Source organism: Echinococcus granulosus (genome assembly GCF_000524195.1).
Source record: "Echinococcus granulosus chromosome Unknown EG_S00003, whole genome shotgun sequence".
Classification (NCBI taxonomy): Eukaryota; Metazoa; Platyhelminthes; class Cestoda; order Cyclophyllidea; family Taeniidae; genus Echinococcus; species Echinococcus granulosus.
In genome coordinates this window covers 516,605-587,517 of record NW_020170383.1, presented here as the reverse complement: position 1 = coordinate 587,517, position 70,913 = coordinate 516,605, and the positions used below count along the sequence as shown (strand labels likewise).

The window sequence follows — 70,913 nt, the reverse complement described above, 5'->3', positions numbered from 1 at the left end:
GCGTATTTGGCTTAATACATCAGTATCGTGAAACTTTTCCCGGTCTAATTGTTAAAAGTTTAGCTTTTGTCTTAAAATTCCTTACTGCTTTCGTCTAAGCACTTCGATTGTGTCTGATTTCGTAGAGTGGGTGTTTTGAATTGCTTTACTTCGTCCTCCAAATCCAAGGCATCGTTTCCTGGTTTTCTAAATATTTGCTTATGGGAGTATTGTGTGATGGCGATTTGTCTTGAATAATTATCTGGATTAGTGCTAATGAAGTCGTTCAAACAACTTCGTTTGATTTGGTCTCTTTAATAGGCCATCTATAGGTCATCATTTTTTTATTTAGCTGCTTTGGCATGAAATCACTGATGCACATGCAGCTTTTAGTCCCACCTCTTATAACCAGTCTTCAATTGCTTTTTGTCCTACACCTCATAGTTTGCCGGCGTATTCTGCGAGTTTGCATAACCATATTTTGCTGCTAAATATTATTTTTGGTCGAAAATAGGCTACTAAATTCAATTTAGCAACAATTATTAACCCACAATGGAATTTTTCTCTGCCTAGGTTCTGTGCCCCTCAATATGCGTTTCCACAGCAGGACCTAGTGATTGCGGCGGCAGTAGAAATTTCTCGTGAAGCGCTCCTTAGGTACCCCAATGCACTTGTGCTATGTGGCATGTACACCATTGGAAAGGAACGGTTCGTCGTCAGTAAGATTTTTAACTCAATCTGTTCTTGTCCGCCTTTCTTTTACCTAGCCGTCTGTGATCGGCATTGATAAGCGTGTGGGTATACGTTGTCACTTGGTGTTTAGTATGAAATAAAAGTGTGCATTTCGATAAAAACTACTATACTTTTGCGTTTTTAGACTCACTATTTTCAGCGCCATAACCTTAATTTTGCAGCATGAATGTGCCCAATTCAGTGACATTTATTTGTTGAGAATCAGTTTTAATATTTTGTTTTTGTAGTGTGTATAATTTAACGTCGGATTTATTTATACATCAAACCTAACTTTGGTGCGGACGGATTTTTATATCATACGTTCCTTTCATATATTGTTCATACCGTTCCCGCGGTACATTATTCAATTCGACATCATTTTCACGTTGCCCAAGTTTCTTACTTATCCAATCCCCTGCTCTTTAGTCAATCCATTTTTTTTTGCCCGTCACGCTTACATCACTTGAGGCGAAGAAAGTTTTTGTGTAGTTTTTTTCACGGGTTCGTGCATTCACACGTGAGTTCATTGTGCATACCACCTCTGTGACGCGTGGCACGCGCGGCCCAGCATGTGTGATTCCGACGCTCGCAGTGAAATACAAACCACCGAAGGCATGAGCCTGTTCTTAGAACTATAGCCCCTTATAGTGTAAAGAATCTCTTTCGTAACTTTACAACTGAATTAGCAGCACACCACGACAGTCCCTACACTTTTCCACTTTAAACTGTATGCTTACGAGATTAATTAAATTAATTCACCCTTAGAGTGTTCCAATGATATTTCGCATCTTCCCAATCATAATAGGGGCAATCGCCCTGTGCGGTTATCGACGTTGCTGTGTGTTTATTTTCAGTTCGGCAGTTATATTACGTGGTCATATAACTATCTTGATTTCGGAATCTTAAGATTTGTTTTGCGAAGAATGTAACCAGATTGTCTCTCCCCGAAAATCGAACCTATTTTGAATAATGATTAGTTATTTCGTTTTTCTTAATTAAAATTGCGTGACTCACGTCTTTTTTTCTATCCACAGAAGGACTTGCTATCTAGGTAGACTGACTATAGCTAGGTGCTGAGTGCGGCTAGTAGACACGTCTTTGCACTGAGCCCCGGTGCTTGTGAGGTACATCGTTAACCATGCATGTCCACGCGTGTAGGCCTGGCTGAGCAGTTGGAAGCGCGAGTGTGGCTTCCTGCCAAGCAGCGCGGCCTCGTGACGGCGGCGGCGGAGGGCGGGTGCGAGGTGTGTCGCCGCCTCCTCTCGCGCACCGTTACCACCTCTTCTGAGGCACGTGTCCACGTTGTCGATATGGGTCGGCTCAATCCTCGTGCCGTCCTGGCCAGCTTTATGCCCACTGGCAAACCTATTATCGCCTGGAAACCTTCGGGGTGGATGTACAATCCGCGTAAAAGGGTTACAGATCCGACGCTCCGACGTCTACCTTGCACCCCTGAGACTTTTTTACGCCTGAGGAATTGCATTTCTGTCGAAATGATCGCAAAAACTGTTTACGTTTTCGGTAAGCCGTCAGTCCTATTGCGAGTGTGACCTTCCCCTTGATTTTATATTGCGTATTTGTTTGCGGGACGCTCGCAATACTTTTGAAGAAGGTTTCGTGAATACGCCGATGGGCAAGTATTCGCCTTTTGTTCTCTAGTCCTCACCGTGTGTTGCCTGAGCCCAACGCGTACGTAATCGCTTTAGGTACTGATTTAGCTCACCAAATAACATTTAGGTATTCACTTGTCTGCCTCACCATTTCAATGGGATTTTCTTTTTTAGATTCTGTTGCCAATGACTATTCGTATTTTACGTTATTAGTTCCTTCCATCGTTTGCTTTGCAAAGTCTTAGTTGTCTACAATGTGATAATTGTGCAATTTTTACTTTACACGATCTTGTAACTTAGCTCCAACTACTCAGAACCGGAGGTTTATAGTGAAGTGTGAAAGCTGTTATTTTGCCAATATTTAAGAATTTTGCTTTAAGAGTGATGAGGGCAAAACTGTTAAATTTTGCAATTTTGTTTGGAAATCATAACTTGTATTTCTCAGAACTGCTACCTATTTAACTGGGCGATGCTCAAAGTAAACATTCATTCCCTATTTTATCGAACTGAAGGGTTTTGTTTGACTGGACATATTCTTGAATATTTACTTTAATTGTGCATCTACTTATAGCTATTTTCGTGTTGTGAGTTCTAGTTACTTTAAAAATAGCCTTTTGTAATTGTCATCTGCGTCTTGCCCCAATTTAAATTAGCTATAGGCATACATTCTGTCGCACAAAGGCTATAATATTTAAAGGCGTTATGCTTATAGAATGTTTAGCGCAAAATCACCAGTCGTGTGTCGCATTTGATTTTTATTCAGCTCAGTTAACCTAGGAATGTTTTGTTATCCTGCTATTTTGTTGAGTACACATTATTCACTCGTTGTAGAATATGGTGCGTGTGTGCTAACTGACTTTTACTAATTACTTTCCTTGAAGGAGCTTCTTATAGTGAACACAGTAGTTTCCTTGAGCTGAAGGAATTCATAACCAAGTTGAAACCTATGAAAGTTCAACCCACTGTTTTTGGTGGAGCAGCCAAGGACGCACGCAAGCATATCGACGGATGGCTGCGATCTGATGAGGCAGCCGACACTTCCTCCAACAAGGCCTGATGCGATGTGATTGCTCGTGTACAAATCCCATTTTCCACTATTTTTGTACGTAAGATGGCTTTAATAAATGAGTCGAACATCCACTGTTCCATTTATTGTGATGGGGCTCGTTTTTAGTCACATTCATATCCTACGTCAAGAGTTGTATTCTTCCAGTTGACTTTTTCTACTCTCGAAAAAAAGCTACTTGTAGGACTTGTTTTTGTTTTGATTTTCTTAAACATGTTATCAATGTAGACATTTGGAAGTGTGTTTAAGTGAGAGGTAAACTTATGCGATAAAAAGGGAGTGCACGGGACCTGTGGCGGAGACGGTCTCTCACGAGGAGGGGGGTTCTTACTGTCTGCCCCTTTTGACTTCCTGCATTTACTAAGGCCTCCATTAGGTCAGCCTCCAGTTTCTCAAGACGTTAAGACCCTATAATCTATTCCATTTCTAGATTCAATGGTTATCACTTTAAATGAGTATTCTTGCACGAAGATGGGAGCCAATCTCCAAATAGCTTTTATTTCGATCACATGCTCCCGGCTGCGGTTATTGCATTTTCCCCAGGCCCAAATAATGACCTCTGCAACTAGTGATACTCAGATGAGGGATTTGAATGTTTATACTGTATGCCTAAAACACAAACACTTAAGTGAGAATGCTGATATTAAGCAGGGCCAATTGAGCAAATAATAGCTGCAATAAAAAACTCGAAACAACTGATATCCACCACAACTTTACCAAATGATCTGTAGTAAGATTAGCGTTATCACATATGATATGAGGCGTAGTACAAACACTCCAGGAAGGACTATCGAGGTGAAGTAATGTCGGGGATGGAGGTGGAAGGGGAGGGGTGGGATCGAGGCAAGAAGGGGAGAACCTCTGGGTGGGTCAGGTGCCCATGTTTGAATCAGCAAGTTCGGGGAGGCAAGAGTGGTGGAAGGCTATCATGGTATTGCAAACGGAGTCGGTGAGGGGAGAGGTGGAACCCCAGCAGTGTGGACGACGTAACATCAGCAGTTCTCCCTCAGCCACCAGTCGCGCGTTCTCCTCAAGGGCTGCTCTTCGCTCCGACTCCTCCAGCTTCAGGGAGAGTTCATTCACCTTTTGTCATGGTAAGACAAAGACATGCGGCTGGAATTTTTATCAAAATAGTAACCGAAGAACAGGTCAGTATCAGATAGCAATGTAGTTTTGCCTCCAAAACAAAAAAAAATTTCTGGTTCTGTTTCACTTCTTTTCCAGCTGTTCTATTTGACATGCGATTGTCTTATGCTAAGAAAGGTAATCACCTTCATTTTAAATCATGAAAAAATACGAGGTGCGAGACAGCACCATCTTCCTATCCTATAGCTTAAGTCTTCTCACAGGTGTATTTTGCAATATGACGTATGTGGCCTTGCACTGCTTCGCAAGAACAGGACTTTATTCCGACTGACTAGCATTTGACATTTCTCCAGAAGGCCTTGCACATGTTCCAGTTTTACTGTATTGAATGAATAAATCTCATCAAGAGTTTTCTGGTCTTCAAAAAGTGAGTGGTACCGTCTGCGGTCCTTCACACACGAAACAAAGCATTTTGGGAACTAAGTAGTGCCCTGGTAAAGTGCGTAGCGGATCATTTGGAGATGACCAGTGATGTGTTTGACCGATTTACGATCCAAGACAAAAACCACTTTTCATCATTTCAAACCACACGCCTTCATAAAATATGGGAAAAAGGGGAGGAACATATCGATAAGCAGAAATTTATTGCATCCATTAATGCATACGGGTGGGACCTATCTGCATACCGTCCACGACCTTTCCAGTTAATGTAAGGGGAAACGAATTGTTTCATTAATCATGCTGAGCATTGCCGCATGTTGTTCTTAACATGTCAGGATCGATTTATTTTGATTAATACCAAGACAACTCTCCATTATCAAGAATAGGATACCTTGAACGTGGAACATTTATATTTAAATACTTCATTGCCAGAATCGAACTGTTAATAATTTTTAGGCGACTCGTTCCACAACCGCACCTTCAAATGCTATATGGGTTTTTTGGAGACGCTTTGAATTTTAAAGTCGAGTCAAATTTGGTTCGTAAAGGAAGCATACTCCAATCACATCCACAAAGTTCAACGAACATTGAGATTCTAAACAACGGGGAAGTAAAGAACACAACATGGGGCATCGATAGACTTTTCTACATCTAAATCTCGTGATTTGGATAAACTACCGGGTGCATTTTACAAGTCCCTAAGAATTGCAAGTAATCCCAGAGATTGATACCGAAAACTGCAGGAACATTTTCATCAGGCTGATAGTTGTCTCGGCAATGCATAATTTATGCGCATAAATGAAAGTATCAGCAATAAAATTATACCATGCTATAAGAAACTAAGATATCTGACAAAGAAATAAAAAAAGCCTAGGTCTCAAGGTAGTATTTTGCCAAGAAAGCACATGAAGACTTATGATAACTAACAAAAAGTTCCAATTCACCTATCTTCGTTGTTCATAGTAGACGCTAATATGTGCCACCTCAAGAAAGGATCAACCTTGGATTTGGCTATTTCAACTAAAACCCACTTAACGTGCCACAGATAAGCGTATTAAATATGTAAGTGTGTGTACACAAAGAGGAAGGGATTTCAATGCATGCAGCTATTAAACAAAAATAATCTTGGACCAATTGAGGAAGTTGTGCACATAGAGAGGACGTATTAATCGAGGGACACAAAAACTCACGTAAAGTGACCCAATTACATGAACGGTATGATTCTAAATTCAACAAAGGGATTAGGTCCCTCCGAAAGGGCAAGCCTTTAAGAAGGCGACAAATACCTATGCAATCACTTCGAATCCTGCATTTCGAGGGCTTGCATAAAAGAAACCGTATAGGGTGTCGGCTGGAAGAGCCAAGCTGGAAAATCAATCCACATCTTAAAATCTAGTCCTTTCAGTATTCGTTTGTCTTATCAGTGTTCCAAAGGATAGAAACGGCATTCCTTAAGACCCTTAAGCTCTGCTCTTCCATTATATGCCACTTAATAAATACATCAAGTGAAGAAAAAATTATAAAAGAGTAGACTGTGAGGGAAGTAAAGGGGAACCAAGTAAAGTTCGGGCATAAAAAATATAATAGCTTTGCTAAAATAAGGGCTACAACATATTCATCAGTACGAATAACACTGAGATGTTCAAGCAACACTAACGCTCGTTATTACGCAAAAAAAGGATCCAAGAGATGCATTCCTTTAAAAAAAGGGAAAATTACAGTGGACACCTGAAAATATGGTGTTCTAACAATTCAGCGTACCATTTTTTCTAATTCGTTTATGCGCACTTCGCATTCCTCAAGCCTCTGGTCGTTGCGCTTTGGACACAACTTCAAATTGGTCGCCGATCTACTAGGAAGGAGATCGTAGCCCGAATGAAGGTGGTCGTTAGATTCGTCGATAAGGACGACGGGGTCTGCCGATTTGAGCAGACGCGAGTTTACACTTTGGCTGGTGGTCGCAGTGTTCTTAGCGATAAAACGGTGAGTCAGCAGGAATTGATAGGGTCGAAGAGCGTCAAATTGGCGATGGAGAGATTCTTGGCGCATCTCAAGGATACGTAGTTCATCACTCTCGATATTCAACTCAGACTTCGCTTTGTCAAGGTAGTCTAAGCAATTTCGATAAAAGAAGTGACTCCAAGAGTTCACATACTCAAAGCCTTTTGAAGAGAATTCACTGCATCGGCATAATTGTTCTCCACAAGATCGATAAACTTGGACATATTAAGAAGAGCTCGTTCGCTCTTGCGTTCATAATAATTTGCCTAGAAAGACAAAAAACACAAATTTTCCAAAATATTGTTTAGCAAACCATACACAGTTGGAGGAAGATAAATTTCGCACAGAAAATGCAAATAACTAATAAGATCTGAGGGATATTATAAGAAGGACGCAGAAAGCGAAAAGTTTCAATGGTCATGACCCTAAAATAGAAGCACCCGACAAATTTTAATTCATTTTATATGTGATCCAGGTTCCCTCTTAAGAAGTGTGGGTAACATTGCCAAGTACCCATTCACTACCACTCAATACGAACTGAAAAAGATGTCATCAAGGATGAACTCCAGTAACAGTCCACTTTCGCGTCTAGTCAAGTTAAGACCTCTCTGAAGCGTGGAGCACACAGAAAGACTCGAATAATTTCCGAGCTTTAAATAAATCAAATAAAAGTCGGCTGAAATACGCGGGTGTCGAAGTACTGTCAATCCATGCATTAAACTAAAACTTGGAAATGTGTGTTTTAACTTCCATGTCGAAAATACCTCTCCATGGACAAAAAAACAGACCCCAAAGATCAACTATCGTGACACCAAGTCCCGGCTGCCAGTAAACACGCTACCACCAAGGATATTAACTGTCAGAGAAGAACACCAGAGATTTTAGGCATAAAGACACATTACAAAATAAAAGACTCATAAAAAAGAATTTTGAAGAAAATCATCCGCAACGAATGTTAGCCAATACCATCCCTGATCCTAAGGAAAACCACAAAACTTTCGGATAAAAAGGTTCTTTCGAATAGACAACAACTATACCTCGTTTAAATAGGTACTAGGTTCAAGTGAAATTTCCATGCCAATGCACAGGCATCTGTCACCACATATTGTGAGATTTATCATTCGGGCTTTAACGCCAATGACGAGTTTGTTGTGTAGCCAATAAAGAAAAAGTGTTCGTTGCCATTAGCGAACTGCAAATCAATCTCAATTTGGTTAATTAACTGGTAGATAATTAGCCATGCACCGCCCTAGTACAAGCAATGTCCGTGTGTGATAAATAAAGTCAAAAAGTTTAGAGGTTTTTATTAACTTCTGACGTCAGCAAAGACGTTTGAAAGTCTTAGTTGTTACGATTATATGGATATGCTTGTCTCAAGGCCTTTTAGGGTGTGTTTGGCTATTCGCTCACCATTCCTTACATTCGGTCGCCCTCCCAGCAAAAGGCGGATGGACGTTCTCGCACTTTTTTGTTAGTATGGATTCTAATGTTGTGCAAGACCCACTAACCTCTTCGCAAGTAGCATCTGTTTTCAATGTATCCTTTGAATCCTTTCACTCTGGAGAAACCCCAAATACAGCCACTGATGTTCGAAAGTTTTTTCCTCCCGAGGGTGCTGAACTCCTGAACACGCCTACGGGTACTGACGTACAAGGAATTACGAAAGCCAATAGGATTTTCTTCCCGGACGATGGTGGAAAGAGGGCCTCTGTATCCCTAAATGGACCAAATTTACATACTGCTGAGACGCTTCTGGACACCAAATCAATGAAAGTTGAAGATTTAAACATCCAGGGTATGCCTGATTATTTGTTGTCTTATTTCTAGTCATTCGGTGTTGTTTTTTGCGTCACTTATAAGCCACTTTCCCCTTTTCTCTACGCAAATAAAACATGCTTTTCTCGGCATTTTTGCTTAATTATTTCAGCTAGACTACCACAAATCATTTAAGCACTTTTCCTCAGTAAATCGCCTTTAAGTTTCAAATACGTGTAAGTTGAGCTTTCTGTTCGAGATCTGTACATTTTATAACTTGATTGCCCTTTTTGTACGTGCTTTGCTATCTGTGTTTAATAACCACAACATTTAGATTATCATATGCAACTTTGATGTTATAAAAACTGATGCTCAGAATGCTGGTGAGTGCACCAATAACTGAAGTTCTAAGAATGTAGCCGTTACTAACAGGGGATGTTTTTAATTCCTTGGATATCTATTTGGAAAAATCCCTCTTACTAATACTAATAAAACGTTACATATTTTTGGAAATTATGGGGTTGACTCCTCACCGCTGTTGATGTTGTGTGCTACATAGGTTTTAATGCAATATTACCTGAATCCCTTTATCCTTACTCTTATAATTGCGCTACTCTATAGTTGTTCGATTGGATGTCACTGAAATATTATTTGTGACCTTGCTGGTGATCTTGGTGTATTCCTCATGGCATTTTCGCATATGTTCGGCGCTCATGTGCGTATAAGTTTGCACGCAAGCGAGGCGAAATGGAGTGTGTGCTGCTAAATGCGTAGTCGCTTCAGGTGGTTGCGTGGATTACCTCCTCATATGCAATAACTGCGCGTTTCTGTTGATTATGGCAACTTTTTGTCTCCGTTCTCACTCCATCAAGAATTATTCCTTGTCAAAGAGCGTGCACTTCTAGTTCTGTGAAAGAATCGCGCTTTGATCAGTGCATGGATAGTAGGCTATTCATAAGTTATGAGTGCCACATTTATCGGCCACGTACGCATTGAAATATTCTACGTAACACATGATACTCTTGTCACATTTTTTGTTGAGAATTGCAATGTCTCTATAGCTGTTCAGTCATATCCTTTCTCCTGGAACAACTTTAACAGCAGTAGCTCATACCTATGACTATTACAAAGCTCCATTATCTGCATTCTCATTCCTTCATCGTTTTATTCTCGTTGCTTGCTGAGTAATGTTTACTAATAGGAACCGTTTTGCTTAGTTCGTGCGTTTTCTCAAAGTAACTGGTCCAAATATCCCCCCTATTAATCTTCTCGCCAATTGTCTGAATTGGTCATGATTTACTGTTTAATTGTCAAAGTATTATTTAGTTTCATCGTCTTATATTCATTGAGTAACTCGGAAGATTACATACATTGCATTGTTATTTAAAAGTTATGATACCTGTGCCGAATATAGGAGGGTTTCATTATTGCTGCAATAGTGTCTGCTTCTAATTTACAAAGGTGAATCTGATTTTAATTCTAAACATGCTGCTAACTTGTTAGCAGAAGGTGTTCGCTTGCCACAATTATTCCTTTGGTTGCCATGGTTATTATATGGTTTGCTACTAAAAAGTATCAATTTTGCTTGTGGAGACGTAGCAAAACTTTGACTCGATTTCATGTGCATAGATCTGCAGCACCAGCCCTGCAGATGTGGCACAAAAGATTATACATACGGTGGTTAGAAAATAGTAACCTTTTTGTCGTAGGAGTTATATCATAACTAACATTAACCCATCTTCTTTCGCTTAAAACGAAAAATGAATATTCAATCTTCCACTTTTACTATCATTTATTCTTAAGGACCGCATCTGCTCACTAGCAGTCGTTGTACCATTTTTGTTTACAAAGCAGTCAGTTAGGCATTTTTTTCTGCAAATTTTATGGGTGTGCTAATATCACAAGTCTTGATATTTGTTCCCTATCCATTCCTTTCAAATTTAGCTTATTTTTATGTTTAGTAGACATAATAGCGCATTTTTGACCCGTACCATAATCGCTTATCGTTACATTATGTGTCTAAGGCCTCGAGAACTTCAGTCGTGGTAGTGATTGTTACACTGGAACGATTTTGTTCAAATTTTGTTTATCAAGGTTCTTTCTATCAAGCGGGTTATTGGGGTTTTGTAATCAGTACAATTAAATTATCAGTCTTTCGACGAAATTAGTTTCCCACATTAGAATAAACATTTGTCTAGAGGGAGGTATTAATATTACCTCTTTATTAGCCCAAAATTGTTTCTCTAAATGGGTTTATCATGGTACATTTTTTTTAATTTATCAATATGCAGTTAGTTTGAGGTGATCTTCAGCTTTGATTCGGGATATTCAAAGGGTATCCCGGAGGTCTTTTTAATATGGAAATTCGAACTGGGGTGAACGAATTTGATCTCAATCTGACCTATTTCATGATGAGACATTTAAGTTTGTACCGCTTCTAGGTATTCTTGCTGTCATTGTCTATGAGTCTGTGACCAACGAGAGTAAATTAACTTTCCACTGACTACGGAAAACATTTAGCCTCATCTCAAATCTGTAAACTAATTTATTTTTGACTCCTACTAAACTGCTTAATCAATTGCTTCTTTTTTTCACGGTGAAGACGCCTAGAGCTTAAAAGGCTCTAACTGATAAAGACGATTGTCTGCCTAATGTGTACTTCTCGGTTAGTGTCAATTAGTAATTCTTGATGCTACCCCCTTCTCCAAAGTCCAGCCAATCGACGCAATGCTGGGATTTAGTGCCTCAAAGTATGCTTAAGTTTATTGTAATAAATCATTCTTGAAGGTGCATTTGAATGCAGACGTATAACATTTTTTCAGCAAACAATAAAGCTTGTATTCCAAATAACTTCAAGTTGCAAACATTGAAGATAATTTAAGCCCATCAGTGGTTGAGTTTGTCCTCATGTGTACATCCCTTTCAAGAGGATTGTTGATGACCACGCCTACTTTAACGGAAGCACTGAACAATTTATTTCCCCACTGCTGCTTCGGTGTGTGTTATCGCATTTTCGTATGCTTTCAAGTTTTTATGGCGCGTTTTCCATGTTCTTGCATTTAAGTAGTGCCGTTATAAATAATAACATCTTGCATTCTCGTTACGGGCAGATTGTCTTTCTTGTGGCGACTTTTTACTCATAACAGAGTATAAGCTAAACGCCGTCTTTCACTAGTCCGTAATTAATTTCAGACCAACAATTCTTCTTAACCTAAACATAACTGACCGTTCTTAAGCAGTGGCCGGGTGCTGCAAAAATAGTCGACTTTTTATTCAAAGTCCCCTTTAAGGAGCGTTTATTTTCGGAACTGACGCTATTTTAGGTATATGGTAAACATGTCTCCGATCCTTCACTTTTATTAGCGGTGTATTTGGCTTTGTGTCTTCGCTTGTGTTGATCTAACTCTCGAGTCGTCGTAGGTGGTTCACATTTGTTTACTGATAACTGTTAATACATTCGCCTAGTGACTCGCAAGAATGTTTATCATCTCCGTGTGAATATGTGTGCATCTATGCGAGGTTACTTTCATGCAGGATCCATTTATTGAAGTTGACTCCAAATATTTTTGGGACGGTGCATTTTCAAGGCTGGTAGTCAGTGCTGGTCAGATTGGCGCGTTAGTGAGTTTGACGCCCTTCTCACTATGTTCTCACGACGCAGTTTAACTCTTCAAAAGTCACTTCCCCTTCATGAAGTCCTACTGTTACTTCGCAAATGCCACTTCTGTGATTCATTCAAAATAAGTTCGCTTCGTTTTCATAAGGAGTAACAACCAAACCTCCTCTCACTGTCGATAAACTTGCATACGGTGAGCGGGAAGGTGCATCATAGCTGTGTTTGTAGCTGAATTGATAAACAAAAGTGGTGGAAGCAACGGTATGTGGGGCTAGACGCGGATGCCGTCATCGTCTTATACGTTCGCGCGCGTCTCTGCATCATGTACATTAGTACGGGCGCGGCCGCACGCGCATATCGCGCTCTCGTCCCCCTTCTCTCCTCCCCCCTCTATTGGTTTGCCGTACCTGACGCATCACCCGCACGGCAGCAGTTTCGCATGCGTGCACGTAGGCACATGCACGAACATGCAAATCTCTCCACGTCATGGTGCGTGCGTGGGCACACGAGCGTGTGCGCGTGCCTTCCGCAGTTTGTCATCGCTGGTGGCTTTTCTTGTCTCAGTTCTGGTACCCCATGTGCGTATGGGTGCTTTTGACGGCCCCGCAGCCTTTAACTCATTGATGTGGTTCGTTTTCTAGGATTTCGCACACTTGTTCATGAATCCATCGTTACTTGAACCAATCACAATCGCGGTCCAAGCGCCTTCCCCATATATTACCCCACGCTGATATTCGCTACGTTCGGTTGGAAAAATCTAAAGCCTAGTTGAATTACTGATGGCTGAGATAAACAGCTAGACGACTAGCCTATTTCTAAGGTGCTGCTGACGCGTACCATCTTGATTCAGGCAACTTTTAGAATAGGAAGTAAATTTAAAGTTCCACTTATTATAAGAATAATTGAATTTTCAGTATTTTGTGCCACTGTGTTCGGCAGGCACGCTTGGCGGTATTTGTGTAATTTGGAAATATACGGTGATTACAGTTTTTTTTGCTTGTAGAGCTAGAATTCTCCATTATTTTGGATTGATCAGTTCTTGCTTATCTTATTGATACAGCTTTTTATCTGAGTGTGCATCAAGGGACATTTTTAGCAGACATTGTTACTTTATAAGTTCATGTTATTTCTGATACTTTTGTTCTATGTGCATAACTGTACGGTGTCTAGTGCCAGCCCCGTATCGATGTTAAATTCTAGCGCAGCAATAGCTTTTAATTGGAAATGATAAGCAAAGACCTGGCTCCCTGTTCCCACCATCTTGTTCCACAGATCAGAGCAGTGCACCACTTTCATTGCTATATATGGTATTTGGTCTCTTCACTTAAGGCCTTCCTTGATGAATCTTCCTACAAAATTCGGTAAACTATGCTCGATACTCTGTCTTCGTTGAAGATGGTATTGTTACGCCATGGTTGAAATCCTCTTACCTTCCATCGTCTCCAAAAGAAGGTTTTGCAACATCTTGCTGGTGCCCAGCCATGTGAATCATCCTAACTTGGCTTAAAACTTCAACCTTTGGTTGACGTGAATTCTAGTTCTAAGTCTCGTGTTGGTGGTTCGGTTTAACTACTTGGGTGGTGTTCAATTTTTAAACCCTTTAGGCGAGCGTTTATTAATGTCTCTTTCTTGCCCATAATATTGTAATTTTTTGCGTAAATAGTAGTTTACTTCACCGTTCAGCTAACTTGACTGGCATCAAGCCTTACGATCCACTTGAAGCCCGTCGCTCACGTGGTCTTTTCCCTTTCTGGGTTGAATCTCGCCGTTGTGATGAACCGAACCTTGGTGAACGCTGAGACGGGTAAATATGCATGTAAGACGCGTAATATTTTGTTTGCAATCACCCGACGTCGCGTGCCTCTGGCATCGTAAAGCTTGCAACTAATGATAGGTGCCCCAGGTATTTGCTATGGTTTCTTTTTCAACGCACATTTACGTGGGTCCGCGTGTGCGTATAAATTTCAAACTTAAAAGCTTTTTCAGAAGGGTGCACATTATCAACATCCCAAAGTTTTTGTTTCAATGTGTTACGCACCTTGGTATGCCTTCTCATAGGATGTTTCGCCATTTCTTAAAATGTGCTGAAATTCCCGTATCCTCTATTCGTTTAGCATCCGAGGGAATTAATTTACGCATTGCTCCCTGAATTTCCTGCCTATGGAAGATGGTACTCTTGATGAGCGATTGCGTCACTGGCACTTTGTTGTTGAGAGGCTGTTCTGAGCAGCAGAAGCTTTTTGAGTAGATAAGCTAATTATACCTGTAGTCTGTCACAACCTTCTATCCTTCAGGAGTCAAATGCTTTGCCGTTTCAGTTAAATTTAGCTTTTCACAGGCGATTGACGTTTTACTGTGTATCGTGGTTTCTTCCATTTTATAAGAATTTTTTCACGTAACAGTCTAATCATTAGAATTATAGAACAAAAGCGCAGGTTTCTTTACCTTAATTTTGTGCTAAGTATGCTGACAAAGCACCCAACCGGTCTCCTAAAACTTCGATTTTGTATTTTCAATTGATACCTTTCATTAAGTTATAAAAATAGGGATGATCGTTGACTAGTCTTTTTATTGGTATGTTTCTGTTGCATTACTCTGCCTGACGAAATCGGGTTTGTGTACAAGTTCTAGAAATAAATGTAGCTTACCTTTCTTACTACACGTAATTCGCACCTTTCTCAGGTGTTCTTATTGCTCTTGTTACCTTAACCACAATATTCGAACAGAGGTACAAATGAAATTACCAAGCGGGCTCATCTTATTCCTTTGCACATCTAGATGGTCATGACTGGCCGAGTGATTTTGGGAAGCTGCATTGCCAGGCAAACCACGAAATAGTGATTTGCTGTTCGTTTGGTTTTGTATGCAGGTGTTGCCCCCTTTGTTATTATTATTATTGATATTTCCGCTTTTCTCCCCTTGCCATAGTGTTTCCACAATGCAGTTTTCTGCTTCTACCATGTGTGATATTTTTTCCTTGGGTTTTACCCAAGACTAATCTGGCTGGAGTAGTCTTTTTGATTAACTTCACTCCCAGCTGACTGCTGAGCTCCGGGCACGTACTCTCCTGATTTTGTTTCGGACCCTTATGTGTGTTTGTCTTTATGTTCATGTGGGAATAAGGAAAAAAAGTAAGCTGAAGGATCGAATTTATTCACTGTTGTGGCGGGCGTGCAAGTAGATTACCTACATTCAACCGTTTACGTTGCTTGGTTGATTCGGGTTACCACTCACTACATCACATCTTCAGGCCAGCGCGTCCATTGCGCTTCACTAGAGGAGGTTTTGTGGGGACTCCTGTTAGACTGCTTTCACCCTATTTAAGTCACTCCATGGTTGTACATTTGGTGTGGACAATTCATCTACTCTCCTGAAGTAGTTTGGCACGAAGATTATGTCGCAATATACTAATATAGTCGAAATATCTAATGAGGACATGCCTATTTTATAAAGAGTCCTTGAAATGCTCTTCATTTCTACGCATCTACAGTCATATTTGGAGATATTGTTGACAAGGCAGCTAAGTCTAATCTTAAGCAAATGCTAGATGGTGTTAGAAACAGCTGTCACGCGTATTTTTAAAACGAAAGCGGGGTTAATCCAAGCTCATCGATGCAATCCATATGCACATCAAATTACCCAAAGTAAAACTGACAACTTTTATTTTGCTTCATTTAACATTAAATTGTGACCAGCAATACTCTACCATTGAAGTGAATTGTCATGCCCTTATATCTATTTGTCCGTGCTGGAGGTACGTGATGCTGGAGGATCCGTGCATGGCATATGGGAAGCGATGTGCTGAAGCGCTTTTCTGCAGCCATTGAGTTAGAGTGGTTTATTTATTCGTGTGATCCACAAACCGTACTAACGTCGTTAATTCGCCCTACAATAGCATAACCTAATTCTTGCGTCTCAGAATCATTCCAGCCTTTAACTTACGTTCATTTGTATAAAGTCCATTCAATTTGACTTAGCTATTGATGTATCTGTCTAGCTACGACGAATTTTCTCGCGCTTTTTGGGTATGTTTTGACGGCTGCGTTACCGCTGTGTGTAATTAAGCATTTGAGCCTTAGCAGCTGTAGTGTTTCTGGTATACTAGTGCGTTCCAAAATTCTATTTAAATAACTAGACACAAATTTTGTTTTTAGACAACTGCGTTGCACTGTTCGAATGATGTTGAACTAATAAAATGCATACAAATAGTGCAGTTTCACCCTATAACGACTACTGCCACCTTCAGATGCATCGCTGGAGGCGATAAAATCCGCTGCGACGGGCACAAAGCCCGCACCACCATCATCAGCGGCAGCCTCTGATGATGCTGTGAGCATGGTGGTGCTGCCCTCGGTAACATCAAGCCTCACCACGGGAACCACCTGCAATCTTTCGCAGCCCGCCGAATCGACGAATTCCATTTCAACAACTGCGACAGCAGTAAATACGGTGGCAACGACGATGACTGCTCCCCTCGTCCCTCCACTTGACACTACAGGAATCACTGCGACCGCTGCAGCCCACGTCTGCGTGCCTTCCCTCAACCTCCCTCCGAAAATACCCTCTGACTCCTTCCACTCAATTTCGGAGCTTCCTAAGTCGATCATCCTCTCCGCCACTTCGGGCACTTCGCTTGATCCTCTGGTCACTCCCACCTTCGACTTCTCGCGTGTTAAATCCAGCCAGACCCAGCAGCAGCAGACACAAGGCAGCTCTGCGTCCGCTACAGCTCCCTTCAACTTCCAACTCCTCCACACTCCATCTGGCGCCAGTCCAACAATGCTTTCTCAGGTCGTAACTGAGGCTCACAATACCCTTCAGTCTCCAGCCGCCATCGGCCAAACGGGTTCTCATATATTCGACTACTCGCACTTTTTGGGTGATATCTCGAACACTGCAACTTCTATCTTCTCACCTGCGATCATTCTAAACACTCAGGCACTCCTCTCTCCTTCGGCGATGGATTGCGACGGACAGAGAGCTGGTGCTAGTGGTGCCTCTACAACGATGACCTTTCCGTCCTTCCTCAACACTCCTGGCTCCTCGCCGATAATATCTTTTTGGTGTTCGAGCCCTGGTGCAAAAGGCGGACAAAATTTTTTCTGCACTCCATTCGGAACCGGACAGGAGGCCAATACCACCGCGACCGCCGGGGCGCCTATCCTCTTTCCTACAAATGCCTTCCTTTCCTCTCCCAATTCGGCCGACAGTCTTCATCAACAGCAATCCCTTGAATCCGCTGCTGGGCTTCCTCCCGCAAGTCAGGTCTTGAATCTCACCAAGTCTAGCGTCTCGGAACCTGTTCCCTCCATTGCCAACACTCACACCACAATGCTTATGGACCCACCCAAAGTTTCATCAAAAAAGTCTACCCCAAGGCATACCTCTAGTCGACGAACCCCCAAGTGGACGAGGGGCTCTGTAGGTAGCGGCAAAAGTGGCAAAACGACACCGGAAGGAGCTGAGAAGCCACACAAGTGCCCGGATTGTCCAAAATCATTCTCACGTTCAGACGAGTTGACTAGGCATCGACGAATACATACGGGCGCTAAGCCTTTCCAGTGCACCACTTGTCACCGATATTTCTCGCGATCCGATCACTTGACCACACATCGTCGTACCCACACAGGTGAGAAACCCTTCGCCTGTGAACACTGTGACCACAAATTCGCGCGGTCGGATGAAATGAAGCGACACGCAAAAACGCATGAGAAACAGGCGAATCAGGCTCTCGTGGGGAAGGCTTCTCACAGCACTGCTTCTGTTGTTCCACGCAAGAAGCAGCGAGCTGGTCCACAGAGCCTTGGGAATGGTCGGCAACAGGCAGTGACTGCACCCTCACAGTCCCAGCCATTCATCTTTCTAAATGGTGATGACTTCGGCAGCACTGCTCAAAGCTTTCAGCTCGCTCCAGCGGTAAGTGGTGATTGCGGTGGTGTTGGTGACAAATCGAGTGATTTTGACCTCCTTCAGCCGATAAATTGCACAGCAACTGCTGTTGGTGGTGGTGCTTCGCTTTCAAGGCCAGGCCCGTCAAATAACCAACCGTCAGCACTGGAATATCCGGCGCAGATCCATTCGACCTCCCTGCCACAGCAACACTCGCCACCCATATAGATGTGTTTGCATTAATACACCGACCAGGTCTTTCGCTGTGTAATCCCTGTCACTTCATCTCCTTTCTTCAACCGTCTACTCACCTACCCCATTCATTTCTTGGTTTTGCTATTTTTTCATGATCACTGTTTCCTCGCGCCAGGTCTCTCGTCCCAGATTCTTCTTATACGTATATGCCTACAAACGACTTATTATTTTTTGGCTGCATATCCTTTCATTCATGTCGATAACCAGATTTTACCACACATCAATGTGTGCTCTCTCCGCTCCTCCCCCCGTCCTCACTTCCACCCGTTCAGACGACGCGGACGATATCTATCACTGCCAGAGTATCATACGTACGCTGTCCTACCACCGTATTTCATTCACAGCTCCTAAAAATTGTGCCTATGGGTGGTTTTACTGGTGACGGGATATATAAATGCTTATGATGATTAGGTGCCGAATTAATTTTGGCTGTTTTTTTTCCTCCCTCCCGTTTTTTTTTCAAGCCCTTTATACCGAGACCTCTCTCCCTACCCTGCCTCTTGACGCTGAGGCATCTGAAGACCATGCGGAACCTTACTTTGTATACTTTCGAATAACAACATATTAAGATAAATTTTCTTCAAATAAATCGAAGCCTGTTTAACAGGTCTACTGCTCATTCATTATTGTGCACATCTTATACTGTCGTTTTCGAAAAGTGTAATCTTAGTCGAATTTACTTTGTTTAATTAATTTGCTGTTTAGTTTTATTTTTGCCGGTTGAAGTGGTGCACTTTTGTAATCCGGTGAACATGCCTTGCGATAGGCTCGCTCTTCTCCTTTCGGAGCGTAGTCTCTGGTCTCTATTGACTGTCCGTTGTACCGTATGCATCGGCAGTGGCAGCTTTCAACGGGCTATTGAAGTATCACTGTCTAGCGGCAGCGCATTTGACGGCATTAAGGTACGCATTTATAATCATGGCAGCAAAGTTGTCGCTCTCGATGCAGCGTGTGTGGCTGGCCTAAGTTGATGCAGTTGCATTAGTTTATTTTAACGTGTCATGAAATAGAAGTGTGGCACGACCTCGTAACTTCAGGGGCTGGCGTGTTTGTGGTTGGGTGCTAGTGTGTGCGACCACAGCTGGAGGCATCGTGGTCTTGTGTGAGGCGTAGTTGACCCGTGCCGAGGTGATGACTTTTTGTACGGTTCTGTGCGGATCGACCACATTTTGAACATTACACTTATCAGTCACATTGGGCATTACCCGTTGTACTTTCTTCATTCGAATGGGACAATTAACAAAGAATGGAATAAGACAGTCATATCTCGAATTTTCCAAATAAACTTGAATGAAATTTAAACGCTGATTTTTAGTTGTGCTTCTCCTGTTTCTACCGTATCAACGCATTGTTTGCCTCCAAGTTTGTGATGTAGATAATTCAGATAGTGAAAGACCGACCGTGTCTTAATGCGAGGATTAAGGTACGTTGGGCCTTTGTTGAATAACACACTGGACCGCATTCGATTTCCTGGAATACTACTCATTCGATAATATTTTATTCTGAACTCAGCTAATTACAAATTCATGCTTGACACGTTGTGACTGCATTGGGATCGCAAGGTTTTTTTCATAAAACGCTAGAACAGAGAACGAGAGCATTATTAATGTTGGGAGTAAAGTGTAGAAATTAAAGTGGCTTTAAGTCTTCCCAGTATGTCGAGGTCTTCAACATTTGAAGCACTTATTTGATTTTCATAAAGAGCGCTGGACCTACTTCTACATAATTTTAGGCGCACCAACCTAACAGGAACCAATTTCGGATGTGGTATGCACGTGTGCAGTATTCCGTGTTGAAATAATGAAAAGCCCATATTTTAAGTGTATTGTTTAATGGATTAACTGCATTTGCAAATTAATGCCTCTGAATTACCAACTTTTAGGTAGATGAATGAAATTGTTTTGGCGTGATTCATTCGTGCAAAGTATTTTCAAATGTGGTTAAATTAGTATCATTGTATGGTGCTTTCACAGCGTATTTAGCGCTTCTGATGGCAGAAAAGGTTTGTGGGTTTGTGAACAATGTCTAGGGTCCAATTTCTAAAACAAATTCTGTAATCTGTTCGGAGGCCTTTCAATACCAACCACCAAAGCTAAAAGATAAGGCATTAAATTACCATTACATTTGTGAACTTCGATTTATGTCAGTGGAATTTGTGATCAAGAGATGCATCAGGGCTATGGAAACTAGTTATTCCCTGTTGAAATCAACCTATAGGTTTGAAAGCGTCTTTTCTAGAAGCACTAAAGCCCCCGATAACAGCGTTCATGGGGTTGACGCCTGGCCTCTACAACTAAAGGAATTAACAGTATCACTACCAAACATATTGTCAACTCAATAGTAATGGTGGTCACTTTCGGCCAAGTCTCCAATGTAATGCGAATACAATCCTATCCTGGAGTTGATTTCTGATAAATTAACAGAGGAAAACACCTAACCAAAAATGAACATATTCTCACCTGCGAAATGTGCTGACTGTAGAAAAAAAAAGTTTAGCGGTATATGCAAAACAAGAAATAAATTCAAACTCTGGCGCGTCCTTGAGGTGCTATGAACAGGTAGTGCAGATCGCGTCTGGCAGACATCTCACCAATGCTTAAAATGCATGCTCTCCACACTTGTGTGAGTCCTCTCCAATCGGTTCACACTCACCACCTCACACCGCGTTCGCTGCTCGGTTGTGTCGCCTTCACAGATGCGAATGCCAGCAACTGCGTGCTCCCGCGCTGGGGCCTCAATCAGCAAATCATCGCGTTCTCGCTGCACTGTTTACCTCAATGCCGCCTTTTCACCTAGCTCAAACCGCCAATGGCTTTAACCACGGGTTGAATTTATTGCACTTCTATACATGGCAAAAAGGCACAATACAAATGAGAGAAATGTGAAACTATGCACTTCGGGTAGTTGGTATCACCTAGCCAAGTAGTGGTCTCTTATCTGTAAACACAAAAAAATATTTACACCGACTTCATAGCGAAGCACGTTGGATGCACCACAAATTCAGTGACCGTAATCAATGGTTTAAAATGAAAACAAAACTGGCGGAATTGCACAACCAAGGGTAACTTACCATGGATAACGGAATTTGGGTATTGACCTCTTTCGTGCCAAAAGTGTTTGAAACAAAGAGTTCGGCAGCTCGTACAATATCCGAAACTTGCACGAGGCTGCTCTGGGAATTATAATATTCTTATTACTTTATAATAATTGCGACCTCAAAGTTAATAAGGAAAGCCTCAATGTTGATCCAGCTATCAGTTATAGCAATGTTTTCTTTGATGAATAAAAATGATCTTCTTTAAAAAACAAAGCAGACACTACCAATGGTCTAATCCATTAATTCAACGAAGTCTTGTGGCGAGAATACAAAGAAATACGATCCATTTGTGGAGTAACCCGAATTCAAGCGCGTTCATTCCACCACTATTGAATGGTGTTGATTCCTCATGCATGATATGTGCTTAAATGGGAAATGGGTAAAGAACATGTGTCATGGTATTTGGATGAACCCACTCTTAATCATTGTAAAGGTCGTGTCATTGTTGTTACCACTTTGTAATGCTGAAGTCAATAGTGCAGAATGCGCCTATTTCTATGTCATTGGGTTGGTGATAACTGAATTTGACTATTCAGCTACTTGCCTTTAAGGTGACGAGGTTAGTGGTGTGGTTGGTAAAATTACCGTGTCGATGTGAAAAAAAAATTAAATCATATTTTCATTCCCTTGTCTGCTACATAGGTAGGTTGAGACATTCAGTAATAGAGGTAATACTTTCTAAAAAACAATGAAATCACGAGGTCAGAACCTTGCGTTGGAAGGTTTTCAAACAAAGAATAGATCCTGGATATCTTGTGGATTATGTTCGACAACAAACCACATGTCCAGGATATGACAACCGTTTAATGAGGTAAGCCAAAGTGAAGTAGTTCTTCAAGATAGATATTTCCTTATTATTAGGTAATTACGAAATGATAATTATCCAAGCGCTTCCCAGATAGCATTAGTTTGACCTAATATCCTTACCTCCTATTTCACTCAGTTATGGTTCTGCATCAGCATTAAATTCCAACACATCATGGTGACGAGTAGTGCAAAGAGGCCATGAGTTACATGACAAGGATGCACTTTTTCCGGCGTAAAGTTATTCATTATGATATACTGGAGATGAGTAAAGCATAAGTTCCTCTTTAGATTACCGAACGTTATACCACTGACATATGTGCGGTTCGAAGGTGGAAAAAAATGTCCACGTGTGGATGTTGCTCCAACTCTCAAGAAGAGTAGTTCACATAACCTTGTCCATATTCCCCATACAAAACCGCATAACCTTGAACAATTAAAAATACAAGACGCCTTTCAATGACCGAGTCACTTTGAAATGAGCGAACTTTAGAAGCACATTTTGAAGGAATTTGCTTTGCCTTAAATGTAATAAATATTCCTGGCATAAGTTTATCAGTGCGTAGCAAAGTGCTGTCGTGCCACGTCTTGCCTGATTCATCGTCATCACCTCGGGTTAAGGTTAGAGACGCACATCGTGGGTGCCGTGTGCTCCAGTCGCACGCGCTCCATGTGCGTGGGCGGAACGCTTCATCACCATTATCAGCATCGGTAACGATGTCAACAGGCGTGACTTCTTCATGTGATGCTGCGGCGTAAAGAGTATGTACTAAAAATGATGGAATGCAGCATTAAACGACAAAGCCTAAAGACAAACTAAATACGGTATTGTGCATTTCGGTGCCTTTCGTCAGTGGTCTTGATAGTTAAGTTGGGTCTGAGATTTAACCAGACTTTTAAGACCAAAGAAACGAGTAACTTTACTTAAAAGTGATTGGACTGTCTGACATCTTAACCATGGAATTGGCCAATTTCGCACAAAATACAACAAAAGAACCTGAAATAATACTGACTGTCTTCGAAGCCAAATGCCAGATTTCATTTGCATGTTAATTCGCGACCAAGTACTGGCGGTTGCCATTCTAAAAATTTCTGAAAAGAATGAATCGGGATGTGAGTGTTCAATGCACACTTTACTCTTCATTAAAGTAACTGTTTCATCTAATGACGAAATGGGACAACACAAATAATATTGTAGGTAAGATCGACCTATTATTCATCAAAGTACCCGTTTTTGGAGGAGAATCCAGGATTCAATTGGAATATACGTTTGCTAAATTTATAGCTATGTAACCAAATTTAACCGACCATTTGTTTTACACAAACTTGGTTGCTGCACCAATGCCTTCAAAGGTGTGCGTCATTTGTAGCCATCCGCATTAGTTGCGATCTTTCCTTATTCGAGCAATGGAAATAAGACGTCTTCAAGCTATTATTCATCTAGTTCCCCCATACATAGTCCAAAACAAACAGACGGAATCGCTTACTGCTAAAAAAATGCATTCATTTCATTTTGGTAGATATCAACATATTTTGCCGTTTTGTCCCAACTATCCTAGGGTTCAAGAAGAATCACTTGTAAAATGGAGACGGTGAACCCTGAAAAAATCAATTTCATAGTCCGTAACTTGCCAGAAATGTATTCTACCTACATTATTGCGTAAGCCACATTCAAAATATCTACCTTGTTCAACACTGTGAGATAGTCTAACGATAGGTAAAGGTACGACGCGAATATAAGCAATGCGATAAAATTACCTAAATTCGTCTGTTGTAAACCACAGCCTGAGATAAAATGGTAGATTTGAGGCAATTAAGTGAAAAAAAAAAACATAATAGCTAAGATGATTGCATGAGGAAAGGGTATCTTGTCGTCCAATGCGTCATAAGCAGCACCCTTTTGTGTGCTCTGTAATGATTTCCGTTGCATGAATTAGCAGATTTTTCAAGATCTACATAGATTATCCCACTGCACCAAACTTGTAATAAGAAAGTCGCAGGTTGGATTTGCTGACTTTACACACCACTTCATTCAACTAACAAGTGCTGCAATGTCTTCAAGATTGTAGATGGGCGACTTCTCGTCTGGTCCTGAAACTCTTCGATGCAGTGGTGGTTTTAGCATATTTATACTTCTTAATCGGCCTATAACAGTTTGGTGTGCTCCTCTTATCTCTATGACAACGTTCTGTTGGATTTTGAGTTTGGAGGTGGTACCACGACTTCAGTGACATTAATTAAATTTCGCGGAAAAAGATGTATGTAAAGTGTCCCCATTGAAATATTACCAGTGATAATTAAATTGCACGGACTGTAGGCACAACTTTCCGCGAACCCCAAATTTCTACATGTTAATTGGGTTTGGCTGTCACCGGCTACACTTCTAATCCCGACATAAACTTATAAGTCAGAATGAATAATTTATTGAACCCTGGCGTTAAGTTAAAATGAAAAAGATTTACAAGAAATGTATTGTTGCGGTGTTGGTTGGCGAATGGTTCACACATCAATGGGGAGTTTGAATTTAGGAAAACTCTTGCCAAAAGCACTTTGGTTATTAAGGAAACTTAGGTGAAAACTCTATAGGAATGTTAGTTAGTTCAACCAGTGATTTAAGTCTTGACGACTTGCAAAGGGGAAAAATTTAGCATCAGTTTTTTTATCCATAGGAAGTGCAAAATAAAATTAACGAAATTTCTTATTATGGATAAGGACACGACATGCAACTGTATGGGTGGCAGGCAATTTCTAGGTGTTAACGTTACATACAGCGATTTTCTTTGAAGTTGTGTATTTGAGGTTGCGAATTGCAACGCCAACAAACAACCATCCAGACATCCACCACATTCAATTTTACACATTCAAGCTTTAACACAAGTCCTCACTTTTGCCATTAAGCAAATAAATGAACGTCTTTTTTAGTGTAAACCGTAACCCACGGAGGTTAGGTGTGCAGACGTGCAAATCCTGGTTCAAGTACTATCAACATGCTTTCCTAGCTTAATGACACTTAGATACTGTGCAAGCACCAACCAATTAATTAGGCGCTTGTTGGGCAAGCACGGTGAGACCCTAAAAGCTGGCTCATCTATAAAAAGGGTACTGTCCTTTGTTTTTTACCTCATAATTTATGGCAAGTGTATAAAGGTGACTTTAAGGGGTATGTTTGAGAGCTTCGCTGAAATAAATAAAGAGCATGAAGAACAGAAATAACTAAAATCATGACAACTCCGGGACATCCTTGGATTAGCGAAAAATGAGTTTTATTTCTGAAGAGCATGGAATTTTGAAAGCGAGTTCCTTTTAAAAAGCAGCTTTTGACGCAAAGTGGTTGCATTCCATTTAATGGTCTAAAATGGAGAGGCAAGATCTTCACCAAACGCAGGCTTAATCAACTGGTGGGTATGTTCACCCACAGAAGTGTAATTCTGAGAGTTGATGTTTAGAGCCCGAAAAATTTGCTGCGCGGCTTAATTTTATGCAAGGAATTTGTGTTAATAAGGGCTAAAATCTGTCCAAACAATCAAATGTATCACCCTACTCATCGCTGCAACATTCAATTCTTCTTAAATAAATTCGACTTTATTAGCCAGAGATATCAATGGAACCGTAGAAGTATGGCACTTAGATTTAGTGCAATGATCGAGATTTAATTCCCTACAAAATTATCGCCGCAATAACTCCAATTATAACATTCCCTCTACTTAATTGCATTAGTAAAGCGCCTACTGTGTTAGACGCGGACCAAGCATCCACGAGCACTAAGAGCTTATTTTCAGTTTTATAAGAAAAAAGAAATAAATGCCTGAATGGAATGGCTCAAGAAGGACAAAACAGAGTCTCACCATTTTTAGCTAAGGTACGCAATTCCATCATGCTATTACTTATTAGAACACCAAAGGTCCAAGAAGACGAACGTGCACTGCTCTATAAATAAAACAATATGTTTTGCAACTCAATGTAGCATTAATTATTATTTACCCGAGGTGTTTAGACCAGATCATGTCATAATCTGGACATAAATAAACATACCTTTCAACAAAAAGAAAATATTCAAGAAAATTACAAACGTCTTCTTTGCTGTAGGGCTAAATCACAGCCAATGCCTTAATTTCTAGAAATTACAGTCTTAATACATTAAAGGGTCTCATCATTGCGTTCAGTTGCAATCCACAGATGAATTTTTAGTGTACGTGAAAGATAATCTGAAATTGATGCGTGTTGGAGCCCAAAGGGCAATACATGGTTCTCCTTAAAGGGAACAACGTCCACTCGGCATCCGCTTTTATAGCATGCCAATACACCTGATGAGCTGCTTGAAACCTGCGATTAAAATTACTCAGGTTTAATCCCCTTCGTGTTTAGGATGTTTGTTCTAGAAGGGAAAGTACGGTCAATTTTCTGGAAGATTTTTTTTGTTTCGAAGAAAGATTTTGGGAGCGTTAAATTGACGTGTGTACCCGTTGTCCTCAGGAATAGCAACATATTTAATGGAAGTTAATGTGATGCGTTAGCATGCCAATAAGGAGCTCTCTTTCACCTGGTAGAGCGCCGTTTTCTGAAGTTATTAATTATCACCGAGGACAAGTTTTAAGATATTTATTGAAAACGTCAGGTTGTAATTCATTTATAATTCATTGACATTTTGGTTAGGTAATGGTGCAACTATCTGCATGAAACATGAGATTCAATACAAGAACCTTTGTAACTGCACTATATTTAGGTGTTAACATTCCAACTTCAGTAGATATTGAGTAAAGCAGTAAATGTTAGGACAGATACAGGAGGCTATGATTGAATGTGCTGTTTCATTGAATATATGTGAAGCCAAACTTTTTAAGGAAGTGATGTGCATCCACAAGGCGTGGATAAGTGTATGTTATATGCATTGCTAAGTATGCGAATCATGTCTACGGGTTGTTCTTCACATGGCACTGCATTAAATCAGTCAAAAATCCCTTCGAAGTGGAAAATAATGTCAAGATCAGGCTAAAATTTGGGATACTTTACGAATTTTGAAGTCCTAACTCATTTGATGGGCGAGAAATAAACCTAAAACACTGCCGATTCTTCAGGGCAAAGTTATGATCTTGAGACAAATTTTTCAGAGGAAGACAGCCTTCATGTAGACATCCAAGTATTGCCAGAACCATTCGGACCTCAGTTAATGGCACTTGTCGGTTCAGTCAGGGCAAGGTAGGTGGTGTCCGAAACGTCGTCGTTATTCGCACCAAGCCAGATGTTTGATCAACTCCCCTGTCAAGACAAATGTCCTTTCAAGTAGGCACATTATGGTTACTTGAATTTATTTAAACTTTACTAGAAGAAAAATATTATTAATCTAAAGTTTGCTAATATCTTAAATTCAAGGCTAAAATGTCAAGTTCTCTTAAAAATTGATGAGACACATTTTGTAGCTTTAATAGCTAAGACGACATTTTTTAAATACACGGTCTTATGATTAAATACAATATGACGTTTTTCTCTCGGTTAGGGTAACGCTGGCTTCGAAGTGTTCTTCGTGAAAGGTGTGAGCCCTTCCCCTTGATCGGGTGGAAAAGCTTGCATAATGAAGTTTGCCGAAAATATCAAAGCCTTCATAGAAAATGACCACATATCATTGTATTATACGTGAGAGCACTGTACGGCCAGGAGGACGATAGATGTTAGACTTTAATCTATCAGATAAAGTATCTGTGGTTAAGTGGCAGCGCCCTATCTCATGCGAGATGTCGACTTGTACATTGCATGCCGAATTTGTGGCTCAACTTGCACCAATTCATACTTCAACCAGATATTAAATATAGCCAAAGCATTTTATGCAACGTTTACTTTCGTCACATAATTTCCTGCAGTCAATTAACATTAAAACAGTGAAGGAAGGTCAGTTACGTGCTTCGGTGTCGCACGGGTTGCATTGGCAGTCGTCACCTCGTTGGCGTTCTCGCAGTCGCTCACGAATTCCAGCCGCAATGCGGTGAACTGCATCATTTTACAGGCGTTTACTTCTTCGAGGAGGCAAAAGTATCAGATTTAGGGGATTTTCTTTTAGAATTAAGAGACAGAAAAGTGCTAATGGCATTTATTTAGCATTCAAGTTATTATCGCTATAAATTTATTATTCGTTTTACTGTTCGGTGGCGGCATTCGGCGAAACAAAAACAACATTTTTGAAACTTTGAATAAAAATGTATTGAGTTTTTAATTTTCCATATTATACATTTTAAATGAACGACTAAGAAAAGAGAACTTATTAAAACCGCAATCATTTAAAAACTATCAACACTTCTCGAAAAAATTAAAACATGTAACGTAGTTGCCTTTTGCATGTATTCATTTGATATTTAGATGCAAAGAAAATCCTTCAATATTGTAAAACGTTAATTCTTGGTTTCGGTAACGAGCCACTGAAAGGCTCTACCACTGTACCTCCGCCGGGTGGCCTAATCTCCGAGCCATGGCAGCAGCCTTATACCCTTTCGTAAGTTGAAAATTCATAATCAGCCCGAGTATTGTGTCTTAAATCGTCTCCAAGAGAGTCTCAGCGAGCTGCAATTTTTTGATTTCCGGATTCTGTCATCTTGATGGAATAAGTACTTCTCATCATCAATTTTAAATGCGTACTTGCCTAGGTAACAAGCTGATATTAAAGAAAATAAGGTTTCATTTACGCCAAAATAAGGACAGTATGTGTGTAACTGGTTGATTCAGTATGGCAGTAGTAAACTAGTCACATAAATGTCATAATTATGCGAACACACAATTTAGACCTTATCAACCAACATTTTTTAAAGACCACTCTACTTTGTTATTGATACATAACTTTAATAATTACCTCCATATAGGTACCCATCACACGCAAGATTCGCAAATTTATGACGGTATGCCTGATTTTACTATTTTTTTCGATTCCCGACACAATACAACTTATCAAATAGGTCATTCAAATGCAAAGGCTTACAAAGTTGAACAATTAAACAAATTAACTGCATAGTTTCACCGGACCCGCCCATCACCGTACGACACCACGATCCGACTAACGCGGTGTTCGAAAAAATTTTGCGAGGCGAAATTCCTGATGCTGATGGTTGGTACTGGTTCTCCCCTTTTTGAAGCGGTAAAGGTAGAGACTATAGTCTGAGGGGAAAACATGAAGAAACAATCGGTAGTAATCACTGATAGCCTAAGGATGCTTGTGAAGCAAAGCTCCACACGCAAAGTCTGAATGGAGGGGAGTTGATAGTACCTTCGGCAGATTGAGTTTCCCTTCGATTAACGATTGAGTATAATACAAGGAACCATTGCTTCACTCCATTACATGCCGTTTAATTCACCTGGCGATAAAGTTTTCTTTGAAATTGGGAGTGGCTGTTGGCTGCTACGATGACAAACAACTAGTTGATTTTAATTTTTTATCATTGTAAATTATAAACCGTTTTGAGCAGTAACTGCTTATATTCCATAAAGGCTTCGGTTTTCAATACTCTTGTAAAATACATCAAGGAGACTTTACCTTTATACATTTTATACATTGGCTCCTTTCAACTCAACGGCCAAATGTATTCAAAACAATGGTCTTTTGCTCTTGAAACGGCAGTTATTTATCATTACTTTTGTTACCTGATATTCTGGCCACCTAAAACCAACGAAATGGGTGGAAGCACGCTTGTTAGCTCCGTAAAGTAAGGCGAAACAAAGCAAACGAAAGGTGTGATCTTGTCAAGATAAATAAGTCCATTTTTGTAACCAGTCCCTCCTTAGAACTGAAGGCGTTAAAATTTCGAATCAGGCGCGTTCCCTCAATGAAAAATGTGATGACATACCTCTAACATTCATTCTAAAAGGTGGAATAACGGCCCCTAATTGTAGAAAATTTTTGCATAATAAAGAAGTCAAAATAACATTGCCAACTTTTTCCCCAAAATCTCAACAATAGTTTGAGTTCGCCAACCCATACTTACGTTTTTGTGTACATTCGACCACAAGGACCCATTCTGGTAGGTTATACTTCGCTAGGCGACATACCTCTCTGGTCACGCCATGCAGCCACTCAGTCCTTCTGCTCTGTAACAATCAATCCCCTTCTATACGACTTAGAGGAAGACTCAGGAAGAGGTTCCATATACTCTCGAGGCAATTTCCGGGATGCATTATTTAAAAATACAAGAGGTCAAATGGCTATGAAGTCATTTGTTTGTGCTATTATAAATTGTCATCGGTATTTGTCAATTCTTACAATACAAATTAACGTAAAATTCTGGTACTCTTGCTGTCGATCGGTTATTTATGGGACCAAGGACGATGGACACGATTACTTGATTTATCGCTCCGTTAAAGCCCTGCAGGCTCACGCGAGCTTCAAAACAATTCTACAACTGCATTTATGCAAAATTCGGGTAAAATGCACGATTTCGGTTGAGTGCCTATTCAAATCACTTAATGTTACGTTCAAAAGGGAATGCTTGGAGTAAAACTGAAGTCTTTTTTGAAAATTGACTCAATTTTTATAATGCACAAGTCACTTTGCACTTTATTCGAATAACAGGACATTAACTTTGCTGTCACTCCCTTCAAGTGGAGCCATGACAGGTATAAGCCTTTAAACCGCGGACATATGACATGAACCCGAGGTTTTAACCATTAATTCTCACCTGCCAACAACCTCGTAAAACCGCTAATATTTTTATCATAAGGGTAGACGAATTTACGATATCCTGACAAAGATGCCGTTTCAAACATATCACACACTCAAGAACCTGACCATATGAGTGGTGACCTTATCACAGTCGCGAATTCGATTTGGTCATGGTTTGTAAAAAGTGGCAAATTCTTTCACTTGGAGTATGACTGATTCTTCAAGGAATGGAGAGAGGAAGGGGATTTAAATAAACTCAGGTAAAATATTCAAGACTCTAATAGGATAAAGTAATGACTACGCACTTAGTACCGTGGAATGCTTTGGTTTAATAAAATAAATGTGTCAGAGTGCACGTTGGCACAAGAGATCATGAACAAATATTTGAAGGCGGGTAGAGCGACTACTGAACGGCACATATAAACCTTATGGATTTATAATTAATGCATATACACGTTGATGCGGTTCATGTACTTCAGCTCCCCCTAATTTGAAGGGAGACACGTTAAATGGTCGTGTGTAAACACCCAAGAGCGTCCGAAATGTTGGGATCCTGTAGGTGGAACATAAAAAGAATCTCAGTTAAGATTCCCGAAAATCGTCAAAGGCTTGACTTTTTATACTGAGCAGTCATTCAGCTGCAAAAGTAAACGAATGCAGTCCTACCCATTGGAATGGTCGTCACTACTTTTTAACGACAGGTGCGTCCAACAACAAAGACTACTCGCATGCTACTTTTGTGGGTAAGGCCGAAGTTCGGCTGGGCTGAGAGAGCGCCTTTGTGAAAACGCCTACAAGTGCACTGTTCAAAACTAGGCAACTTTAACTAGTCAGCGGCGTAAAGCGTTTGAAACTAATTAAAACTACTTCAGATTAATTTAAGAATGCCCTTATGTCAAACACTAGTAATAGAATAATCAAATTTTAGTGCGGGCTCTAAAAAACGTAATATGTGGAGTTCATAAAACAAAGTGGACTTCAAGAATGGTTGGCAGCTTACATTTTGACAAGCTTCTAAGAATTCTTCTCGACTTATGACACCATCCTGATTTATATCCAGTTTCTACAAAAACAGAAATAAAAATACGGCTATTAATGTGAAATAACTTTGAAATGACGGAAAGTTTTTTCTGCATTTTGGTAAGAAATGTATCTGCTAACAAACAGGTAAGGATTTTTCACACCAGAGCAATACAAGACTATCAGTACTTTTGGAAATAGTAAAGGGACTATTGTTATTAAGTTGTCGACAGATTTGCATCCAGTGGCGCACATTCATCAATACAGTGCACAGACTGTCAAATCAAACCGCGTCGATTGTAAAGGGACGAAAATGTGCCAAGAAAGCACGGAACTCACGTTGAACACGGACTCCATGTGTTCCCTCACCGACGCCTCTTCGTAGGGAGGGTCTGTGTGTTTGCCGAGCAGGTCGTAAATGGACTGGACTACCTTCAGCATCTCGGTCTTGTCGATTACGCCATCGCCCTCTGTGTCGTAGAGTTGGAATATCCACATCAATTTGGACGCCGATGAACCGTGAATTAACGAGGACAGAAAACGCACCAATTGCTATAGTGTGAAGTACAAAGAGGTTGAAAATGCTTGCTTCCGTTGCATACGTCCTCCTGTCAACAAGATTTCGAGGAACTATGTATACACAGTTGGGAAATTTGTGTGACATTTAAGGAGTTTAAAAGAATCGCTTAGTCCTTTAATTACACACCGTGGTGGCGAGGCAGCAAACATTGTTATAATGAAATAGGCAGAATGGTAACAAATCGTTTTAAGAAGTTCTTGCTACTAATTTTAATTTCGCATGTTCTAGAGTACAATATCTATGCAAAATGGCGAGTTCCTTCATTTTTTAGTAGGTGTTTTACCAATTCACATAATTAAAACACGGGATATCCGACTCATTTGGGGACTTGGAGTTTTACAAAGCGTGTGCATTATGCATTTATTTGTCAGAGAAATCGCATTATGGGATTAGCGTCTCTCTGAGGAATAAAATATCAGTGGGAGAATTACTAGACTTTCTAAACTACCTGATTATCATCTGAACCAAAATTGCCCAGCCAATTTAACTCGATCATCAGGTGAAGATTCGTTTAGCGATACATTTGGCGTACCGGCACTGAGATACTAATCAAGATTTTCTATATTTTGCAGTGCAGAGGAGTAGACAATTAATGGAATTACGAAAGGGAAGCGTTTGCGAAAACACTCCCATTGTTTTCCCAAAGACGCATTTCACAGGGGCTTAACGAACACATCATTGTGATGCGTGATTCCTCTCCTAGTTCAGATGTATTTTGACCTTACCGTCAGTAACAATGGAAACCAGTTTTTAAAGCTAGGAAAGCTAAGAGTTGGAAATGAATGAGACTTAATTATTGGCCTTGTTTGGTAAAGTCTAATAGCAAAATACCTTTTGTGGCATGCTGGGACTAATTGGTTGATGTTTCTGCAAATATAGTATCGGGATCTAGCGCCATCCAACAGATAATAAGTGCTTTATAATGTTACGAATAAGGCGTGCCAAATGGTAGCATACCTCAAAAGTTATTTTCCCCTGGTTAGAGTTGGCGAATGTCCTGAACACAAAATGAGCATACATGTTGGCGTCTGAAATGGGTAAGAGATTGACCAGTTCACTCACCAACAATAATTCACATCAGGCTATTAATAAAGGCAGATTATTTGCACAATCATCAGAACAAGAAATGAGTTTGCCTATCGAGACTTTGGACAATTATAATTAGCCGTAATTTTGTTTTAAAATGCATGTTGCTAAACCGTTATGAAAATCTCCTGGTAAAATTAGCATCCACGTTCCCATAAGACGATCAAAGGCTTGAAACAAGTAGAGATATTTAAATCTCGAACCACGAGAATGCGATAACAAGCATATTAACTATTTTTCTTAAAAGGGAAAGGGGATCGAATATCGCGGCTTACATCTAAAAATTGTGTCAAAAACGTTTTCCTTAGATGTACACCCTTTGATTAGCTGCCAGGCGGGATGCAAACTTTGCAAGGAGCAAAGTAGAACCGTAAAACGACACGTTTAAACTATAATTTTCCACACTAGTCCAAAAAGTAATATTCACAACTAATCAGAAAGCAGCACTTTTTTACAATCGAAGAAATGCACTTTTGGCCAAAATCCACTAAAACTGGCATTGCCAACAGGAAATATGAAGAAAGGTGGCAGCATGCAGCAGTGCCGATACGCCAGAATTACTTAGTTATGACACAATTTGAGAAGCATAATTTACAACACACACATCGCAAGCATTGCCTTGAACCGATTAAAGTCCGTTCGCCAGCAAATTAATCAAGGAGCAAAGACGTGTCAGCGCTATATAATAAATATTACAAATCTTACCTCCTTGTGGAAAAAACTTTCCATATATCAGCTTGAAAATATCCTCTGTAAGGTAGCCCGATGGACAATCCTAAGAAAAGAATACTTTGTCATTTACGATGCATTAATTAATAATTTAAATTAATATAGACCGCAGCAATTGTTTTCTGAATGGGTGTTAGCGTAACCACCACTAATCTACGTCTGCAAATAAGTCATGCTATCCGGACCAGTCAGTATACACTTTAAATTTATTACGGTGCATATTTGAAGCCCTGCTTTCCTTCCTTCGTCAGCCAAATATAGGCGCATAAAAATGCAGGCCTAGTAAGGAAGTTTTGGGATTCTCAGTGCGCGCATTCCGTGGCAAGTCCTACCTTCGGCAGGACTTCATAAATTAGTCCAAAACGGTGTGGCTGATAAAAAATCGGCGAAACAGTGGTACCTTGTACCAAAGAAAATGGTTTAACACTCTCACATTCACATTATGGGCGTGTATCGCAAGTCATTTCATACGCCCGTCCGTCTCAACAAGCGCCTACATGCCTCCTTTCTTGTAAGGCAGAGATAGGACACAGAAAATCGGTTCCGCGCGTAACCTTATGTGGATGATATGATAACTGCCGCGGTCGTGACTTAAAAATACGACATCTAGTTAAAAATTCGCCTCGCTCTTTACCAAAAGGAAACAATGTCTTTAACTGGCGCGCCTTTGCCCAGAAGTCAGCCTCAATGTGTTAATGCATTCTAACAAAAAAAACTCTGATCATGGTAAATATGTCATCAAAACTTAAAATGACCAGTTTAATAAATCACTTCCATAGTTATTTGTCCGGATAACTTATTCGGCCCTCTACATTGAAATTGATATAAAGGGTCAAAATTGCATGCACGGGGGGATATGCCGAACCAAGCATAGTATGATCAGATTTTTTTTGTGCCACATTTTGATTATACAATGTTTATTATCAAATTTTTGAACAACTAAGTAATTTTTTAATGCTCATCCACACACATAGCATTATAGAAAAGCCATCTGTGCAAAAGGGAACAGATTGTAGTTGATCAAGTGGCTATGGAATTGCACCGCCAACTATATTTACATTGACGATAAATATACCGTATGTAAAAAGCAGAAGTGGAATATGGTTAATAGATAGGTAGAGACGCCAATTGTGAATGACTGGAGTACTCTACAAAGCGTCTCCACTTTGCCATGAGGTTTCACGAAATGTTTGCACCTCAGCTCATGATGTTGATGTTTTTGGCACCCGAATTCGTATATTTATAGCTCCACAGACGCACATCTTCTCAAACATTAAGTAAAAAGATCAAAGTAATTATGTGACTGAATATTAGCATGTCGAGTAAGAATGGACAAAGTGCAGATCGTTCGTGGAGTCTAGAAGCTCAACAGCTGCATGCTTTGTGTGTTCGCAGAGGCATTAAAAATATTTTGGTCCCTAGGATGCAACAGACTCACAATGTTATAAATATTTAAAGATCTTTTCATATAATATACTATTAATAAATTCACAAACCTCTTTGAAACCACGATATATTATTTGTAATTCTCTCCGTGAAAACTGTGTACTCTTAAGTAGAGTTTGGATGGAGACTGGTTTTTGATGAAAGTAAGTCGTCTCAATTGCGTCGAAATCAGCGTCTGAAAGAACAAAGCAAACGAAGATTAAACGATACTATCTGCGATTATTCACTCGCAGTAGACTTCAAAGCCAGCAAGAGCTTCAAAAGTCCGAAGCTATTATTTACTCGGGCTTTGAGCAGTTGATATGTTATGGCAGTGTGAGGGTAGAGTGAAAACACACTCCAGTTTTTTAAATAGGGATCTCGATTACAGGCCTAGTTCTACGCAAAACTACAAATCGCCAACTCCTATTTACAGCAAATGTTTATTTTTTGGAAGTTCACCAAATTGATGCACGCTGTTACCGAAGATTTTATGACTGGTTTCTTGGCCGAATAATAAAATGCGACCATTCGTTTTAATTATTTATAGCCAATTCAACGATACCGTGACTTACGTCCAGCAAAGTCCAAGACGAAAATAAGGGCATCGTGGCTTATGTGATTGTTACTGCTTGTAAGATTAAAAAACTAGTCGCAAAATCTGCCACAAACGCAAAATAAATGTCGATTGGGGAGCTGAAATATAGCTTGCGTTTTGCCTAAAACATAAATTGCTAGGTAATTTTCGAAACCGGTGAGTTAATAACTCTGGAAGAAAGAAATGATCTTGAATACATATGTGAAGGGGGATTATGTAGTCTTATCTGGTGATAAACTACGTGCATTCCACGGCGAGATTTGGTTTTTTATTTTGAATTGCAAAGGGTCAAATAGATCATGTAAGGTTACCGCTGTTGTACCAAAGTTTTTACTAGTTCTGTCTGTCCACCGAGAAAGAGCCGCTTTGAATCCCCTCCTGATTGCAAATGGCATAGCTAAATCCTCTGAGAAAGGTGTGCTTCCTTGGCACTGATTGTGTCCACAATGCATACGACTTCAGTTCATGCCTAACAGGAACAGCGGTTTTGCGCATCTTATCCCGGGGAATGCAGCCAATAGGAACAAACCTATTTACGGAGAGCCAATAGGAAACCAGTGTTCTATGAAACCTGCACTTTTGTGGATCTAGAAGTTAATAGGTTGTAAATATTCATATGCGATCGGAACATGCTAAAGAAGGCTCAGTTGTTGCGCTACGTAGGGTGTGTTCAATAAAAACTGAATTGCATTAGATTCCTACGGATAATTCTGAGTAATTGAATAACATGATGGAGGTCTAAACGCAAGCACTAGTTATCTGATTTGTTGGATCTCATTTTAATAAATCAACTTATCAAATAAATAAGATTTAAGCGGTTACATAATTAAAATCCAGCAATAAAATATGTTGACCTCATCCACAACATAAAGTTGTGGCATGGTGGAAGTAGCACGTTAAGCTGCCTCATTCTCAAAATTTCTCAAAAATGGAAAGGGCCCAAGACGGTAAACTTATAGAGTTCAAAAGTGGCATGCTTTTAAAGCTTTCGTGTAAGCAGGTTTATGCGCTGCTACTGATGTATTAAGAGTAGCATAATTTTGGGCAATAATTAATAAAAAGGAACAAATTAATAAAGACATTGGGAGAAGTACGGCATCCATTTATTACTACCAGTACTTGAATGCTGTAAAAAAAAGCGCTGTATAAGTGCAAATGTAACTCGAACATTTATCTTTGTGGTTTTCAGTTTTCTGAAGTTTTGGCACCATTTCTCTTCACTCTTGCGTTCAAATCCTATCATTTTTTAGAACCTGCAACGCTTTTTATTCTTATTATGCAAAAATACCATCTTCACAGGAGAATATGCAATTGTTATAAAAAAGTATCTTCTTGGGAAACCTTTTGATTCCGTTTTTAAAGAGTTTAGTGCGTATTGGATAAGTAAACACCCATACAGCATCACGTAATTAAAATGTAATACCTTTTTCCGGAACCCGTGGGTGAATCTAATTACAAAATTTGTGGTAAAGAGCAAGCATATTCCAATATAGGTGTTAAGTGACGTGAATATATCAACACCGTCCCAGTAATCTCTGATACAGTTTAATTCCGTAAATACCAGTCACAAGTAATCACTAGATCAGAAGCATCGTTGGTGCGTGTGAAGAATTTAAAAGCATCAGTGAGTTAAAGAAAATGAAAAGAGATGGCGTGCCGCAGCCGAAAACGGATGTGATCGTGAGTTCCGGAAGAGCAGAGGGCGTGTTGAGGTGGCCATGGCTACAGAGCGGAAGCCGCCTCGTGCATTTCATGGTAGAAAGGAAATCTGCGGACCTCCGTTTTAGCAAACTGAAAAAAACTAGTCCTTTCTCCATAAAGTAAATTGGGGCTTAGGAGAAGTTTTTGCATATTTTGGGGTGAAAACCGTTCCCAAGTGCGTCTATCAAGGGAAATAGGTGCTGATGCAATCCACTGCACCGGTTTTAAAAACTTTGCAAACGTCACTCAGGGTTTTGATGACCCACCTTAGAAAGTCCAACTCTTCAGCTGTAATAAGGTCATTCTCCACACTAATAAGATAAAATATGGCTAGTATTTATGCATTTTCTAAGTGAATGTTAAAAACCGTAATCATTTCTGCGAACTAGTTAACGGCATCCCACTGATGTAACTCCTCCATGTAGGTTTTAGAGATTTCATGAAATCCTCGAAGGTTATTGAAAAGTTGATGGACGTTGGCTTTGCAAGTGGTTAAATTCAATAAATGCTTTACAGGCTACTACTTCATACGAATACAAATATGACTCTTACATGCGGTCTTCTTAATGCTACCCCATGAGTGTTGGCTAAAAACAAGTCGTACTTTTGTCCTCATTAAAGACATACGTAGTAAATCATTAAAATGACACTCGTTTTATTTTTGTAAGTGTCGTGCGCAACGATAATGCTAAAGGTTTGCTAATCTTACTGGTATAACTTTTAAGGGCACGGGGCACAGATGCTTTTGCTAACACGCCAATTATAAAAAGGCGTAGTTTACTAAACAGAAAATAAACTTATCCTGATAGCCCTTCGGAAGCCTAAAAATTGAAAAAGGACATTTCGAAAAGCGAGAATTTTGCAGCATGAGAGATCTCATTTCGCAATTCATGCTTGTAAACCTGAACTTTTACCCCCCCCCCCTTGGTTGTTGGAAGTGTGTAGCAGAGCAGCGACTAAGTTCTCAGAATTATGGATAATTTTGTGCATAAAGCCAAGGAGTTTTAGTGCTTCATAATGAATCGGGAACTCTTTTCGATTCATGAATAAAAAGGGAGACGGCGTTTGATACCTTTTCTTAGTTTACTCATCAGCTGAAACATTTCCATGAGTCTAAGAACGCGAAATGGCTTTGTCAACATTCCAACCCACTTAGCAGGACTTTTAGAGCAAATATTTGTTATTTATAATGGAGAACCATGTCTTTGTTAAGCCCATATTGACTTACTATGGAATAGTGATGTGGCCGCGATTAGTGGTAAAAGTAAGGGCAATGAACTTACGCATGTGCTTGTTTGGTGCGAAAATTTCGTGATTTTAGCCACAAATCAGGCTGTCATGGGGATCAAAAGAAAGCAGTAATACTGAATAGCAAATGCAATCATTGAGTAGATATTAGATTTGTAAAAATATGATAGAAACCCTCAGTTGGATTTCAGCTAGAATTGCCATGCGATTTGACGGTGATTGAGGTGATATAACTAATAATGCATCTGACACCTTAAAGGAACTATAAAGGCACTCCCACGAGTTCATTCAGATGTGTTCCTTAAATCGAGGAATTTCATACAACTGAAGTGCGAGTTTTTCTGTAATTCACTGCTGAACTTGGTTTTATTGGTGGTATTTATCAACGACAAAACATCAAGTGCGGTGTACGGCCTGCAAAAGCAAATTTATAAGCTTTACACGAAATGTAGAAACTGGCCTACCTCTACATAAAGCCTTCATCTAAATTTAAGTAGGATTTGAAGTTGTTAGACTAATTGTGATGCCATATGTGTAATATTCTAATCGAGATTAGCCTGATATGACTTGAAGTAACGTGTGATTTGTGAATGACACACCGCATTGGCCTCTTCATATTTTCTGCATTGAATATCTTCTTCTGTGGTGTCAAGGTATCCGAAAATTAAAAAAACTTACCGTCATACAAAGAGTTAGATTGGTGTTTAAGGGTAAATAGCATATCCGTTGTGTGTTTATGCGAATATAATAATTTCTAGTTATAAAATTCAGTATCTATTTCAGGAAAAGGTGAATATGTCGTTTCACTCCATGCGTTTAAATATACGTATTTTGGTAGGCTGACTCCTGGTTTAGTAACTCATGTTTTGTTATATAGGTATTTTTGTATACATCTTTTCAAGATGCCACCGCAAATTCATTTAAAATTACACCACCACTTAGCAACTGGAAGCTCCTTTGATGCGTCCCAGCAGAGTGTAAGGAGCCGTTTTTACAAGGTGGATAAAAAGTAAGCCGTGGGTCTTGTAGAGACTTTTATGGTACTGGATGCAACAGCGTATTCAAAAATTAATGAAGGCAGCTCTAGTTTATTTTCTGCAAAGCACGAGAGGATGAATTTTGCATGGTCTCACTGACGTGCACGACACCGGTGACGACGGTTAAAATGCTGAGGGTGATAGAGAAAAGAGACCAAATTTCTTGCCAATTGAGCGACCTTTGCATCAATTTCTTTGAACAGTAGTGGCTACTTGTTGATTTCCTTGATAGATTTAGGTAGGCCCTGGAATGTGGATCAGTGGCCGCTACTAAGACGAAGTTGTACATTTATGGGAAACTCAATGCTGGAACTGGCTAAATGACCAAGGTTTTGAAATGGGCATAACGACTATTAGGGAATAAAGGCGAATATACATTTAATGCCTGTGGAAACAAATTCATTTGGACATTTGAAGCCTCCGTGTTTGATGTCGCACGAAAATATGATTTGGTTAATCACCATATTGCAGTCTACGTGAATTCAGAGCAGTATTTCATTGCTAGCAAGTTCTGAGCGAAGTAGCAGGCTGACCAGAAGTAAAATGAAGCTATTTTCTGGAAAGTGCAAATATATTCAATCCATTTCACTTAGAGCCTCTCCAAATAGAGCCTGTATTTCCCTATATAAGCACTAAGGGTAAATGTTATTTTATGAATTCCGAGTATTTGATAAAAGTGGTGGAGTATAGGAGTTATAAGTAAGAATTTTAGTTATGCTTCACAATCGAATTTATGCATTACTGTTTTAATATCGGCCTTTTGAAATAGGCAAGAAGAAGCTTTAAGTATCAGTTAAACAGCAATGAGGAGCTCCGTAATGACATTTAGTTGGTTAATATTGCAATCTCTACAGTGGCCACCTAGAGTTATAGCGAACTGAGATCCACTTCGTAGTTCCCTGAATTACAATTTGAAACACTATACCGGACAAAATTCTCGTCAAAACTCTTATGCAATGGAAAGTCATATACCAAAAGCGCCCAAATTCAAAATAGGAAAGAGGCAAATCTCGGAATCTCAGAAAGGTTGGGTGCACGTCCATTACCTAACCCTGGAGCAGATTGCACATTCCAGATATGCGGTTTTGGATTGCTGACCACAAGCAAAGTGGTTTTCCTAACTTGCCTTGAAAACTACAACCTAATCCCAAGGAATAATGGGACTCCATAACGCCGTTTGAAGAAGATTTGATCCTATTTCATTTCTATCGTTTATCAATTTATTTGCATGGCAGAAAATTTGCAGCTGTATTCTAAAACGAATGCAAGATTATAAATGGGCTCTTTGTGTGGCAAGTGGCTCTTTGTCCATTATTTTTTTCCTTAAAAGGGGAAAACTTCCGCCAACTTTATCAAAAAAAAGAACATTTCCCATAAAATCTCCTTCCTGAGATATTTCCCATTGAATGCAATGATCGCAATCTCGACAAACGGAAAGAAATGCATTTTTAGTAGAAGTTCTGCTATGTAGACCTACACCCAAAGGAAGTTTAAATCGTGCAAAGCTTTAAAATGCAATAGTAAATCAGCAAGTAAAGGAAAGTTTTGTCTGGTTACTAATGTGCTTCTATTTATTGGGTGACCAAAATTGAGGTATACGAAAAAAGACCTTGACATTCTCAGTATCGACTTTGATGTGATCAAAATTCCAATCTTACAGAAATATTGTTTTAAACTCAAGCAGACGTTTGTTTGGAGCTTCAATGAGGATGATGCGCACTTTGTTAATGCTTATAAGCTCGTCAAATAAAACGGTAGAGAAATGTCCCGACCTCTACACTTTTAAATAATGCTTTGACAAAAGTGACATTGCCTACGGTTTTACGTCTAAAAATGTGCTAGTGGAAAAATATGAGACCTAATGAATAAAAGTTAGAAGAAACTACGCATTTATTTAAACCCAGTATCTAATTTCTATTTGGATGCAATCATCCAAAATGAGGAAAATCTCTACTATCAAAAGCATTCCTTCGAAATAGTTTGGTAATGCAAATCATTTCAGCAAAGCAATAATCTAAAGTAGTCCCAGCCTGACGAAGTACACGGTGGACCGATACTCACCCATTTTCACTGCGGCGACAAAACCGCGTCTCGCTGCAGGTTCTACTTGAAGTCAGCGGAAGCGGATCACACTTCTGCGTGAAATGCTGCTGCTTCCCTCGTTTGTTCGTTCGCTAGCTCGCCCAGTTGAGGGGCATGCATAAATACGGTGGGTGGATGGGGAATTCCAGCGCGGACAGAAGGCGCATGCCAGCCCGCGCTCGGTGCGCACCCTCCACTTGCCCACGCGCGCGCGCGCAAACGGGCCACCGGTGGGACGGACAGGCGGCCTTGAGGTGCTGCGTGCTGCAAAAGTGGACAGACAGGCGGGCCTAGCCAAAACGCTGCCTCCGAAATTGCACAACTCGTCGTCCCTGAGAGTTTACCCATCAACACATGCGGTGCAAAATTGATGCAGCTCTTAGTCGTGAACAAAACATTATCGGAGAATTTTTAAAATGTAACAGTTTTAAGACTGTATTGTTGAGATGGCTACGTTTCGTGCAGTCGAAACTCATTTGAAGTTATTAGGAACTCATACTTCGCTAGATTTGTAATCACAAAAAATTGTTTGCAACAAACCTGTTGGGAAGCCTTGGGCACACGGTGATAGGTATGTTTTTTTGCTGAAAATAATATTTACGGTTCCTACCTAGTTATTCACACGTGCTCATTAGGAAATAATTAAACCAGCTTTACTTTCTCTGATTATTCGACAACTTTTTCTTCACACAAAACACAAAATGCATAGACTTTCCAGAAGTTGCAATACATTCTTGCTGCATGTGAAGGGACGTAACGTTGAGCCTGTCAAAATGTTTGGCCTCTTGGCCAACAGATGGTTTGCTTGCTGAACGTCGGGGAGGTCATGCGAATTCTGAAAATTGACGTTTTCCTCTGACCTGAATGTTGGGGCATTCCTATGCAGCACCTGACTTGACGCGCTGCTTGCACCAAATAATTGCGCATGACATGATTTGCTGGGCATCGCCACCATGTCGCGCATTCAACGGACCGAGCAGTCGTTGAATTAGATATACAGAGTGCAACATCTCGTCAACAAGTAGTTAGATTAACGTACCTTTTTAGTAAAGGAAACTCCCCTAGATCTTAGTCGGAAGTACCAATATCAGTCAAGAAGTCATGGTTTTAAAACTTATGACTGAGTTAATAAGTTTTTTTAATGAGCAATTAGTTGTACCAAATGGTTATGCTGAAGTGCATAGGCGAATTTTCATTCGACTATTTGTAACTAATATAAGTGGGCAATACAAAATGAAGCATTCGCCAGTTGCCATTTTTAATCGCTCATCTAACACATATTAGACAGCCTACTAGAAGGTCCAGCCGACGTTGGATTTGGAAAAATCAAATGCTTCTGCACTTCCGAAGAGCTATTAGCCTGAAGCAACGATTCATTCATCTAAGTTAAAATCATGCATTTTCCATATGATTATTGTTAAAATGCAAACGCGCACTTTCCTACAAATCCACCACAGGTACTAAATTGGAGCGAGGGGAAACCAAACTGGATGAAGCAATTGATAACGATGATGTTGACAGCAAATTCTTTTAAAGTGAAGCCTTTAGTAGGCGACAGTTGGAGAAACTGACCACCGGTTGCTAAGTTACTCCAAAAGAACTGAAAAATAACCATAAACACCCACGTCACTTTAGTTTGTTTTATGCTGGAAACTCCGTTCTCCGTGCCTGCCATTGATGGGTTTCCTGGTGGAGGGAAGCGCACCAACGAACATGCTCTTTCGCGGGCATTGCGACTCTTGCTTCCTTTTAAAATAGATTTCTTCAAAACTAGATTTAAGGCTTTCTATGAGTATTACAATCGACAAAGTAAAGCACATGTAAATTGGCTAAAATAATTTACAAATACGGCTACGAATTTTTATGCCGTACTTCACAACAAAAGCCTTTTTTAATTTTACCCACTTTTCTATACATTCCCATTATATTGCTACATATGATGTAGTTGATACACTTTCTTGAGGTATTTAGACAAAGTGGCCATGACCATAAGTTTGCATAAAAAGCGTTCATTCATTAAGAAGTGAAGCATGGAGATCTCATATTATGCTTTACTATCTCCCCAGCTAAATCCCACATAAATGTTCTAACATGAAACCAAACTTTTCTACTTTAATGCAATTAATGGGAAGCTTTTACATGAGTAGCAAAACCGAGGTAGTTCCGCATGCTCACAGGTCCACGTGACGAGAAAACCCAAGGAACTACACCTTGCAATGATAATATGCGTTAATCACCTCTTTTTTGTCATGCAGTTGGAGTGTTTGGAATGAATCCCGTATATTCAGTGTGAAATTGGAGGGATGCACCCACTCATTGCTCTACGCGATCTGGGCAATCCTTTCGACTAAAAAGTGAGCATGGACGCCTTTGCATTTTTTCCCGACCTATCGGGAGTCTGAACCCTTCTCCCAGAGCAGGAGCAACTGCTGTACAAGTGTATGGATTGTGCCTCATTCGCAGGAGCACTATTTATTCCTCACTTTTCACAATCGCATTTTTATAAACAACTGTTTCGTGTCATTCATTTTACGCATAAGAAAACTGTCAATGTCTACATTGTACAAATTCACAGCAAATCCTACAATGTAACAACGGCAGTTAGGCTGTGACAACGCGCCTTTACTGACCTTAAACGCTTGAAAGTCATTTCAGGAATTCACATGTCATTAAGATGTTTCAAACTCTTCGAAAAATTAACAGCGAAATATAACTAGTAAAGATTTCGCTGAGGAAGAGAGGAAAAGAAATATTCTTCAACGGATTTCACAGTCTTCACAGGATTGTGAAGCTTATTTTAAAATAGTAGGAATACAGTGTATGGTGAATTCTGAAGCAGTCTTATGTTGCCACCCTGGGCTGCTCACAGTCTGGTGAACGAAACTTGTTTACTAATTCCTGTCTCCCACTCCCCTCTCATCCATTACCTTGAATTAGAGGCCGCCGATAAAATTATTTTGAATTTATGCATTAAGAGCCGATAGAGGTTAAAGTTGGCGATACGGAGAGGCACTTATTCCAATTGCGTGCACTTTATAATGCTGTTTGAAGATCAAACCTGAGGGATTCTGTCGGGAAGACTCATTGGAAATTCCCAGAAAGCCCTAGCTTAACAAAAAATCAAACTCACGGCTAGAAATGCCATCAGTAAAAACATTGACTGTACACTATTCTGTTCATCTCGCCCATGCCTCTAGTCCTCTAATTCTGCCGTACCATCAAGATAGGGTCACAATCTCTTGCGTATTACATGTTCTTTAGTGGTGACTCAGATACCACGTCAAGCGAGTGACCTTGTAAAGTTCACAGGCAAAGTTGGTGGTCGGGGTCTTTCGTGATTAAATGAAAGTGCGTATTTCTTGTTCAGTCAACTAAAATACTGCGAAAACTGGTTTGGATGGCAAAGATTCAGGTCAAACTTTTCTATGGACAAGAAGACTATACACCATTACTTATCACTGCCTCAGAATAGCCTTCTTGATGACGCAACGTCAAAAAAAAATTTAATCAGAACTATTTAACTGTTTCGAATGCCTGGCATTCAAGTGGACGAAGAAAGTAGGCGAATACGAACCTACACGAGTATAAAATAAAATAAAATTAGTGATTTTAAAGACCTGATGCAGACGAGGTGTTTTAAATGCATTAAAGAGGGATCTAAGACAGACCAAAAACGTGACGAAAATCACCCAGCTGATTAAAATAACCGTGTCATGGGCTCCCATGGCAACTGAACAAAATACCTACCAACTGTTTCATAGCCACCACTTATGTACGAATGAATGAGTGAATTTCACAGTTCTACGATTCGTTGAAGGATAGCCACGCCTAACAGGTAGGTAATGTCGCATTGCAAATACCCATAAGTACACCCAGAATTTTGGAATAATAGACTTCGCGGTTGGAACACTTCCTTGGCCTTATTTTCCCAAAAGGTGAACTTAGCCATTCGGTTTACAAATGCCATTAAATCTTCCATTCTAAACACTTTAAGACGTGAATAAGTGCAAGAGCAATAAATGGGCAATAATACCACAACTGAAACCTGTAGGCGGGATTCAGGTGAGTAGTGTCCAGTAAACGCTCAGAAATGTAGAAGTGGAGCGCTTAGAAACGTTGCTTAGTAGCGAAATTAAGCACACTTCCCGTCCAACTACCGAAACGTTACCCTGCAAATCCGAAGGCGATACAAATGCTCTAATCCGAATGGACTGCACTGGGGCGCGCGACGTACCATACAATTAATGAAGGTACCAGTACCTGGTAGCACTTTCACAACCGTGAGGTTGTCCACACTCCACTTGGATAGCCACTTGTTTCTAACATTAATTTCCCAAAAAATATGCCTGCAGTTGGAAACAGGATTTATTTGAGATTTTGATGCGTGCTAGTTTAAAAATGACAGATTTCCATTACGGTCAGACAGCGATAAACAAACGTAGAAGTACGTCTAAAGTCATTGTCCTTTGCCAATGACAGATTATTCAGCCAAAATGATTTTAATAAATGTCGAAATCCAGGGACTTTAGTGGTAAAAATGAATGAGAGCTTCTTATGAGACATAAAAAAGCGAAGTCAGCCGTAATTCACGATATATTGCGTGACTCCAGCAAGGAGGAAAACAGGTAAAACGGAATTAATTCTTGTGAATATTGAAATGTGAGAATAATCGTTCTCTAAGCAGAGTAGCCACTTCTACAGCTTAGACGTATCAAAGAAGCACACTCAAACGCGAGAATTCAGAAGAGGACTATAATTCAAGAATCTTTACTACTACCCTAGTGAGCACTGGACAAATTTATCGAAGATTCCCTAGACATCCAGAGACGTCCTCAAGCCGTAGAAATAAAAGTGAACGCCTCGTGCGTCCACGGCGACGCAATTTCGCCTCTGAAACCTGACACTTATTGGGTTGATCATTCTACAGCAGACTAGACAATGCAACCAGTGGTAGAAGGCTGCTGACGCCACCTAGCCCTACGATTTAATGACTTTGAATAATCCAGACTGCGCCAAAGACTCGCAGTGGCTATCTACAAGTGGACATTTAAAATCAAATGCAAATGCCAAATGCTAAGTGGCATAACCAGTGGCCCCCATGAGGCTCCTGATTGATACTAATAAATCACCTGCCCGGCACCAGAAACGATGGACAATCTAAACCGTAAATATGTCATGGATTCCCGCAGCTAATTGGTCCTCAACAAGGCATGAACAACAAATTAGACTGCTTCGAGAAAAATACCTTATTTAGTCCATGCTGAATCTCAGCCATCCTGGCAACCATTGGTGTGAAGAACAACGTCGGCACCGCTTCGGGTGGATTGCAATCATCTCCGCTACTCAAAGAACGACATCTACCTCAGGAACTATAGCGATAGGGCAGAATTGCTGGCACCCACGGTAGCTAGTACATTACATTTGATCGAGTACTTTTCGACCCCGATTGAGATTTGTAACTTAAAAGTTTAAAAAACCACTCACAAAACTGTACAGGAGTAGCATTACAACAGTCACATGTCACATTAAAATCTAAGAAAATGAATGAATGAAATGTTAAATACCTTGGAGATGAGAATCTATTTCGTTCAAAAGACCCATCCACACGTTGCTAAGGTCCTTATTTAGAGTACCCATATTGTGAATTACTTTAATAGAGCAATGAATAAGGAGCGATTCAGCGCAGCCTAGAGACATCCATCTTAGTATGTACAAATAAGTCAGTAGAAAATAATAAGGAAAGGTAGGAGGTGAAAAGAGATATTACGTGCAACATCAGCCAGATTGGGACTCCGTTGAGCTTAACCAAATCTGGCGTCATTATGACAACGTAAGTTCAAAAACAACTCATCAGCAGTGTGCCACTGCTGGTATCCAAACCGTTCCAATAGTCGACAGTTTAAACCCACCGACTACTGGAACGGTTTAACCTCAGCTGCCTCCAAAGCACGGTGGTGGAGAGGGCCCGCCTAAAATGAATCAAATACACCACGTTCACTAAATATACATAAGTAGGATAACTTATTGCGACGAGCAAAACACCTATCGAAGCAGCAAAGTATTTCGGAAACGGGACAAACTATGCAGACACAAGAGAAATGAATTACTTACGATATGAAAGCCTTGAAAGTATGTCATTGGAAGGAGCAAACATTGGGTACAAATGATTTATCAAGTTGTGGGTCACTAGTCAGAATAAATCCAAATATTTATGCTTTACTGCTTGAGCGTAGCTGTTCTATGTAGTTTTCGCTAGTTTACTGTTTAGCTTGGGAATACAACACACATCAAATTTCGAAATGTACAAGTCAAGGTACCCAAATTTGTTGAATGCTACTTAAAAACCACCAAGGGTAGGAATATTCACAACTACTTCTGGATTGATAAATACAAAGCCTGGTAAATAAACTGAAGTGCATTTTATCATTTACTAGAGCAGAAATTGGTTCGTAATTTAAAATGATGGAGTTGGTCAAAGAAAAAAAAAAGAAAACCCGATATGAAACTATTCGCAAGTAACGCAAAGTGGGCGCTGCTTTGCAACAAGAAACGTGATTGAGTAGGGAAGCTGAAAATAAGCTCCGTGACATCCAGTGAGTATGCTTTAATGCGGAAACAAGGAAGACTTCACAAATACGTGATCAAATTAAGATGGATACACTGATGTGCGGTAACTTGATGCCTCGATGAGTCCACTGAGCAAGGAGACTTGGTCCACAAATTACAGTATTGAAAGACTTTTGCGCAGTTACTTAACTGCTTGATATACACAGTGGGAAAATTACTGTCCTTCATCGTCAATTCGTACATGGCTAGAATAAGGCATTCAAGCAGCTTAAAAAAGGCTGCAATGCAAGGCACGAGCACCATAATTTGCACGGTGAATGTAATTTTAGTAAGACTTTTATGACTGAGCAACGATACGCATACTATTGAGATAAAATAGATTAATAGATAGGGCACAAAACGGTCTTAAAAATAAAGCTTGAATCTAAAAGCATTTCCGTAAGGCGAAGGTGATACACAACCTCCGAGCAAATAATTCCAAGCAGCTCCACAACAGAAAATATCGGTAGAAAGTTTTCCTTGGTATGGGAAATAAGTTGATGTGGTAAGGCCACTTCAGATATTCCGTAAAAACGCAAAATGATGTATTGCTAAGCTTTAGTTCATATATTACCTAAAATGGAAAGAATTTAATAGGCGCGACAGAATAAAGAACTCCAAATTAAAAGCATTGTTTAAATTAAAGAGGCAGAGTGCAAATTTGAGCAAGTAAAACTGAGGTGGACTTCGGGTATCCAGATATGAAGATTGTGTGAAAATCGAAAGTGTACTAGACATTTTGCCTATGTGGAAGCAACCAACAGCCGAGTTGACTCACCTAGCCGTCTAGAGGTTCGGATATTAGAAGAAGGCCGGTTTGGTGTGTTCCGATTACCGGACTGCCTCCTGGATCCGAACAGCTATATATTTAAATTGCATGTGATGAAAGGAACAACTCACGTCAAACGGCAACATTGTAGTGAGACTATAAAGGTGACAAATGGTTACCGATAATAGCGATACTGGACTTACAATAAGGACATGACGCCAAAAGCTTCGCCTACGGCTTTTATTATATAACTTAGACTCCATGGCTCCGAGTCCACAATTTGACCTAGGTAAAGTGAGAGTAAGACACTCTAATAACTCCCATTACAAATCAAATGGAAGAAAACGAGTTTGCCGTGTCAAGTGATCAACAATAGGGCTAATAAGAAGAAAAACGTTAAATGTTGGCCTGTTTTGAATGCGGCAATATACGGCGACATATAGGAGTATATCAACGCATCAAATGAATTTCCGAGGTCAGATAGGGATTTACGCGTTTCAAGGAAAATTGGGATGTAAACGATGGTCCTGTGTACCAGGGGGGGGGGGGGAAATAATCATGGTGTTTCAGCGGAATCCAAAAATCCCCTTAGTTACAATAAGTCAATAAATTGCATAGAGCATGGCAAGCGAATCAAATCAGGAGCAATGATGAGTGATTTAACCTTATTCTTCAAATTCACTTTTTGAAACAATGAAATGCGCTGAAAAACAGCACCACTGTTAGCATCACTAAACTGGAGCCATTTGGGTGTGCCTGCATGAAAGTGTAATTTTGGAATTAAGCGGAGTTTTACTCTCGTGAAAAAAATCTGAACAGAAACCTTGGTAATAGAGTATCACGCGATCGCACCTGAACCAGTGACGTAGGGCATCGCAGACTTAAAGTACGCCAACAATCTTCAATTAATTAAAACTGCGTGCTCGTGGTGCAACAAATGCAGTGACTAAATTTAATCATATGCTACCGACATCGCACCTACTTAATACTTGACAGTGTTAAGGTAAAATTAGCACTACAAGGAAGTTGTTAAACCATAGTCTAAACGGCAATATTAAAGTAGCTATAGCCAGCAATTCATTTCACTTAAAATATCTCCCTTGCATATGTTATGTGTTGAGAACAGCAAATTACAAATAATTTATGATGACACTATCAAAAGGATTTGCAGCGTTCCGAGACCTTCATAAAGGTGAAAGAAGACATAATACTCGGTCAGAATATATGCATATCTTCGGCTCAGAGAAGATATTTGGGCTACTGACGTGGCCCGAAGGCCAGCCACTTAGCGTGGTACAAAAGCTAAGTGGAAGGTGGCTCCTCACCAAACCGAGAAATAAACAGCCACCATACTACAGATGCTTTAAATAAGTCTCTTTCGATCGCAGTCAGTGTGGAGTGGTTAAAGTACTCTCAACTACAAACTACCCCGTCGGCAATGCATAACTGCGTACCCAGCCAATAACCGTCCCCCACAGCAAGATGCGACTCTACAAAGGTACACCACGGGTTGGATATGGAGATGAGGTTTATGCACTAACGGGAGCGAGGAACCCACCGAATGGCAAATAAGAGGGCATGTCATAAGCGGCAACATAGCAAAACGGTACTAAAAGGACGAGGGACTATGTAATACTTGTGTCGTTTAAATGCGTCTTTCAGAGAGGAAGCAGGTAGCCAAATAGAACCTCGTGATTGAGGAGCGGCCAACATCTCCCAAACGAGAGAAGAAAATCGTGTTCAAGTCTCCCTAAACTTGTATCTATCCCCATTGACGCTAGACAATAAGTGTGTCCAAGCTTAACCAGTCTCGTCGTTCTTAGGGTATTAAGGCCAGGGAAGAGGAGATAAACGAGGCTAATGCTCTAGTTGAATCTGAGTATTTAAACATTCTGAATAACTTTTGCTTTGGTAGAGCTGTATTTGATATTGTTCGTGTTTTCAAAAGGAGGTAGGTTACTGCTGATATGTTCTATGTCAATTAACCCCCTTAAAGCCAAGGAGAAAGTTGTGCATGATGCTGCGTTAATGTTTCCTCTGTATGATGTTGTTACCTTCCATATAATTAGTCATTTACTTAATTGAGAAGCAGACATCTCTATTTAAAATACCGCTACCAGGTATTTCATATAGTAATATAAAACTGTGACAAGGCTTTACTATTCACTGAAGACCCCAAGACTGAAGTAAGCCATAAAAATTTCAGTCACGTGGGTTTTCGATGGTGAAATCGATAATGCTGTGGAAGATTGCTTACCCCTAGTGGAAAATGCCACAGACGTCGACAGCAAAGTGTGCCTTTGATCTGGGATGGGGGTGCTGCGAGAATAATGGGGCCTTTATTCAGGTGGGGAGGCGCCCTCTGCCAACTAACACGTCCATCGCTTCGGGCATTCAAGAAGGACTTTTGCAGGGAATTTGATTTGGATCTTGAACCGGCAAAACCACTAGTCGAAGACAGAAACAACTCACGACGCAATTATGATGATGATGATGATGATGATGATGATACCGACAAATCCTCCGACTCTGATAAATCGTCTGAATCCGATGAATCATCTCATTCTGATAGTTCAGATGACACGGAAACAGAGGAACCAGAGACTCCTTCTAATAAACGCGATCGAAAGTGCTGCCTCTGTTGTGCGTGCTGCGAATGTTTGCTTTGTTTCCGCATTCCGGGCAGATTTATCTGCGACAAACTGTACTACAAAATTCAGCGGAAGATAGATGGCTGTCCCATCGCTTGTCCCACACTCATCCCCAGAAGTGTTGAAGAGGAGTGGCGTTTCAAAGGGAGTTATGGCGCTCGATTCGCTGTTTGCGAGAGCTGCGCCAGTGCGGAGTGCGTCGTGGGTCTTAAGTGGTTGGACACCATATTCTGTCCCATTTGTGCCCTCTGGGAGATTGTGAAGGGTATTGATTTTGGTTACCGCCGATTCCGAATACAGGCCTACATACACAGACATCACGAAGCGGTTAAAGGCTTCAAAACCATCTGGGTCTGAGCTTTCCTTGGAAGTGGCGCATACACTTCAGTGCAATTTGCCACCCGCTATCAAAGGGAATGCCCCTTCACCGGTTATTTTAAGCCCAAACACCGGACAAACTAAGATACGAATAAAATCTCCTGCGATTTAACTTGGCGAATACGGTAAAACTGTGCTTAAAAGAGGCACCGCAAAGACACATTAGAGCCTAATGCAACAAAAGTTGTCAAGACATTTGACAGGTAGTTAGTAATACCATATTCACACAAATAATAACCCAGATGTGAGTAGTGTAAAGACAGCCCTTTCATGCGGCAGTCAAGGCATTCTTCAGGCCGTAGGCGTCGCCTTTATACAAACATTGGCCTCTGAAGCCGAAGTCTTAGATACCCTCGAATAACTTGAGTGGTAATGTAGAGTAGTCCAACAACCTTAGGAATTTATTGTTGGTGCATTAGTACTAGAGTGGTGTTGCCTGTTTAATGTGACGGAATAGTTTTACCATAAAGAGAGCCCTCGTTCTTGTAAGTGGAAGGCGAAGCGTTTTTATGTACAACCATTGCTAAAATCCAAAAAATTGTTGAAACATTCCAGAACAAGTCAACCTTCGCGGGGAGATCTGCTCGTTCTTAGGACTTAAACACAAAAGATGACATTTTGACAGTAGTCAACCCATCGTCTGTTGAGGAATGACAAGAGCAGCGATTAAATCATGGGAAGGCTGTGATGTGCCGAAAAACCCGTAAGTGAGCTCTTTGGTAGAATAAAACACGAAAACTCCAGCGGCTCCCACCAATCAGAACCCTAGAACTAATCTGACCCTTGAAACAAACAAAAAGCACCAAAATACATTTGCCTAATTTATGAATCCTACCTAATCTTAGTAACAAAAAGATGGGCTTGCTGATACTAGAAAAGTACAAGAAACCAGCCAAGTACCGCAAAAGATTGGATAGGAGGAACTCTGATTTGAAAGTGGGAGAACAGAAAAGGAGTAGGATGCACAGCTAATTACACGCATTACGGTTATAAATGCCAAGCTTTGAGGAATTTCACTGGGGCATTTTATTTCAAGCAAATAACAAAATCAATCAAATTATAATCTTATCCAAAACAGTTTAAAATCAGTTTTATTTAGAGAGACCGGTTAGGATGCTTCCGGCCAGAGTGAAGCTCAATGCCACCGCCAATTTGATATAATTTTTTATACCCTGAAATGCAAAAATTTGTATTGAATTCGCAATAAGTGATGGATAAGTTCGAGCAAGAAATAACGGTAAACCCAGGAGTAAAAGATTTGCCAGGTCAGGACAGTTGCATACGGCGATGTAGTTGTACCTGAACCTCGCGGAAGAGGAGAGTGCCAAGGAGGGTGGAAAAGGCGCCGGGGAGGGTGGCAGCAATGGGGAAGGTGATGGAAGCTTGAAGAGCCTCGTTGGCAATCAGCCAGCAGGCCTGCCCCGTGGCACACAACACTCCCGTCACCCAGCTCGGCAGCAGGAGCAAGAGGAAAGGCGTCTCTCTCTCATTGCCACCATTACTGCTCCTTTGCCACCGAGTCGCCAGCGCGTACAACAACAGGTAAGTGGTGGAGCCTATGAAAGCGCCCAAGCCCAATGACGCGACGTAGTCGATGCCTGTGAGATTGACAATCAACACACACTTCCCTCGTTAGGTATGCTCATATTACTCCGAGTGAGGTGGTTTGACACTGCGCTGCAAACCGTCACAATCTGCAACGCATTAGGTTACCTACAGAGATTGCAGAGGTTGAGGAATCAACGCGGAAAGGGGTTACTTACCTCGTCTCACAAATATTTCCTTAGTCTTTTTTGCATATTTCAAAAACACTTGAAAGTCAAATGGGTTTGAGGATAGGCAAGTTGAGTATGAATAACCGCACACTGAACTAGTTATTCAAACGAAACAAGAATGGAGAATCTAGGTTTTATGAATGAGGTATGATACCGCCAAGACTTTTCTAAGGCCAATTCGGATTCTGCCTCAGAGGTGAATATTCTCGGTGCTTGCCCTCGAATATGCTAAAAGAATTCCCCCTTCCAAATTATTTGAGGCTTCCTTCGATTTCCAAAGTCTTATTCAAAAAAAAATTGCATGAAAAAGTGCTTGAAATCTAGCAATAGTACGGGCACTTCAAACAAGATAGAGTCACAGGATCACTTAAAGCAATTCAAATAACATCCACTAAAAACGACCTCGAGAGTCCCATGTTCATTTTAGAATACGGACTATGCCTTTATATGCTGATAGCTGTAATTTTCACCCCATAACTGCCCTTTTGAAGTGACTGAGAGGAGGAACGAAAATTAAGCACACAAAACGACTCTCGGGCGTAATCTTAAGGCCCTACTAATTTTGACAAAAGTGTATTGAAAGGGAAGTAAAATTAATCGTCCAAAAAAATCTTTTGCTTGGGGAACTGTAACGCTGAATTTTGGCGATTAGGAAACGTTAAAATTGGATTCGACTTTCTGAACAAAGCATAAATGGGAACGGTAATATCTAGTTACCATAAAGTTAAGCATTTAAATAGAGAGACTATTATGTATTCAATGGATAGTTCAACAAGAGTAGTACCTCGATGACTGGCGTCGTGGTAATTTTCCTGAACATAGATGATAGGCACAAACACGGTTCCATAGAGCACACCCGAGAAAATCGACAAAAGAACGGCTCTAAAATGGATGGTTATTGCTCATTTAGCGCCTCAGACCGTTCTCAAAGTTAAAATGAAGAAACCTTAGTTCACGTTTCAGTAAACTTACTTCCCTACGGTAAAACTGAAAATGGTTTAAAAGCTAATCATAGCAAGCACCACCGAAGTGAAAATGATTAATGTGATAGATCGGGAGATTACGCAGCTGAAATAGGGGAAGTAAAACATGTTTCACAAATCCTAACAACTTCTAGCAAATTTAAGCATCTACATGAAAAGCCTTTAATGTAGTGATTTCAAAAACGAAACACCTGGTAACTAACAGTATTCGTTGTGCGGTTCGGGATCCCCAAAACCGGTGAAACACGGGCATCATCTCTTGATACAAAAGAGGATCACTATCCATCGTCGATCCGCTGACGTTACGCTCAGTATTATGCGCTGTCTCACTGTCTTGAGCGTTTTGACCCTCAACTTCCTGCCCAACAGATGTTGGCGTAATGAACACATAGATACTAACACTAAGAAAAGATTAAGGAGTTGAACAAAGCTAATGAAAGTGACCTCATCGCAGCCAAAGTTACACCAACGATATTCATGGTTTCATTACTGGGTATCTCGGGTCGAATTCCAAACCAGCCGAATCTACAGAAACACATATCTAGAGTCCCAGAAAAACAGTGCATACAAGGTTTTCCAGCACCTCTATCTGGCTGAACATACCGACTGCTGGCCCATCCTATCAGTAAGCTAACCATGTTCCAGATTAGCATTCCGATACCCATCCCCAATCGTTTGACAATCGGGACCAAAGTTATGTTACCTAAAAGGCGAGGAATGCCAATAACAATTCTAGCTGTTTTTACGTAATAAATTACGATAATGCAGTACAAATAGAGTAAATTTACCAATGGACTACCTGATTTTTACTTATTTATTAGGCGGCCACAACTACCCATTTTAAAGCAGGAAGGACCAAGAATAAAATTTAGTAAAGTCATCTGATGAACGCAGATATTTGCTTAACAAATGTAATTTCACTATAAACGTACAACTGATAGAAAAGTGGCGGCATCCATTTTGAGAGTACACCATGAATGAATACACATCAGAAGCTTATACCAGGCAAATTTTGGCAGCTTATAACTTATGTGAACGTGAGTTAGATAGCAAATTACCAACGGGTGTGGATAAGTCCAGTTTTAGGTGAAAGAATAGTAACTTTAGCGAAGAAAGTATCCAGATTCACAGGAAGCTCGTTAGAGATTCAGATAGCCGTAATTGAGGGATCTTGTACACTTTAAAGTCTACGCAAAGTCTCAGGCGCTTGATGAGTTCCCACTCTTAATGCTTAATTCAAACGTAGCAAAGATAATGGAAAAGATATGCGGCTCGACTAATATGCAGTAGTAATCATAAAGGGGAAAAAAACCTATCAAGATAAAAAATTTCGGTTTAAGCTGGCATTGGTTTTGATAGTTTACAACATTAAGACAAAATACGAACGGTAATAGGATACAAATTAATGGTTATTCTGTAATAAGCTGCAGAAAAATTATCTATTTCATCGTAAGTAGATTAAGAGAACGCTAGAAATACAAGGCCCTAGTAACATAGAGTAACTTGAGTGTTTCAGTGTTACGATTAAAAATTAAAATCATTAGCATGCCGAAGGGATGGACTTTTCTCAGCCAATATACAATATTTTGGCATCAGCAAAATTCTGAACCACCTAATACTCAAAATGATAAAGATACTTCAAAAAAGGTGAATTTGTATTTGCCAGTTAAACTATTAGTAGTCCGATGAAATAAAAGAGAGAAACCAATTTTATTCAAAGCGACTGAAATGCTTAAATTGAACCCACCTGTTGACCATAAAAACCCACTCAATATGGTAAGAGGCCAGATTCTTGGTGAACCAATACACAAGTGGACAATAAACAAGGTAAAAGCGAGCGCGATAGACATAATCCATTGAAAAATCCAACCTGCAATGGTAAAGATTGGCAAAAAGCTGGACTACAGGCTCTTTTTGTAAAAAAAATAAAACAAATATTTTGCACCCATGCGTCGCAATTTGCTAATTCTACACTTATAAAGACTCTGACAATGGGAAGGTAATCAAGAACGAGAAACAAGTGGGAAAACGGGTGCATATAAAAGAGGTAAAAGTGCTAAATTCAAGTCATAACGTCAATCTACAAATCAGAAGTGTAGATGCAGACCAATACTGGCAATTTACCATCTCCAATGTCAAACTTCTTAGTCGGTAAGAGCATCGTCCCAAATGCAATCGTCAAACCGAAAATTGCAATATACCCCCACTCTGAGGGTACTTGGATTAGAGCCACAGCATTTGTATAAAGAGGGAGCATTGAGATGCCTAGTATTTTAAAAAACTAATAACATGCACAACCTCTCCGCTCTATGACCAGATAGCCTAACCGTAACTGGATATGGCCTAACCAGTCACATTAACCTTGAATTGCAGAATTACCACCGGTTTAAGTTATAGAAGCCCCCTTATACAGCATGAAATCAATCTATAAGGGAAGTGAAAGTAGCTAATAATAAGGGAGCAGCAATCGTTATGGATAACCGTGATATAATGAGTCCATATTTTAAAAGTTGGGCCTTTGTGGGTAAATGGTGTAAGTTCTACAAAATGGTAAGTTGTGCAGTTAAATTCGTATTAAATTAGCTTAAACACGGGAAGTCAAAACCGAACCCATCTTTTGCACAATATTCGGTGGTGTCAATCGATTTTGATCAATGGGAGTTGGCGTAATATTATTAACAATCAAATGCAAGGCATAAAGGCAGATTTTAGCAAAAAATTTTATTTTTAGCAAAAAATTTTCCCGTAAACTTTTTTTAAGTGGTGGGGATACATGCAGATGCTTACACGTTCTGCCATTTTGCACTGTACGAGCACCAAAGTATCTTAGGATTTTGTAAAGCAGCAAACTACTAAGTGATAATTGTTTTAAACTAATTCACAACACAGCTAGTTGAATGACCTGTAGCATTAGTTTGTTTATACCAGCGACAAGCTGTCCTCTCTTTTGGATGCTTTTGGCGATCGGTGCCGTTATTCTTGCTTTTAAAATGTCAACTTCAATATCAAGTCTAAATAGCCTTTTTTCGTTTACTTCTCCTGCAGTTAAAAGGTTGCTCGGTTGGAAGCAAGGTGACGAGGAGGAAAAGTGGGCTGAAAAAGCTGTAGATTCTCTTGTGAAAAAGCTGAAAAAGAAGAAAGGTGCTCTTGAGTCCCTGGAAAAAGCTTTGAGTAATCCAGGTGAACCAAGTGAATGTGTTACGATACCAAGATCTTTGGATGGCAGACTGCAGGTTTCACACCGCAAAGGTCTGCCACATGTTATATACTGTCGTGTTTGGCGTTGGCCTGATCTACAGAGTCATCACGAGCTCAAGCCCCTAGACATTTGTCGCTTTCCTTTTTCTGCTAAGGAGAACGAAGTGTGCATAAACCCGTATCACTACAAGCGTGTTGAAAGTCCAGGTAATCTTGGATGATGTACCCCATTTCCCACAGTGTGTCCTTTCAAGAGCCATAAACTTATAGGATTATTGGTCTAAGTGAACGCGGGCTTTGACATCAAATGGGTATATCATCCCCTCACTTTTATCCAACATGCCTCGTTTGCGTTCGTTTTAGTTTTGCCGCCCGTTTTGGTTCCAAGGCATAGCGAGTACCCTTGTATGGGGTCGGTATCCGCTGGACCTCCAGCGGACTCAACAAGAATAAGCATAATGCCACTCCAGGCTGCTCCACTCTTGGTGGCGTCATCTTATGGTCAGCCGACGTCAAGCGGACCTTCAATGCCTTACGTCACCTATCCCCAAGGTTTCACTCAGACCTCGCCGCTCCCCCCTGCTACTCCCGTTAGCAGTGGTGCCTCTCCCTCTACCTCCCTTCCTCCGCCCTCCGGTATGATATTACCGTTCACCACATTTGGCAACATTTTCCAACGCTTTTGGTTTCATGGGTTATACTAGTCCCTTTTTTCCGAAACTCATCTGTATTAGGTTTTTTTGAAACGAAAGTGTTGTTTGAATGTTTTGAATTTTCCTTTACTTTAGATGCTCCTTACGAAAATGTAAGATAACGTTGCTTGTATGCGATTTTCCTCACTTTTAAGCAATTCAGTGGCACAGCCATGAACGTAGTTCATAACATAGAAGGATGGCGTATGTTGTAGTTGCACGTGTAAAAGTCGTCTTATCGTTTGCCGTTCTCCAGACACTCATCCAGTAAACTACCAAGAACCGAAGTACTGGTGTTCGATAGTCTACTACGAACTAAACACCCGTGTTGGAGAAGCCTTTTTTGCCTCTCAGCCAAGCATCGTGATCGACGGTTTCACAGACCCTTCAAACAACTCGGACCGCTTCTGTCTTGGTCTCCTCTCCAATGTAAACCGCAATTCTACCATTGAAAACACTCGTCGACACATTGGCAAGGGTGAGTTCCTCTTTGTTACTGGGCAAATTCATACATAAAAACGTACTTTTTGGATAAACACAACTGTAGAACTTTGATAACTAGGACTTGTAGCTCTAACTTACAATTTACAAGTGTAGACGCTCATTTTTCTGTAACCTGAAACTTACTGTAATATACGTCAATTGTAAAAACTTTTTATCGAATATTTTTGACGGAAAAACTAATTTGGTAAGGCCGTTACCATATTCCTTTTGTGGACATAGGCACTGTTTGATGGGTTAAAAATGGTTAGTTTTGGGTTCTACTTCCTGCGATTTATATTTTGGTAGTATGCCGCAAATTACGTCTGGCATTTCTGCTTCCCCTTTTGCATGCGTAGTCATAATGGGCAGTAGTATGATATTTTAAATAAACAAAATTTAGCCCACACATTAATGACTTCTAAAAATGATGATTACTATTTCTGCCAACTATCTTTTTTACTCGTCACTCGCTGTCAGTCTCTCTGGTGTTCATCTCCACTGCCAATGTTCTGATACGTGCCTGTGTGATAGGCGATTCGTCACTACATGCAAGGAAGGCGGTTATTTGGCGACCGGTGTAATTGGTTACGCGTTGTTTTGTTTATTCGGCGTTACAGTCGTGCGGTTGGTGGTGGTGATGGTGATGCTCTGGTGTATGGCCGCACTTACCTTTTCTCCTCACTTTCATCTGCGCGTGTTTTTCCCTCGCTCAAAGGGGCTAAAAATGAGTGCCTTTCCGTTGCAAAATTATTTCGCACTTTCCGCGAATACTTGACTTTAATTTCAAGCTAAACAGAAGCATTCCGCTTTTTGATAAGCACTCATTTTTTATATGAAGGGACCTATCGGGGTCCTCATGTGTAAATTGAACGTCTTGTTTTATTTAAGGAGCTCACCTCTACTACGTTGGAGGAGAGGTGTTTGCGGAATGCCTCTCAGACAGCAGCATCTTTGTGCAGTCGCGCAATTGCAACCACCGGCACAATTTTAATTTGACTACTGTATGCAAAATTCCGCCAGGCTGTTCGCTGAAGATTTTCTCAAACCAGGAGTTTGCTCAGCTGCTGCGTCGTACAGTGAGCCACGGCTTCGAGGCAGTTTACGAGCTCACCAAAATGTGCACGATTAGGATGAGCTTCGTGAAGGGTTGGGGTGCCGAATACCACCGCCAGGATGTCACCTCGACACCCTGCTGGGTTGAGATCCACCTAAACGGCCCCCTCCAGTGGCTGGACCGCGTTCTCACTCAAATGGGCACTCCACGCAATCCCATCTCTTCCGTTTCCTGATTCGTCTCTTTTCGCCCTCTTCCACTCTCCTCGACTTTCTTCATTCTTTGCTTCCTCGTGTAACTGCATTTATTAGGTGCTTGCCAAGCACCAGGACAATCATGATGCGCCATCCAGACTTCATTCTTTGCCCTTCCTTTTTGACCCCGTGGTTATCATTCCTGCCTTTTTAATCATTTCAAATGTAACGGTTCTTAATTATATATGTAATGTAGTCACCTTGACTACACAGCTACTCCTTGTTGTCACGCCGTAAGGGTAGGTAGTTTAGTAGTTGCGATTGAATGCGAGTGCATCAGTTGCACTGCGTATTGGCCGAATAGATGATTTGAAGCCATCGGAAGAGTAGAGTTGCAGCGTCCACGTTTTGATACTTACACAGAGTAGGTGTATTAGTGTGCAAGTGCTCACCTCCAAGAATCCCATAAACTTTGAATTCTTGTGGCTCCTACGGCACAGGAGTTCCGATACTAATGCTAGTTAGTTTTCTAGAATAAATGAGGCAAATGTGCCAAGGCGGTTGCGATGCCTACGGTCCCGTACTTTAGTACTACGCAGGTAGTGAGAATAGGGCCCCACAGGCGAGCAGATCAGACGGTCAGATAACGTAGCTGATGTTTCTGGTTTCAAGGCAGTAGTGAGCAGCGCAAGGGGATGGCGAGCCACGGAGCGAGGAGGGACACATAAAAACCACAGCATGAGTCAACTGACTGGCGAGGTGTTTTAGCTCCGGCCCGCACAAGGGGGCGGACACAGTTGAAAGCATACCGTACGAAGCAGTTACACTAGAGGAGATTTAATGGTCCGACCACGCGCCGTTCATACTACTTTGCTGTAAAATGCATTTGAATTGCTTTTAAAATAAATTTCGCTCCTTAAATGTCCAACATTACCAAATGATTTGATCTGCTAATTTGACCCGGTGGGGAATTTCAAGAGAAGGCTTTGGTTTTTTATTACAATGAGAACTTTTCCCACCAGTGCCTCTAACTTCAAGTTTACGCGATATTCTTGACACCCAGCCCTCCGAGACTTCTCTGAAGACAAAAGGAGACATAATGCTCAGGTGAAATATATGTATTCTACATATAGCAGGGCTTGGGGCTGCTGACCCGCCTGCTAACCAACACATCACACAATCCCGCTCCTCTTTTACGCGTTACTCCTGGCACTCCCCTTGGTCAACCTCTCCCGTCAGTCATCACAATGTAATCGGTACTGCAAGGAAACACCCACAAGTCAACCGTGCTAGCCATCGTATTTCCATGCGAATGCGGAGATACTTGACCGTAGCGTCACTGCCATGCCTTGTCGATTCTACTGGATCTGGAGTTTCGTCCCCTGTGGGAATCAGATTCGGGGACGAAGGAATGTGATGGCCATCACGCGTGTATACAGCTAGTTGTAGGATCACTGACATCAAAGCAGTCATGTAACAAAGGACGGATTTAACACGGTTTCGTAAGGGTAGGGATTTGCTTCTCTTTTTCCTTGCCACACGTTGTTCTCACTTCAGTGTCGCCCAGCTCTAATCTGTCTGGTTTTTATCCAGCTAGCTGAAAAGTGAATGAAGTCAAGCAGTCGATGCTGTCTTGCAAGAACGGTAGGCAGCTCTGTAACAAAACTTGTTCTGACGGATCACGGCTACTGCCGCTTTTGTTGTTAACAGTTTTCCTACAGACCACAGAATTGGGAAGCTGCTGAAGATGGGCGTTATTTTAGCCCTTTTATTATGAGTCGTCACCGATTCTTCAATCTGTAGCATATGCGCAGCTTCTGCCCCACTAAGGTTTATCACCCAGTAGTAGAAATCAGGATGTTTGTCCTTTAAGATCGGGTCCGCTTACCCCTGCCATTTAGGTAGCACACCGAGACTTCCCTGAAGACGGAGAAAATACGCAATATTTGGTCAGAACATATATATACATATATTCGACATACAGAAGGGATTGGAGCCACTGGTATGGCGAAGGTTCAGTGGTGGAGACCCAAAATGGCCCCTTTACAAAAATCGAGAGTTAAACAACCAGCGCATTAGAACATATTAAAAGTTCCTTTTCAACAATACACAAAGTAACAAAACAGACTATCCCCTGTTAGGATTGGAAGAATAGGAGTATAGTAAGCTTTATGCAGACAGAAGCAATTACTGGCGATTACCTTAGGACGGGTGCAGATGAGCCCCCATGCCAGCTCGTGCCTTTGATGTCCTACAACTAAATCGACTAGTCCACTCAAAAACAGGGTGTCCAGATGCCTCCGGGCGTCAGAGAAGTTATAACAGCTTATCCGAATATTATTAAGTTAGTTACTGTAATAGCCTGTCATTAAAGTAAAATTGAAGTAGGCTATAAATTTTAGGCTTTGGGTTGTCACCTGCTTTTACTGATATGCTTGTCAGTAGACGGAATATTAACGTATTAGAACATGATAGCATGAGCTACGGACCCCTCAAAAGGTATCCAAATGTTTTGCAAAACTTAAAACGCAAACTCCAACATACCTAGGAATGAGTGCTTACCATCGGCAGAAAGGATTGTGCGCATCCACGAAGCTTACCAATTAGTTTTAAAGTGAGATTTCATTTGAATAATTCCTTAAAATACATTGTTTTGCTCATAATCGGTAACCATTGCATACTAATCCAGCAAACATCCACATCAAACTTAGATTCTACTGAATTTACACCAATCAGTTTATCATATTTGGTTGCATTTACACCTTGTTACTCTAAGTTGCAGATTGAGCGTCCCACTTCACTGTGCGGCACCATTCAGGACATCGTAGAAGTAAACACTTTGCTACCGTTCCACTAATTCATTGAGTGGAAATACTCGACCCTCTAAACTCGTAAGCACAACAGTCAGTACACCTGGTTTGAAGTGTCTGTCCTTTTAATTACCATAACATGACACACATAAACAGAGTACTCGTTAGCAGTGGAGATATAAATTCTTACATACTACCAAGTGAGTCGGCAGCAGAGTTGTGATTGATTAAGCCGATCCACCAAATGTGCTCAAATGCTAGTTTGCATTTAAAAATGTTATTCCTAGACGCTTAATAGTTCGCTGCTAGTTTTAAATAAGATTACAGATATAAAGTTTGAAGATTTGCAGTTAGAAGTATCGATGCTGTGTGGTACTATTTCAGAGGGGACAGGGTGGTAGTTTAAACGCAGCGTAGAGAATCCACCCACCACGAGAAAAGAACCACCTTAAAGAATATGTTTACTTGCAGAATGGTGGACTTATCCAAGATGTAGCTAATTTGATGAATTAGCGAATTCAAAGTATTCAGCGATTACTTAGGTTTACATGTAAGCACTAGGCAGATGTCGTGAAAATGCCTACGCATCCCATTGTGCATCTCAGTCACATATTTGATCCGATAAGTATACGACATGAGCATATTTTTAAGTACAACAACACCCAAACTCATTGAGGATTAGCCTTATTTGCATTTAATTCGAGATCATGAGACAACACATCCATTTTCCCGAAAACAGAACTATTTTTGTGAGATTATCAACTTGACATTTTAAACTAGACCTATGCAAACTTGCAAATCACTTGATAGCCCAAAAATGTGATTGACAACTGCATTCTCACAGATCCACTAACTATTACCCAAATATAAAGTGCAAACTGTAGTGTAAGATGGGAGTTGTGATGGCATAATCATTGTGACTGTGCATGCATTAGTCCATTTCCTGAAGTAAATTGACATTGTCGAGAAATGAAAATGCCCTCTTCTTTGATAAATGTGCAGATCTCATCAGTGAAGCCTTCTCTCCCTTCGCATTAAGGCGAAAGAGGTGACAAAAAATTGCAGGTTAGGGCCTCAGAACTAACCTGGAAATAACCTGTTTTACAACCACTAAAATGCAACAGTCGCTAGTAGTCTCAGTGCGCTGAGCACGAGCCCGAAGGACAGTCGTCTTGGCAGCGGCTTCGCCTGATGCCAGGTGACTCAGTTGTTGACCGGCCTGGAAAATTTCCACGATAAAAGCAGCATTCCACCCAAATGTTTATTTTAATCACATTAAATATCACTTGAAATAAATTGGACTTAAAATGTAAGAGTCTAGTGGCCAGAAACTCGTATTTGAAGGGATCTATCAAGATTAAAAAATATAATCTTCGCATGCATCATAGAGCATTACTTAATCAAAGACTTTGTTGATGCCTACCTTTCCACGGACTGTTAAGTGCATTTTCATTTATTCACATAAATGAGACTTGTAACCTCAAATTGTTCGCAAGTTATTTAGAGAATCAGTTATTTATTTACAGCCAACTCCTACATCGCAAGACTATTTTCAACCGATTGAATCAGCCCTAACGCACCAAAGGCCAAGCACTCAAGTAATGAGCAGCGCGAAACTGACAGATTAAAATATTACTTCAAACCTGCAAGAATTTGACTTAAGTAAAAATCAACTAAATTAATGAAAACTAAGTCTTGAACAAACAACTGTTTCAATATACCAAAGCACAAAGTCTTCACTGCCGCCATCCTGGAAGCCCTTTACCACCCAAACCTGCTATCAGGTGACAGTGAAAAGGCAACAATATTGTTTAAGCCAAAATGGCGCCAGAATGTATCATTCACCAATGGGCTTACTTGTCCACGTTCATTGATCTCATAGCCATGCCAGGCTGGTGTCATCAGACGGCAGTGACGACGGGTGCGGCCTGTGGATCCTTAAAGCAGCCTCGTCTCGGATTGGTAAACACCACAATATACGATCCAAGAGAGCGTGGCATCGTGAAGAACACACAAGGGAATGCAGGTCATGCCACCATCCGCCAGTAAAATTGGTGTTTCAAAACATGCTATTTATGTTTTGTACAAACTAATCAGTTGAAAATAATTCGATCGACGCGTATTACAAGTGCAAAAAACCTCTACGGGATGAAAATAAGCTCCAGCCTTTCCAGTTGCCTTTTGCGTCAACAATTCCAAGCGTTTGGAAAAACGCACGAATGGCCTCCGTTAGTGAGTATTTTATGCTCTTGACAGGCTTCATAATTGGAGATGATGACGATTTGACTAATTTGGTTATTATTTAATTTATGATGTAAGGCATGTCAAATCACAGTAGTGGATGAGACACTGTATGTGGACCTATCATGCAATCTGCCAAGTAAGCGGTTCTGAAATAAAACACATAATGTTAAATTATCCCCTTTTAGAGCAATAATGAGCCATATCAGAGGTTGTGACTGAGGACATAATGACAAATTTAATCGGATAAGGGATAAAATTGCCTCACTCAAGGGACAGATATTGTTAACGATACAGACAATGTTATAAATAGGTATCAAAGTCTTTTTTAACAAAATCCTTAGAGCAATTTTTTACATTTGAGTCTAACCCTCTTCTAAGATTCAAGGTGAAGGTAGCAACCAACAAAAAACCTGAAGAGGCTAAAAGTAGCGTTAAATTGCATACAAAATTGTCGTTATCGAACATTTCTATTGCACTACCGAAAGAGAGCTATATGATCTCTCCTGTTATTGTATAATTAGTGGGGGTGTTTTAAGGAATACCAAAAATTGCCTACGGATGACAACGTAAATCAGCAAAAAGGAGGAATACATCACAAAGTGTTTGACTGGTAGAGATGCTAGCATGGCGTGCGCAAAACAAGAGCGTAACTTTTACGATATCTCATAGCTTGATAAAACGTACACTTCACTTTTCGCCGATAGATCCCTTCTAAATATGATTTCAAGGTGTTGGTTTTGCAAGCAGTTGACTGCACAATGTGTTTATTCTAATTTGGAGTTAGCAGCTGCACCGTATCCGTCTGTTTGGTTTAGAACCATGTTGGTAGTGGTAATATCTTGCAGTCAAATGCCACCAACCCTTAATGAACTGTTTTTTTAATTAAAAATACAGAAGAGGATTAATTAAGTTTGGATCGTTGCTACCATGTCTTTGAATTTACAACCCACTTATAGCTAATATGATATGAGGATCGGTGGAGAACAATACGAAACTTGTGACCAGGAAATGCATTGACCAAGCATAATTCCCGCAGTCTATAATCAACGGGATACCAGAATGGCATACATCGGTTACATAGAGTACCCATAAAAATCATTCCTCCTTGTTCTCGCCATACTTATCAACCAATCCAATGCACTGGTGAAAAAGGGAATATGCTCCATTGGCTTTGTTTTACCTTCAGAGGCAGTAAGCGCCTACATGCATTTTCTATTCATTTGTGTCCCAGATAGACTAAGTAGAATTCATTAAGCAGGTAATATGTATACATAAGAGAGGTTAAGAGAGTTGATGCGTCTCTTACTGCATCGTAGCAGCAGCTGTGGCTGAAACGCTCACTTCAGAGGCAGACGCAGACGCAGAAGTCTATATGCTCTAAGATGAGATTGACTGAGACAGTGACTCCTGCATCCGATTTCCATAATTTATCATCGCATCATTTGTTAAATTAAGTGAATTTTAACCAGCTGCGCTTAAAAAAGAGAAACTGATCTACCCGTGGAATTAATTATCTTCTATGTTAATTATCAAATAGTTAACACACCCATTTTCCTAAAAAAGCATTTGCCTTCCTGCAAAATGGCATCTTCTCCATAAAGGAGCGCTTATTTGAGTTATTTGAAAAGCGTGGAAAATGGGCAGCTCTTTCATTTAGTTTATTTAAATTCATTACCTGCACCCAATAAGTGCTTAAACATTTGTAAACATAAAAGTACTAGACTTTCATGCTAACTGTTTACCCAAAATGATAATAAGGCGATTTTGTCTACAAAAATGTGCACATAAAGGGTACGGCCCCGATAAGGTAAACACGATTACAATGCCAATTAGAAGTGAAGCGGATCGGCGGTAGTAGCTGTGGTGGGCCTGGTCCCATCCTTTCCAAAGTATTCGCAAGATCGTGTGGCCACGCCTCCGTCTTGGTGGAGGATGTATGAGTGAGCAACAGCCAGTAAAATAAACACAGCTTTATAAACGCATGCTGTACAAAGGCTTGGCTGGGTAAAAATAAGGTTTTTCAAATTTTTAACGTAGGCTGGTGCGTAAACGCTGTAGGTTTATTTGCAAACAATCCTTGCATTAACAAACCACTTTTTACAACATCCACGGGGACATGAAATCACTTTTATATGGCCATCTGAGTTTACGTGCAAAATTTTTGAAAAAATTGATGGTAGTGATACATGAGCTCTATACAACATCACTTGATTACCCTAATTTTTTTACCCATAATGCATGACAATACACTTCTCTGCATTTCCTTTCCATCAAAACCACCTCCATTGCACACATACACAAGTGCCTTTTTTCCAAGTCTGACTCTCATTTTTTTGTAGTGCTAACTCCAAACACCTCTGCTGACAGTGTGGCCTGTGAACACAGAACAGTCTGATTGCAACGGAGTACGTCAAAAAGTATGCAACCGAGTGATGTCGGAGCTTCTTAAATAGAATCTTTACAAAATTGGGTGATACGAAAACTGAAATGGACGAAAGAATCCTTTTAAAACCACAACTCGATTCATAGAGAAAAAAATGCTTTGCTCTTTGGTATGAAGATCACGCAAATTGCAGGCAGCGTATTCCATACAAGATTTTTTTATTCAGTCGATGTGACAAGTGACAAATATGCATACTGACACGCCACTCAAAGCCCTGACACCTCCCGATCCGTCTAAGGAACATGGCGGTGCAAAAAGTCTTCGAGGAAAATATATGTTCGGGGTTCGTTTGTAAATTAAGGCTTTGTTCTCTTTTCTAGGGATGTGTTATTTTACATGCAAATTTAACAAAGAAGTATCCTGTCTGCCAAACTAAGACATATGCTGGGTGTTGACGATAAGAAACATGGGCGTGTCTTCGCTCCATGGAGAAAAAACGAAAAATTAAATTTGTTTAGAAAGCTGATGTAGAGAGTTGGCTGGCCCCTCTTCTGTGCGGCCTTACTTAATAAACTGTATTTAATACGTTGAGTGGTGGGAAGCGAACGATAGTGGAATATGGCGCTCAAACGAGCGCATCGAATATGACATGGTGCTTGAAACAGAGCTGTATAAATCTCGATGAGATTGACAAATTTCGAGGGGCCCTAGATGAAAAAAAAACTTGCTTTTGCTTCTCGAAAGCTGAACATTTTCAGGATCGAAGCTGGATGTGTTATTTTGGAGTCACCTGGATTAAACATTTGCAATAATAAGCTAGATATTCTTATTCATTCCTCAAAACATAAAAATATCTGCTTCAAAGAAGGCCCTCCTGTCAGGACTGCAAACAGCAATACGCAAACTACCAGAGGGTAAATCGGCAACCCTAGCCGTGCGAGCTTATTTAAGGGGAAAGAGGTGCCCCATGGCACGATTAATGGAATTAAGCAAATCATTTTCAAAGGTGACAAAATTAAAAGAAAACTCTCATCAAGTTTCAAAATGTCCATAGAAAACAAGGGGAATGCTAATTTGAGGCCCACTTCACTTCCATTAACGAAAAAAGAATGTTTTGGCTGGCTGATTGGCGGCAATAATGTCGCACTGATCCCTTTTAAAAGGATGCTGTCACTAAATTGTGCTGAGCTGTCAAATATGCATTCTATTATTCCGGAGTATGAGCGTAGCGTTTACAAACATCACGTTAAAATAAGAAAGTGATGCCTCTCTTCCACAAATATATTTGGTTATATCTACAGTACAAAATAATTATATTATGCATTGCTTAAATCCAGCAAAGGATTTGACACTAATTATTGTACTACTTTTTAAAAAAGAGAAGCACCAATGCTGAATGTTTTCACAAGTTTGTTTTTTTTGTGAACTAGGAGATGACGTACTCAATGAGCAAATAATATCTATTATTTTGGTGGTGAAGGTGTGGGAGCTATTGAAGTCAAGCATTCACGTCATGCGGACTTTACCCGTCAGTAGACCAATTCCTCCACGATTATCGAATCAACGAGTGCCAATTTAATACAAGAAGTGTAAATCGTAGAAAGTGTGCTATTAAAGGAGCCGTCTCGGCAGTTAATACGGAAACTGAAAGAAATGAACAGCAACCATAAGTAGGTTGGCTACATGAGGGCTATACCGGAATCAAAAAATATTCCAATAAAATAGAATTCTAAGGTTATCGCCCCCCTTTACATTTTGCACAACAAAACAACAGATCCATTTTATCATATTTTTTACCTAGATTTGTCTTTACAGAGCATTACAATAGTGCTTCGCTCGAAATTCCCACCACTTTAAGTATAGTATATAAATAACCGCATCCCAGACACAATGCCTGTAAAGAATAGATTAGATACCATTATTTTTTTTCGTAAATGCTGATAATATTGGGGTCACGTCGGCATTCAGAGTGATCGGCGCTTAAATGGTCTGGCAGCGTTCAGGGTGTGCGTGAGAGTTCACTCCAGCCATTCAAGTCTGCACACAAATCACTGTTTACACACAGTGGTCTCAAGTGATAGGCAGTGACGTCTTGTCGTTGAATGATATAAAGGCAGGTCAGGAAGACGAGCCAAAGGAATCAATTTTTGCCAGGACAATGAATGCCTCCGATGCTCTCGGCCTCGCGAACGAAGAAGGCGCTTCCGTCTCCATGACCTCA

At 40.4% G+C, this 70,913-nt stretch overlaps 13 protein-coding genes across 13 annotated transcripts in view; 6 read left to right on the top strand and 7 right to left on the bottom strand. All coding sequences in view use genetic code 11, as the record gives it.

Annotated features, from left to right (window-relative positions):
* Nucleotides 1–3,378, top strand: part of EGR_00752 (DNA cross-link repair 1A protein) — a gene marked incomplete at both ends in the record, with an annotated part of 4,690 nt that extends 1,312 nt beyond the window's left edge. Inside the window, 3 exons of the mRNA XM_024490001.1 lie at nt 553–698; nt 1,870–2,232; nt 3,203–3,378. Coding sequence (XP_024355404.1) covers nt 553–698; nt 1,870–2,232; nt 3,203–3,378 — 685 coding nt within the window. The remainder of the gene's footprint in view (nt 1–552; nt 699–1,869; nt 2,233–3,202) is intronic.
* An 879-nt stretch (nt 3,379–4,257) lies between these two features.
* Nucleotides 4,258–7,991, bottom strand: EGR_00751 (hypothetical protein; the record flags this gene model as incomplete). Its single annotated transcript, XM_024490000.1, has 4 exons — nt 4,258–4,470; nt 6,676–7,025; nt 7,070–7,181; nt 7,953–7,991. The coding sequence occupies 4 exons, from the start codon at nt 7,989–7,991 to the stop codon at nt 4,258–4,260; spliced, it is 714 nt and encodes a 237-aa protein (XP_024355403.1).
* An 8,630-nt stretch (nt 7,992–16,621) lies between these two features.
* Nucleotides 16,622–18,403, top strand: EGR_00750 (Early growth response protein; the record flags this gene model as incomplete). Its single annotated transcript, XM_024489999.1, has 1 exon — nt 16,622–18,403. The coding sequence occupies one exon, from the start codon at nt 16,622–16,624 to the stop codon at nt 18,401–18,403; it is 1,782 nt and encodes a 593-aa protein (XP_024355402.1).
* A 2,417-nt stretch (nt 18,404–20,820) lies between these two features.
* On the bottom strand, nt 20,821–22,879 carry EGR_00749 (hypothetical protein; the record flags this gene model as incomplete). The annotated part of the gene is made up of 3 exons (XM_024489998.1): nt 20,821–20,863; nt 21,628–21,726; nt 22,746–22,879. 3 exons carry the CDS (start codon nt 22,877–22,879, stop codon nt 20,821–20,823), a joined length of 276 nt encoding a protein of 91 aa, XP_024355401.1.
* Nucleotides 22,880–23,738: 859 nt separating this feature from the next.
* EGR_00748 (hypothetical protein) lies at nt 23,739–27,792 on the top strand (the record flags this gene model as incomplete). Its single annotated transcript, XM_024489997.1, has 3 exons — nt 23,739–23,923; nt 26,127–26,190; nt 27,655–27,792. The coding sequence occupies 3 exons, from the start codon at nt 23,739–23,741 to the stop codon at nt 27,790–27,792; spliced, it is 387 nt and encodes a 128-aa protein (XP_024355400.1).
* A 3,679-nt stretch (nt 27,793–31,471) lies between these two features.
* Nucleotides 31,472–36,856, bottom strand: EGR_00747 (Kv channel-interacting protein; the record flags this gene model as incomplete). The annotated part of the gene is made up of 5 exons (XM_024489996.1): nt 31,472–31,519; nt 31,967–32,029; nt 32,326–32,538; nt 35,878–36,002; nt 36,727–36,856. 5 exons carry the CDS (start codon nt 36,854–36,856, stop codon nt 31,472–31,474), a joined length of 579 nt encoding a protein of 192 aa, XP_024355399.1.
* Nucleotides 36,857–42,517: 5,661 nt separating this feature from the next.
* Nucleotides 42,518–42,820, bottom strand: EGR_00746 (hypothetical protein; the record flags this gene model as incomplete). Its single annotated transcript, XM_024489995.1, has 1 exon — nt 42,518–42,820. One exon carries the CDS (start codon nt 42,818–42,820, stop codon nt 42,518–42,520), a length of 303 nt encoding a protein of 100 aa, XP_024355398.1.
* Nucleotides 42,821–48,780: 5,960 nt separating this feature from the next.
* On the bottom strand, nt 48,781–49,062 carry EGR_00745 (hypothetical protein; the record flags this gene model as incomplete). Its single annotated transcript, XM_024489994.1, has 1 exon — nt 48,781–49,062. The coding sequence occupies one exon, from the start codon at nt 49,060–49,062 to the stop codon at nt 48,781–48,783; it is 282 nt and encodes a 93-aa protein (XP_024355397.1).
* Nucleotides 49,063–50,108: 1,046 nt separating this feature from the next.
* On the top strand, nt 50,109–53,959 carry EGR_00744 (hypothetical protein; the record flags this gene model as incomplete). The annotated part of the gene is made up of 4 exons (XM_024489993.1): nt 50,109–50,147; nt 51,671–51,798; nt 52,261–52,505; nt 53,913–53,959. The coding sequence occupies 4 exons, from the start codon at nt 50,109–50,111 to the stop codon at nt 53,957–53,959; spliced, it is 459 nt and encodes a 152-aa protein (XP_024355396.1).
* Nucleotides 53,960–53,967: 8 nt separating this feature from the next.
* EGR_00743 (Transmembrane protein) lies at nt 53,968–57,795 on the bottom strand (the record flags this gene model as incomplete). The annotated part of the gene is made up of 8 exons (XM_024489992.1): nt 53,968–54,048; nt 54,176–54,474; nt 55,436–55,533; nt 55,838–56,035; nt 56,079–56,159; nt 56,238–56,337; nt 57,382–57,504; nt 57,759–57,795. The coding sequence occupies 8 exons, from the start codon at nt 57,793–57,795 to the stop codon at nt 53,968–53,970; spliced, it is 1,017 nt and encodes a 338-aa protein (XP_024355395.1).
* A 790-nt stretch (nt 57,796–58,585) lies between these two features.
* On the top strand, nt 58,586–61,296 carry EGR_00742 (Mothers against decapentaplegic; the record flags this gene model as incomplete). The annotated part of the gene is made up of 4 exons (XM_024489991.1): nt 58,586–59,039; nt 59,196–59,468; nt 59,781–60,002; nt 60,896–61,296. 4 exons carry the CDS (start codon nt 58,586–58,588, stop codon nt 61,294–61,296), a joined length of 1,350 nt encoding a protein of 449 aa, XP_024355394.1.
* Nucleotides 61,297–61,894: 598 nt separating this feature from the next.
* Nucleotides 61,895–65,967, bottom strand: EGR_00741 (hypothetical protein; the record flags this gene model as incomplete). The annotated part of the gene is made up of 4 exons (XM_024489990.1): nt 61,895–62,081; nt 65,151–65,284; nt 65,771–65,842; nt 65,923–65,967. 4 exons carry the CDS (start codon nt 65,965–65,967, stop codon nt 61,895–61,897), a joined length of 438 nt encoding a protein of 145 aa, XP_024355393.1.
* Nucleotides 65,968–70,676: 4,709 nt separating this feature from the next.
* Nucleotides 70,677–70,913, top strand: part of EGR_00740 (Transmembrane protein) — a gene marked incomplete at both ends in the record, with an annotated part of 3,761 nt that continues 3,524 nt past the window's right edge. Inside the window, 2 exons of the mRNA XM_024489989.1 lie at nt 70,677–70,698; nt 70,720–70,913. The exon at nt 70,720–70,913 is cut by the window's right edge and continues 88 nt beyond it. Of these exons, the coding sequence (XP_024355392.1) occupies nt 70,677–70,698; nt 70,720–70,913 (216 nt within the window). The remainder of the gene's footprint in view (nt 70,699–70,719) is intronic.